The following is a 64,397-nucleotide window of genomic DNA, read 5'->3' as shown; positions in this document are numbered from 1 at the left end:
GGGTGTGTATCACTAGGTCAGACATGCATCACTATACTTTCCATTGCATTGCACGTATTTATCATTAGTGAATTTGATATTGTGTTTTGCTGATCTTATGAGTGCCTTTATGTGGAACTTTGATTGATGAATATTGAGCTTGTTGTTGAGAATTTGTAATTGTTAGAGTGTTGTTGTCGAGTTGTGTGCTATGTGAATTATGAACTGTTAGGTTGGGCTGGTTTTACTATGTGAATTATGAACTGTTAGATTGGGTTGGTTTTAAGCAGGTTGTAGTTGTGGAGGTTATAATTGATGAATATTGAACTTGTTGTTGAGAATATGTGATTGTTAGAATGTTGTTGTTGAGATATGTGCTTGTAAATTGTGAACTATTAGGTTGGGCTGGTTTTATACAGGTTGCAGTTGTGGAGGTTCGGTTGGTGTGTAAGGAGTACCCGTATTCTATCCCTTTAGCTTGTGTTTAGAGGTTTACTTGCTGAGTACCGTGTGGTTTGGTACTCACCCCTTGCTTCTACAATTTTTGTAGGTTACGAGCCTGGATTTTGTGGTACTTGTCATTCTCTTCTTTTCCGAGGCTTCTTGGAGATTTGTGAGGTAGTTGTTTATCATCTCAGCAGACCTTCCTACTCCTATTTATGATCTTGTTCTATTCTAGAAACAAGGTCATTTGAGACTGGTGTTTTTCTTTTGAATCAATTGTAATACTTTAGAGGCTTGTACACGTGACAACCAGATTTTGGGGATATTTTTTAGTTGATTAGGAAATTTCCGCATTTTATTGTAATGGTTGAGTTTTAGGCTGACTTGTCTTGGTGGGATAAGACGAGTGTCATCATCCATTTTTGGGTCGTGACAAAAATAGACACAAAAGAAAAATTATCTCTTGATTTGGACAAGTATTGTTGGACAACTATTTTTAGTATAATGAACAACTATTGTTGGACGGAGGGAGTATCACAGTACAACAAAAATAATTACTCCATTTGTCCAACAATGGTTGTTCACAATTGACTTGGGTTGTTCACAATTGACTTGACACACCCTTGAGAAACAATAAATAATAGGGGTAAGATTACTATTTTATCTTTTGACTTTATTAAATTTAATGTTTTGAGAAATGTGTTACTCCTTCTGTTCACTTTTACTTTTCACTTTTTCTTAAAATAGATTTTCATTTTTACTTGTCACTTTTGACATATCAAGAAAAGACAATTATATTTTTTCATGTTACCCTCAGCATTAAATACTCTTTCTTCAAATCATTTTTCAAGATTTAATACTAAACATCATTTTATAGGGATAGTTTGGTAAAATACTTATATCAATAATTAGTTCTTAATGGGTGTGCCAATTCAAAATGTGACAAGTAAAAGTGAACAAAGATAGTAGATGAAAAATAGTATTTAATAGCAAGGGTAAAATAGACAAAACATGTAAATTATCTCTTGATTTTCTAAATTAGACAACTATTTTTAGTATAGTGGACAACTATTATTGAATAGAGGGAGTATTAACTATAATAAATATGTACATTAACAAAGAATGTTAAAGTTTTTACTAACATTAATCAATTATCATTCAATCCAATGTCATTATAGGCTTTAAAAACATTACGTGTGAATGCATAGTCTGAGGTAAAGGGTGTTAGGGTTCATCTACAGTCCTTTCGTATTAATTAGTGAATATTTAATTTTATACTCCCTCCGTCCCTATTTAGTTGTCCATATTTTCTCTTTTAGTTGTCCCTATTTAGTTGTTCATTTTAACAAATCAAGAAAGGACAACAAATTTTTTCCTATTATACCCTTATTTAAATAAAGTTGTCATAAATAAAGTAAATAAACTTATGAACTTTCCAACATTGATTAGTTATCTTGAGTTAATTTATTTTGGAATTGTAAATTGTACTATAAGGGTAAAATTGTAACTTCACTATGCTAATCATTGTTGCCTTAATCTGTGTGCCATTTCTAAAGTGGACAACTAAAAAGGGACGTAAATAAAGTTGTCATAAATAAAGTAAATAAACTTATGAACTTTCCAACATTGATTAGTTATCTTGAGTTAATTTATTTTGGAATTGTAAATTGTACTATAAGGGTAAAATTGTAACTTCACTATGCTAATCATTGTTGCCTTAATCTGTGTGTCATTTCTAAAGTGGACAACTAAATAGGGACGGAGGGAGTATCTATCAAATATTAATTGTTTCACAATTATTTAAAGATATCTTACACGTTAAAACTCCAATATTATGTGTGAATGCATCGGCGGAGCTAAAGGTGTTAGGATTTATTCAAATTTCTTTCGTATATATTAATCAAATCAATTAATTAGTGAATATTTAATTTTATAGCTCTGGCTATGAATATCAAATATTAATTGTTTTACATATTTTTTAAAGATATCTTACATGTTAAACTCCAATATTATAGTTTTTGGAGATATGTGTTGACTGCAAGTTGTATTAATTTATTACTTATTTATCACACGTGCAATAAAGATTAATTTTAACCTTGTTAATTCAAGCTACCAGATTGATTAAATCTACTAGCAATAGTACTAGTTCATTAATTTAATAACATAAACCGAGCAACATTAATATAAAAGGAAAAACTATATGATTAGACATAATTCACTACCATATATATTATTATTACTTATACTTTTAAAATAGAGAAAATTTTAGAAGCAAAGATAAAAATAATCATATTAGCATTCTATAGCTACAGTTTTGATATTTGCACCCCATAACCATAACGTGTTTGCTATGGAGCCTCTGTTTTGTATAAATCGCGAAATACAGATCATTTGTATATAAATTTGATTGTATATAGCGATAGTTTCTTCTTTAATGACAGTTCGAATTATATATTTTGATGAAATAGATCCAAATACATATGATTGAAAAACTCGTTTTGTATTCAATTTAGTTCATCATTGTGAATTCAATTTAGCTGTAAATTGTATATGTATATGGTAGTCATGATAGGCTTGTCAACTGTATATATATACATATATAACTGTAGGAATGAAACTTTGAGTTGAAAGTTCATGAAATAACTTGAAACTTTTCAAAAAAAAGGGAAAAAATAAAAACAAAATGATTTATACACGTTTAGGCGGTCACTAATTAAGAGTTTCCTATCATATAGTGTGGAATATACCCTTAGATATATGTATTCTTGCTACCAGATACACCGAAATAGCTAGGAGAGAGGCGAACGAGATTTGTTATGTATCTATATATATCTGGTGTGATTCGCATGTATCGGGAACATCAGATACAAAGAAGAGTGGTGAGCGTCCGAGATGGGAGAGAGACGAAGAAGATTTGTTATGTATCTCAGATTCATGTGAATCCACTTGGATACAATGTATCTAGAACAAATTACACCTAATTTTGACCCTATGTATCCCGAGATACATTTGTATGGACGTATCTGGACGCATCCAAATCTGGTAAGATACATAATATTACAAACTAGAGTGTATTTAAGTAATAGCTCTTAAACCAGTGAGATTTATGTAAGTTCCTTCCACCCTTAATTAATAACTTGATCGTATCTTTTCATGATTTTTATCTTTGATTTTATAGCTCGATCTGACTACAATTACCAAATATTAATTGATCTTTCACGATCTTCTATAGATATCTTACATGTTAAACTCCATCATTATGTGCGAATGCATAGGCAGAGGTAAAGGGCGTGCGTTAGGGTTCATCTGAACAACTTTTGTAATTAACTATAGTGAATATTTAATTGACACTAAGATCCTTCAAGAAGGGAAATTGAGTATATATACAAAAAAGAATAAATATATTATATTTATCCCATCACATTTTTGGATGATGCATGGTTATTAATATTTTATTATCTATAATAAGTACAATGTAAGATCCTTGAAGAAGGGAAGTTGAGTATATAAAATGAATGAAGATATCATATTTATTCCACCAATAGTTATTAATTAGATCATTGTGTGGCAAGATGATAATGTAATTGAATATTTATTAATTAAGGATATCGACCGAATTTATGACTCAGGCCGACTTTAGACTCTAGACATACCCCTTCAACCCATCTCCCTATTCTTGATTCCAACTCTGACTTCGACTCCAACTTAGGATTCGACTTCTCATAATAGTATATTTAGATTTGGTATCTTAATATGTTTTCAGATTAAACCTAAAAAAATTTGAAACAATATTTTCTTCTTACTAATCGATACATACATATCATATATATCATGGGACGTACATTTATATTTTACATATAGTTTTGGGTGATTTTTACGTACATCTAATTAACCCAAAATTTATGCATGCATGCAGTTGATATGCCTGGAAGTTCAAAATTAAAAGTTATGGGAGCTAGTTGTTCTGATCCTTGTGAGTCTAACAATGATTGCACTGGCTATACTCTTTTTCGTTTGTGTTTTCAGAAAACAAACTCGTTTGATGGCTATAATTAATTTAGTGGCGGAGTCAGAAATTTCATGGAAGATGTCATTTTTAAAAAATGATTGCTAGTGAGATTCAAAAAAATTTAAAAAAATTTATTGGTCCTTAGTTAATAAATATTCAATTACACTATCGTCTTGACACACAATGATCTAATTAATAACCATCACAAAAGGAAAGAACTAAACATCTTCTTTGAACAAACCAAACAAAACCCAAAAAATAAAATAGATAAATTGAAATAAAGAAAATAACTTTATATATCCATACATTTAATTTAGAGTACACATGATGCATTGACAATAACACTTTTATTCATACAATTTTTTCTTCATAACTTAATCTGTATCGAAGAAGAAAGATTAACAACACGACTTTATTAGAAACACACATAAAATATATAAAGAGATCTTGCTATTGCAAACAAATATATGAACCTTATTGTTAAAAGGAAAGAGAAATTATTCTAGATATTCTTTATCAGAATAAACTGCTACATATCTTGGATTGCGTGCCATCATCATTGGTTTTCTCTTTACATATAGAGCAGAGAAAAGGTCCAATGATTACGCAATCAACGTTTGACCTACAGGGTGAACCACAGGGAGCTCCCATAACTTGTAATTTTGAAGTTCCAGGAATATCAACTGCATGCATGAATATATTTTAGGGTTAATAAAAATCACTCATAACTATAATGTAAAACTATTTGAATATAAACGTACGTTTGAATTATGAAATGTGATGTATTGATCGTAATGTATGATTACTTACACAATATTATACTAATAGTAGTAATTAGATATGTCAAATTAATATATGCTGAGTTAATGAATGAACATGTTATTCATTCGTCTAAAATTACTTGAATACTGAAATAAGAAAAAGAAAGTTTAAAGTTACGAACCAATAGTCATAGTCAAGAGAAGAAAGAAGAAAATAGTAAACTTGTTGACTGAGGCCATATTTGCAAACTAAAGCTAATTTGGATTGTACTTAATTAGCAGAAGATTAATGTGTATGTGTGTGGTGATTTCTTTCACGGAGAAAGGATCATATTTATAAGCCCCAAAGTACACTAATATTAATTAATTAAATGTCAATATATGTTGAATAACTCGAAGCTCACATGGGCATAATATTATAAAATATATATAGCTATAATATATATCATCAAAATTCATGGTAATCTTTTCGTATTTTTCATCCGCTTTGACATAAAAGAGTCGAATTCAGCATTTGTAGGTTATACGAGTGCCACAAATTTTTAATGTAGACATATTTCAATTACCATGATCTAAATTAGGTTATATATTTAGTCAGTTTGATCATGAAGTAGGCAACAAATAAATGACAAATTATATAATTAGATATACGTACTTTACTATCATATATATTATTATTATTATTATCTATATCTTTAAAATATTATGTATCTTAGTATACTAATTAAGAGTTTCCTACGTATCTTACACTTAGATACATGTATTTTTGCTATCAGATACACAAAAATATGGAGAGAGGCGAGATTGGGGATCAGAGGGAGGCGATCGGGATTCATATGTATCACAGATTAGGGGTGACAATTGGGCGGGTTGGGTCAAATATTTGGACGGGTCATCATAATGAGTTATTAAGACAACAATCGGGTCAAGACTCAATCCAACTCAAATTTGCTTGGGTCAAAATGGGTTAGGGAATGGGTTATATTACGGGTCAAGGCCTAACAACTCATTTTTTACTAAACTTAGAGTTTGTTTGGATTGACTTAAAAGCTGGTCAAACCTACTTTTAAGTTATTTTTAGCTTTTGTAAGTGTTTGACAAAGTTAAAAATAACTTCCTAAAAATAAGTTTAAAACCAAAAGTAGGTCTCCCCCTACTTTTTTATTTTTTGACTTAAAAGTTACTTTTTAAGTCAATCCATACGGACTCTTAATTGTTTTATTTTTTCTTTTAAACTATTTTAGTACCTAATAAAATTATTTTCTTCTTTATTATAGCTATATACAACATATCAAAAAAAAATTAAAAAGTTTTTTAAAATTATTTCGATAATATTTTTCATGAGCCAATTCGGGTTATATATCAACCCAATTTTTAATGGTTGAAATGGGTTGAGCATGAATGAGCGGGTTGGACGGATTGAGTTTGATTTTGTCACCCCTATCCCAAATACATGTGAATCACACGAGAATCAATATGTTGTTGATGATAATGATGTATTTCTGATTAAAATGTTTGTATTTAGTTTCCGTTCAATAATGAATTAGTAAGTTTGGTGTGAAAAAGAGTATATTGTCTTCACTCCTTATGGTATTCTTGTTATGCAATTTCTCTTAAAACGAACAACACTAATGTTTCACCATAATTATTTAATTTCCTTCTGCCCTTAATTAATTACTTGATCTCCATCTTTTTAGGATTTAATTATATGTTTAATTTTATAGTTCTGACTTCCAATACCAAATATTAATTAGTTTATTTTATGAGCTTTTAAAGTTACGTTGCATGTTAAACTCCATCGTTATGTGCAAAAGCATAGGCGGAGCTAAAGGGCGTTAGTCCGAACCCCTTTATATATTTAAAATTAAATATATATATATATATATATATATATTTATTCATATAAAAAAAAATTAAGAAAAAACGAAATTGCTACACTAGGTTTAAACTATGTTGACAATTTAAAAATTTTAAAAAAAAAAAACTAAAAATAAACATTGTCAATATATATGACTCAAATCAAAATGTCAGTATTGGAGTTTAGATTAAATTCGGATCATGCATGTACCATTTGAGGGTGGCGTTCTTAACATGATTTTCTCCATACTCAGAGCTCAACTCGAGACATGTGATATAGAATGGAGCAGTTCCACCACTACACTACAATAATCCATGTTGATGATTAATTAAAAAATCCTCGATTTTCATTAAGATGGCAATGTAATTCAATATTTGACCATACTCTATTTTTCTCTTGCAAACATGGCTGCACTCAACAAGTTTTTTATCGTTCTCTTCGCGATAACTATTGGTTCGTAATTCAATTTTTTTTTGTTACACTTCCTTGTATTACGTTATAATTGGATTCTTATAATAATATTTTTCTTAATATATACAGTTGATATGTTTGGAACATCAAATTTGCAAGTGATGGCTTTACGAGACTTGCAAATCAACGCAGAATTAGGAACAATACTGAAAATGAAGCTATTTCCCGATGTTAATATTTTGGGAGGTTGTTCTAATTCTTGCAAGACTAATAGTGATTGCAGTAGTGATGGATTTACTCTATGCAAATGGTGTTGGGAGAAGACGGACCTCTATGGTGATAAATACAAGTCATGTGGCGTATTGCCTTGAACTAATTATATATGAAATATCACGGATCAAAAATTAATATCGGTATCTGACGCTGTTATAATAAGTTTAATTTCATGTAATTTTTATTAAGAGTACATGTGTACGTACACTCTGCCCTCTTTAGAGTGGGATGTTATTATTATTGTTGATGATAAAATCGTTTGGTTCAATAATGGAATAATATGTTTGGTGTGATAAAAGAGTATATCGATCGTCGGATTAATTTTATGGTGCCACTAATAAACTTAAAACAATTGTTGGAAGTTGTAAAAAATACTCTCTATCAAAGTGTGCAATCAAATTATATCATAAGTAATAAATGTAGTTTTTAATTAATAATTAGGATTATTGTTACTACAAGTTATATTAGGATTATGTTATATTAAATTAATATTTTATTTATTTTGTCTTGTATTTACTGTATTTAGAGAGAGAAAAAAGGGGTGTGATCTTAATATATACGCATCTACATTTACATCTATATATGGGGTATAGTTTTTGAACACATTTAAACACGAGAGGTGCAGTAAACTTTCTATTTTTTATTCTATTTTAGAAAAAAATTCAAATAGGGATGGACCATTAATTAGTGAGTTTTTTTCCTGTATCGTTCCAATTTTATCGAATGTCCCCGTAGGGATCATTGATTAGTGTGTTTTTGATTGTGAAGGATAAATTTGTTTGTCCTTGTGTGATAAGGTAAGACTAAATCTCCTTCTGGTACTATATTCAAGCAATATGACATTCTAACAAAAGTTCAAGATCAATCCTTATAATATTCTTTTTATGTAATTTTCTTCTACTATTTTCTCATCGCATAAGGCCTATTTAAAAACAAGCACTTCGTATATGATTTATTTCATTCACAGAAATAGAATCTAAAATCTTTAACTAAAAATAAAGATATTGTATGCATTTATATTTCATCTTTTTGTGATGGTTAGATCACAATGTCAAGATAATGGTGTTACTGATTATTATATGTTGGATATAAAATAGAAAACTTACATAAATTTCACTAGTTTAGGAGTTAATTATTTAGATATATTCTAATTTGTAATATTACGTATTTTATCAAATTTTGGTTTGTTCTGATACGTCTAGATACATATATTTCGGAATATATGGGAGCAAAATTAGATGTAATTTATTCTAAATACATTGTATCTAAGTGGATTCTCATGTATCTTGGTTACATAACAAATCTCGCTCGCCTCCCTCACCTATCTCTCATCTTGCTAGCCACTCTCCTATGTATGTAGTATCCCCGATACATGTGAATCACACCAAATACATACAAACACATGTATCTAGTGTGCTTCGCATGAATCGAGGATACATAACAAAAACTCGCTCTCCTCCCTCTCTATCTCGCACTACAAAAGAAAGTGCGAATTACATGGGATTTTCTTGGGGATTAGCATGAATTCGATTCTGTAAAGCCGCATGGGTTTCTTAACGTCTTAGCTATCTACCCATGTGATCAAATTCATAATTAGATTCCCCATTCATTACCAGATTTCCCTAGACCTCACCCGACTCAGATTTCGTCCAAATCTGGACTAGGCTAGGAATTCCCAAGTCACTACTCAAAAGTTTTCTGGCCCCAATTCTTTCCCCATTGACTTTTCCCTAACGACGGGAACAAGTCGTTACAATAGAAGTGTATCTTCTTCAATATATGGTAGAAAACTCTTAATTAGTGGTAAAATACGTAATAATTTGAAAAAAAAAATTAATAATAGTATATATGATAGTGAAGTATGTCTAATTACGTAGTTTCTCGGATATAAAATACATGAGTTCCTTCTGACCTTAACTAATTACTTTATCACATTAATTTTTCTGATTTTTTTAATATTTAATTTTATAGCTCTGACTTCAAATAATCAAATATTAATTCTTTGATGAATTGTACATCTTACATGTTAGGCTTCCTCATTTAGTGCGAAGAATTATTTTTAAAATCCCCATATTTTTCTAGGGTGAAATTTTTTATTAATTTTCAACGCTTCAATTATAACTAGCTGCAATTTTATTTTTTTAATATGCAACGTGAAATGAACTCTCTTTATTTAATTTAGAAAAGGGCCATTATAGTAAGCATTTTAATTTAATTTAGTGCACCGGGGGGCTTATAAATATGATCCTTAATTCTCAATGAAAAAAATATAATCACCATACTCTATTTTTTTCTTGCAAATATGGCTGCAGTGAACAAGTTTGTTATCGTCGTTGTCCTTCTCTTCGCGATGACTATTGGTTCGTAATTTAATTTTTTTTGTTATATTCCCTTTATTATTTATTTAGTCTTACATTATAATTGGATTTTCTTATAATAATATTGTTCTTAATATATACAGTTGATATGTTTGGAACGTCAAATATGCAAGTGATGGCTCTTCGAGATTTGCAAATCAACGCAGAAAGAACAATAATGAAAATGAAGCTATTTTCCGATGTTAATATTTTGGGAGATTGTTCTAATTCTTGCAAGACTGATAGTGATTGCAGTGGCGGATTTACTCTATGCCAATGGTGTTGGGAGAAGACGGACTTTAATGGTCGTAAATACAAGACATGTAGCATGTTGCCTTGAACTAATTAATATATATCACGGATCGAAAATTAATATCGATCTCTAGTGTTTCTTTCAATAATAAGTTTCATGTATTTCAAATTAAAATGTTTGTATTTCGTATCCCTTCAATATTAATGGAGTAATATTTTGGTGTGAAAAAGAGTATATCGATATCCTCTTTGAATGGACTTAGCCAAAATTCTGGAAAATATATGCACACAAAAAACGTCCATAATCATTAAATTTTTTTTGATGATCTTAAAACGCCACAATATTTGTTGTGGTGTAAATTTGTTTCTACAAATAAAATACTTTAAATTAAAGAATAAATTTATCTTTTAAAAGTAGAAGTAAATTTGTTTTAGGTTTTCTTTATTCGTTGGTGCCCTCATTCCATGAACTGACGCATTATATTGTAGTGCATTTACTAAAAAATTACTATTATTTCATTGAAAAATGTTCGAATGAAATATATATTCAGACATATATTTTAATTGAATTTTTGGAAAAAGCAAAAAATAGTAATGTTTTTATACAAAAAAAAAATAGGAAGTTTCTCACTATTTCAATGAAAATTTGTTTCCCATCATGAATATTTTCTGTGAATTGGTTTGGTGAGAAATAACTGAGAAAATCATGATTTTATATAACACAAATTTTTCAGTAATTTAAAATTAAGAAAAAATAAAAAACCTTTTTTTCCTTGTAGTGAGCAACAAAGAAAGTTGTTCCCACCATTATTGATTCTTCATATTTCAGAACCAAAAACTGCGAAGAGGTTTTAACCAACCTGGCTTAACCAAGTTGTAACTTGACGTAAAGTATCTCAACTCACACATATTTTGATAAGATTTTTTTATTTTCAAGTTGGAGATTGATACGTGCTGACTACTGGTTATATAAATTAATTTATTTATTTATCACACATGCAATATAGCTTAATTTTATGTATTCAAGCTACTAGACTGATTAAATTTACTAGCAATAGTACTATTTCATTAACGTCCAATTGCCAACAATAATACAACGAGAAAGAAAATACTAAAGGCGGACTAAGACCTCATTTGTTTGTATTTAATAACTAAAATTTAATTAACTAAGATTATGAAATGTATTAAGTGCAAAAACTAAAGACTAAAATTGGAATAATTAAAATTCAGATATTCATTAAGTGTAAATAAATAATATTTTGGTTCGATCGATTAGTTGCTTTATAATCATTTGGCCATCTGGACCTACTGTCCAAATTCATCAATTTGAGTGATTTACAGATTATTTTTTTTTATCTCCTTAAATAGTGGACTTGAACTTTTAGTCCTGCTTAACATTGAAAAATAACATTTGTTTCGAAATATTGAGCACATAATAACTAGAACTTAGGTCGATAATGGGCGACATATATATATTGCCCAAACAATATTTTTAAGTTGGATCATTTTTAAAAGATTTTGTTATGTATATATCAAAAATAAAAGTTCAAGATCACTCCTTATCGTATTCTTGTTATATTCTCATCGCGTAAGATATATTAAAAAAAAAAACTTTCTTTACATGATTTTCTTTTAATCCACGCAGCTCGAATACAATATGTCTAATTTAAAGATGAAGATAACAATATCCATCCCATTATATTTTATTTTATTTTTGGAGATGCATGGTTAGATCAAGGTGTCAATACATTAATTAAATCCTTGAAGAATGGAGAGTTGAGTATATATTATTATATTATTTATATAAATATACATGAGTTCCTTCTTTGCAAGTTCTTAATATTAATAGCATAAATCAAACAACACTAATGTTTGACCATAATTATTTAATTAATTTCCTGCTGCCCTTAATTAATTACTTGATCTCCATCTTTTTTGGATTTGATTATATGTTTAATTTTATAGTTCTAACTCCCAAATACCTTTTTTTTTATGAGCTTCTAAAGTTATGTTGCATGTTACATGTGTGAAAGCATAGGCGGAGGTAATTAATCGGCGTTAGAGTTCATCCGAACCCTTTTATATATTTAAAATTAAAAAAATATAAAAAAAATTAAAGATTTCATTAAACCTTAAGAGAACTGTGTTATGCATTTGTATATTTCTCTCTATTCCATATTTTCATGCTACAACTTTGACTTTTTGTTAGGGAATTCATTCTGATGAAAACAAACGATTAATGTAATTAAAGTTAAATATTTATGATAACATTAGTTGGGTAACCCAATAGAAGTACGTAATACTAACTTGCTACACTAGATTTAAATTATGTTAATATTTTGGGAGGTTGTTCTAATTCTTGCAACACTAATATTTTGGGAGGTTGTTACTACAAGTTATATTAGGATTATGTTATATTAAATTGATATTTTATTTATTTTGTCTTGTATTTACTGTATTTAGAGAGAGAAAAAAGGGGTGTGATCTTAATATATACGCATCTACATTTCCATTTATATATGGGGTATAGTTTTTTAACACATTTAAACACGAGGTGCAGTAAACTTTCTATTTTTTATTTTATTTTTAACAAAAATCAAATAGGAATGGGCCATTAATTAGTGAGTTTTTTGGTGTATCGTTCCAATTTTATCGAAGGTCTCTCAAGGGACCATTAATTAGTGAGTTTTTGATTGACTGTTTTGTGAACGATAAATTTGTTTGTCCTTGTGTGGTAAGGTAAAGACTAAATCTCCTTATAATATTCTTTTTGTGTAATTTTCTTCGACTAGTTTCTCATCGCATAAGACTTATTTAAAAACAAGCACTTCGTACATGATTTTTTTCATTCACAAAAATCAAATCTAAAATCTTTAACTAAAAATGAAGATATCATATTCATTTCATCTTTTATCTCTTTGTGATGGTTAGATCACAATGTCAAGATAATGGTGTTATTGAATATTATATGTTGGATATAACATAGGAAACTCACATAAATCTCACTCTTTTTGGAGTTAATTATTTAGATACATTCTAGTTTGTAATATTACGTATTTTATCAAATTTTGGTCTGTCTAAATATATTTTGATACGTCCATATACATATATATCTCGAGGTATATGGGGTTAAAATTAGGTGTAATTTATTCTAGATACATTGTACCAAGTGGATTCGCATGTATCTGGGATAAATAACAAATCTCGCTCGCCTCCCTTGCCTATCTCCCATTTTGCTACCACTCTCCTATGTATGTAGCCTCAATACATGCAAATCACACTAAATACATACAGATACATGTATAGTGTGATTCTCATGTATCGGAGATATATACATAACAAAATCTCACTCACCTCCCTCTTTATCTCGCTCGCTTCTCTCCCTATTTTAGTGTTTATGGTAGCAAAACTACATGTATAGAAGTGTATCTTCCTCAATATATGGTAGGAAACTTTCAATTAGAGGTAAGATACGTAATAATTAAAAAATATTTAATAATAATATATATCGTAGTGAAATATGTGTAATTACTAGTTTCTCCAATATTAAATACATGAGTTCCTTCTGCCCTTAACTAATTACTCGATCACATTTTTTCTGATTTTTTAATATTTAATTTTATAGCTCTGACTTCAAATAATCAAATATTAATTCTTTGATGAATTGTTAAAGTTATCTTACATGTTAGGCTTCCTCATTAAGTGCGAAAAAATATCTTATAACTGGATTCTTATAATAATATTGTTTTTAATATATATATATACAGTTGATATGTTTGAACCGTCAAATTTGCAATAATTTGAATTTTACCAGATTTTGATGTGTAGATATGTCGAGATAGATGTTTTTTGAGATACATGGAGTCGAAATTAGGAGCACTTTATTCTACATACAATGTATCCTAGTAGATTCGCACATACCTAAGATCCATAGGCAAAATCTTGTGCGTCTCTCTCATATGCATCTGCTATTCTAGATACATGTGGATGACTCAATATACATAAAGATACATGTATATATCTAGTATGATTTGTATTTATCTTGAATACATGACTATTCCCTCCCCATCTCTAGATAGATGTATTTTTGCTATAAGATATAATAAAATAGGGAGAGAGACGAATGAGATGGGAGTCCAGAGCCAAAAGGGCAAAAAAAAAATTATCAAAAATTCCAAAAGGGCACATCATATTTTTTTTAAACCAAAAATTCCTCTGACACATATTAACGTCGTGTACTCCGTTAAAACTAAAGTTCGCTGTCAGGGCAGCGATTTTTGTCCAATTTTTTTTTCTTTTTTTTTCACTAAAATTGCTGGCACAGTAGCGATTTTGTAACTCTAATATTTTTTTCCTCCAACTAATATCGCTGCTATGGCAGCGTTTTCATAGAAAAAAATATTGGCAGCTTTTTTGGAAAATCGCTGTCATGGCAGCTTTTTTGGAAAATCGCTGTCTTGGCAGCGTTTTCCATAAAAAAAAAAAAATTGAAAATCTTTCTTAATTATTTTTTTAAAATTTATGAAAGAACAATTATTTTTTGAAAAAATTGCTGACAGAGAGCCTGATTCCACCCAAAATGTTGGACTCGACGTAAAATCATCAAAATGAGGCACGAACTTTAATCGGTGTCGAATTAGGCTGTCTTTTCAATGATTTTTGTTAAAAAAAATTATTTTTTAATAAAACGCTGCCTTGTTTTCAAAACGAAAAAATAATAATTAAGAAAAAAGATTTTTAAAAAAAAATTGAAGAGAAACGAATTTAAAAAAAAGAAAAAAATTAACTAAAAACCTGCCAAGGCAGCAATTTTCAGCCATTTGGCAGCTTTTTATAAAAAAAAAATATATATATATATATCTTGAAATCGCTGCCTTGGCAGAGATTTTGGAGAAACAAATTTTTTTAAAAAAAAAAATTGCTGCCTTGGCAGCGATTTTGGCAGAAATATTTTTTTGATTTTTATTTTTTTTTGAAATTTCTGTCAACTAGTCAACATCTGATTGTAAATTTATTTATTTTAAATTCGTTTGCTAACAATATTAACTGGTTGACAGAAATTTAAAAAAAATAAAATCCAAGGCAGCGATTTTAAATTTTATTTTTTTTTACAATTAGATGTTGACTAGCTGACAGAAATTTCAAAACAAAAATAGTTCCATCAAAATCACTGCAAAGGAAGCGATTTCTAAAATTAAAAAAAAAATTCCACAAAATTTATAATAACGCTGCAACAACAGCAATTTTAAAATAAATTAACGCCAAAAAAATAAAATAAATTTGCTTTTATAATAACACTTCAATAGCAGCGATTTTCATTTTTAAAAAAAAATTCGCAAAAATGCTGCACGGGCAGCGATTTTAATTTTTTTATTTTATTTTTACAATCAGATGTTGACTAGTTGACAGAAAATTCAAAAAATAAAATAAAATAAAAAAATATTTCTACCAAAATCGCAGCTAAGACAACTATTTTTTTAAAAAAAAAAAAAACTTGTTTCTCTAAAATCACTGCCAAGGTAGCGATTTCAAGATATATATATATATATTTTTATTTTTTTTTCTAAAAAGCTGCCAAATGGCTGAAAATTGCTGCCTTGGCAGTTTTTTAGTTAATTTTTTTTAAAAATAAAATTGTTTCTTTTCAATTTTTTATTTTTTTTAAAATCGTTTTTCTTTAAAAAAAAATCGTTTTGAAAACAAGGCAGCGTTTTTATTAAAAAATAATTTTTTTTAACAAAAATCGCTGAAAAGGCAGCCTAATTTGACACCGATTATAGTTCATGCCTCAATTTGATGATTTCTACGTCGAGTCCAAATTTTTGGGTGGAATCAGGCTCCATGTCATTAATTATTTCTAAAAATAGTTGTTCTTTCATAAAACTTTAAAAGAAAAAATTAAAAAAAGATTTTCAAAATTTTATTTTTTTTATGGAAAACGCTGCCAAGGCAGCGATTTTCTAAAAAGCCTGCCAATTTTTTTTTTCTATGAAAGCGCTGTCATAGCAGCGATATTAGTTGGAAGAAAAAATATTAGAGTTAAAAAATCGCTGCTGTGCCAGCAATTTTAGTGGAAAAAAAAAGAAAAAAAAAATTGGACAAAAATCGCTGCCCTGGCAGGGATTTTATTTTTAACAGAGTACACGGCGTTAATAGGTGTCAGAGGAAAATTGCTCCTGTTAATATGTGACAGGAGCGATTTTGCCCTTTTGGTTTTAAAAAAATATGATGTGCCCTTTTGGAATTTTTGGTAATTTTTTTTGCCTTTTGACTCTGGACTCCCATCTCATTCGTCTCTCTCCCCTATTTTATTATATCTTATAGCAAAAATACATCTATCTAGATATATCTTCGTACCATAATTAATCTAAAAAGGTTTATTTATGTAAGAATTCCAACCAGAAAGGTATATACCAAATGTAGCTCATTTCTAATAAAGCCCATAGTACATAATACATAACACCTTGCAACGTTTTCGTCACTCATTTACATAACACTTTTCAAGCTTTAATAAAACATTGAGTCAAAATGAGTCGAGTTAATAGATAAGTAAGTTATTGAATTTTAGTATACTGAATCTTTAAATTCTCATGTCATATAAAAGATAATGTATGTAACGTAAGTACTCATTCAAAAATAATAATTAAAAAAGAATGTAACTCGAGAATACAATTATTACCTGCTACAACCGGTAAACGTTCAACTTCCATATGTTTCTTGTAATCGTGAGCTTCAAACATTGGTGTTGATTTCAGTGCAAAACCTTGACAAATTAGCAATCTCTTTGCTTCTTTTTTACCTTAGATTCATTGTATGTTCGACCTTAATTAAACAAAACATATATCCACTACAAGTATTTTCTCTTTAATTTTTTTAAAATTACTTTTAATTTTAATATACTGACAGCGCAAACAAATTTTTATACGTAAATAATAACTATAGGTAACCATAAAATGTTAATATTAGTAACTTGTAAAATAAGACAGGTCAAGAGCAAGAATAAGGGGTGGAACCAGTGTTAAAGTTTTGAATTCGATAGAACGCAATAACTTTACTTAAATTAAATCTTATATTTGTATTAAAATTTTAATTTAATAAGTAATTTTTTTTACCCAAAACTCACAAACTTAGACCACATGAATGAAATCTGATGAATTTTTTTTCCTTACACCTAACTCATGAGTCATCATCAGAACTGACTTCTAAGAGCTTTGTCCCACAATTACCTCTCTTCAATACGTTTTTATACAATAGCTTGTAAACTTACATAAAAATATAATTATTTCTTCAATACGTTTATAAATAATAGCACATAAACTTACACAGAAAAAGTAAATTACGTTAGACAAATCTAATGCGATGAACTTGATTGAAAAGATGTTGACAAAGAAAATCGATCTCTAACCTCTCAACTAGAGGCGTATCCAGGATTTCGGCTAGATGGGTGCACGATTACGAAAAAATATATTTTAAATATAAATTTGATCAATTTGACTTTTAGTTCGTATATGAACCATTAAATTTTAAAAATTATAGATTCAAAATGTATAATACTACTAGTTTTAAATTTTAATATACACATTTGATTTAATTATATAAAAAATTTACAATGTTAAATTTTTTAGGAATTTTCAATGTAACACACTTGAAAATTTTGAAAGATTAAAGGAAAAAAACAAAAGCAAAATTAGTTGAAACGTCAAAAGTGTAACCGATAACCACTTGGAAAGGTGTTACTCACAGAGACAAGATAGATATAAGATTTAAATTTATATCCTCACTTAGAGAGGTGCACCCAATCATCATCGCATTATTATATGATATACTTTGAACATGGGTTCACACATCTATATTTAAATATTTTTTTAAAATATAACACTACTATACATGATCTAGAGAGGGGAGCATGGGTTCACGTGAACCCACGGCACCCCCTCTAGATACGCCTCTGCTCTCAACCACCTCTTTATTACTTGTGATATTTTTCGGCTACTTGTCTCGTAAACGTTGGGGACTATTTTTATAGAAAACGCTTCTGAACTTGGCACAACTTATTAGTTCGTCTTCGAACTGTTGATAGTCTTAAAAACATTTTTTTATTTGACTAACTAAACTTAGATACAACCCACAATCTGTAACATGACATAACAAGTGACCTTAAACTCTTGTAAGAGCATGAGACTCTTAATAAAAAAATCAAGAGAAGTGTTTAAAACACCCCTAAACTTGGCGAGAATTTAGGGGTGTATCATGTTATAAGATCAATGGTGTATTTAAGTCCAGTTAGTTAAGTAAATCTACAATCAAGAAAGTTAATCGTTTTACTGGTTGAGAGGTAATTTTTTTTTCTTTCTTAATTATCTAGTAGCTAGGATTTGTGGACAAGATAGTGCTAGGACGAATTCTATCGTCAAAAAATTACGTTATATATATATAAAATCATATATTTTTATATATGCTTATATAGTAATATATACTTCTTTACGTGTTTATTTCTTTATTCAAGGTCGAACAGACAATGAGACAAAGGTTAACAGCAAAAAGGACTGCTCACTTGACAAGCATGGCATGGAAATCACTCACCATATAAGTTCCATCTTCAATAAATCTTCAAAACAAAAACAATTAAAGAAAATTTATCAGTAAAAAAGAAACTCAATTTATAGTATTAATTAATAATTAAGAAATCAATCACTATCTCTTTCTTTCCTTTAGCTCTAGTTCGATCACGTGAATTTTAAAGTTAGAAACTTTAAACTTGAAATTTGAAAATTTAAGTTTTTAGAGTTGTTTTAGACATGTATTTTTCTCGAAGAATTTGTTAGTGGAAGTCCAAAAACGCAAAAATTGATCGGAGCTAGTTTTTGAGAACTTGAAATTAAAATATTTTAAAATTCAAATTTCCATAGTTAAACAGATAATAAATTTTTAAAAATTAATCCAAAATCTATAATCAAACGATAATCAATTAAATATAAATGAGGGAGAAGTAGTACCTTGTTTGAACTTTTTGAAGATAAATTGGAGAACAATTTATGTATCTATTGGAGTTGTTGTTCTTTAAGTTCTTCTCGAGGGGCTTTATTTATAGAAAAAACTAAATGTAGGGTCCATCATAGTTTGCATCTAAACACGTGGAACGATGCTATAACTTTGACTCACGGGTAAATTCATCATAATTTATATAGATCAAATCTTTTAATAATAACATCGTTTATATTTTTAAAAAACCTTTCATTATTTTTAATATTTTGTAACTTAATTATACTAAAACACTTAATCAATGAAGATTTTTTTCATTCTCGAAGTTCAAACCAAACATTTACATTGGAACTTCTCCACCTACACATAAATTAGTGTACTTAGAGAAATGGTTAAAAATTCCAACTAACCATTTTTCTTACTTCTTTGAATGGTCAAGAATTATTTGGAAAAGTATCCCTACCTACCCCCTTTTTAGGTAGAAAGTCATGTAAGATTTAAAAAAAAAAAAAATTAAAATCCCCTAATGTCTGATTTACGTGGCACGAGTGAAATTTTAAGTTAATTAATTTATTCTGTTAGTATTATTTTAATATGCCTCTTAAATAGCTAATTTTATCGTAATTTTTAAAATATTAGTTTTTTATATTAAAAAAATTTAAAAATTTAATATTTGAATTCACAGTTAAATTTTAAAAATTTAAATTACGACACATAATTTAGTAGTCCTTTTATTTGAATTGAATAGCAATAAACAAGAGGAGAGAAATGACAATTGACAAGTAGAGTTAGCTGCCCCCCGCGATGCTAAGAACCACCAATGCATATTGGTCACCAACCTAGTTGTGATCTCTTATTTTAATCAAACATTTCGATTTTAGTCTTTTAAAAATGAAAAAAAATATCAAAAAAAAAAATTTTATAATACGCGAATTTAAATTTATATCAGTATAAATATCAGACATCGAGACATTTACTATTATACAAGTTAGAGCCAAATTATTTCACCTACACATGATTTGGTGTACTTGAGATATGGTGAAGATTCCAATTAACTATTTTTCTCACTTCTTTGAGAAAAATCTCTACCTACCCCTTTTTAGGTAGTGAGTGGAAACTTTGTATTATCACAAAAAATAAAATAAATAAATAAAGTGGCAATTTTATTTGAATAGCAATAAATTAAACAAGAAGAGAGAGATGACAAGTATAGTTGGCTGGCCCTCGTGATGCTAAGAACTAGTATAAGTGGGTAAATATATTATAACTTTTTAAACATATTGGTCAAAATAATAAATTTTACAAAATAAAAATAAAAATATGTTCTTTAATTGGCAATATTTGGCATAACATTTAATTATCCTAATGTCACTACTTAATCATATATATGTGAGTATTTAGCAAGATTGCTTCATGGATTTATTATTTGAACTACGTTATCATTGAGTTAAGAAATGTCTTCTGTTTGTATTTGTGATATGCAATTATAAATCTCTCTTCACTCTCATTTTATGTTTCGATATAAGACATATCCGTCTAATATATTAGTCTTTCTCTATGGTTGTCTTCATTTGGCCCTCATATCGAATGAGTGACACACCTAAACTTGACGTACTTTATGTGATACGCATTTGAATATTTTTTTTCTAATTACCTTTATCTCAAGTTGTAATTAGGACAAAAAATAATTTCAGTAGGCACCTAATAAACAAGCCCAAGTTACATACTATGACTTCTAGATTCTTGGTGGAATAAGCTTTTCTCCCCCACCAATTTCCTTTATCTTCCTCCTACACAAACCTCACCAACCTTTCTTTTTTCATGGCTATATGTTGAGATCATGTGGTCCACTTATTTATTCTTTTCTTATAAATAAATAAAATCTTATTTATTAAAAAAAAAAAAAGATTCTCTAGTAGTATTTTTTTTTAAAAAAAAAGCATCTTGAAACTATATTTACTTTTACAAGAAGACAAAATATGATGATATACTAAAAATATTTCATGGGAAAGATAGCATAAAAAGACAAGCTTTATAAAATGTTTTGTTGGTTATTTGCGACTCTCTCATGAAAGTTGGGAAACTTTGAGCCACTAATGGGAACTACCACATATTATATGGTACTTAACATAATGCATTTTTTTTTAAAAAAAATGTTGGCTTAATACATATTACATAGTTAGCTTCTTGAATTTATCAGGATATTTCATTTTTGACATTAAAACTAAATTTTGTACCAATTGAACACATCAATTCCTAATAAACTATTTAAATTAGACATTTTTAATTCAATATTTTTAAAGAGTGTTTGTGTGTACGTATTTTCATTCATCTATTAGATAATTAAGTTAATCATACAAAATATCCCATCTCCTTTCATTGTACACATCAACCTCAAGTAGTAAATGTTTGGGGGTTTACGGCTTATTGAGGTGTGAATGTGTATAATTAAAAAAAAAAAACATATTTTGTATAGTTAAGTTAACTACCTAATAGACGAATAAGAACACACATAAAAAATCAAAATTTAAACGAAAAGTATCCAACTAGAACACTTTTTTAGTAGCTAAGGGGTTTAACTAAAACATAACTTAAGGAGTTGATTATGTACTAATTTCTCTTTTATAACTCATAATATGATGCTACACGATATTCTAATTAAAGATCAATCCCGAAATACTGTTATCCTATTAAGAAGAAAAATCAGATATACAATCAACTGAGTGCCTAATAAATGTTTTCTTAAAAAAAACACAAAATTACTTAATCCTATTTACAGAATCTTTTATTTTAATGGTCCACATCTAAAAAAAATTTTAAAAACTTTTCTGTTTCTTAAAGTGATTGAAGGAAAATTCACAGCCAAATATACCACCTACCAACATGAATTTGTATGCAAGTGTAAATGTGCGTGTAACAAAATTAGAGCTACACAAAGTTTTATTTGTTGACAAGTAACCTGTACCTACTATTTTTCGAATGCGCACAAAATAAATCTCATTTAATATAATATCTAACAAATCACATCAGAAAGATGAATTACATTATACAATTTTTATGTGACGATCTTGATCAAGAAAACATGCAAGAGCTTTCGAACATGAGGTCCCTCATTTGATATTTATAAATTTTGTCCAATATGTTAATGTTTATATTAATTTAGACATTTGAGTTTAGAAAATGTCACTTAATTAGCTTCATAAGAATTGATCATGTTTCGGCTTTGTCTTTAAAAAAATGATCATTTATCACAAAGTTTCATATTAATTTTACAAGTGAAAATTCGTGACAAATTTTGAAGTTTCACGTATGAAATTAGAAGTTTTATGAGTCTATGACACTTAACAATGATTATTTTTTGAATTATAAGGAAATGATTATTGTGAATTTCATCTGAAAAATAATAGCACGACTAATTTGATTTTGTGTTGAACCATTTAAAGAGATAAAAGACTTCCTAAATTACTAAGAAGTTTTTAGCTCTCTTAAATGTGGAGAAACTTGCACTATATTTATCAAGGATTGTGACCTTGTGTTAATGCATATGTGCTAAAAATAGATCCCAAAAGTTCACTTACAAAAAAATTAATACGAAAAGGACCTTTATCATTTTATTTTATTTTAATTTTTGAATTTCTATTTTATTTTGTTTCCTGTAAAAATATTGGCAAAATTGTATGAAATAGCAAATTATTAATTCAAATTAAATGATGTTATAGTCATAGTTTATTTTATTTGTAATTCGCAGCAAATATCCCCTTTTTTTGTCATTTGGTTCGATATACAATTATCCATTCGGTAAAAACAAATGTATAAAATGTGTTTGTATTTGTATAAGCGAGAGAAAAGTGTATATACAAATACATATATTTATATTTCGTCCTATACATTTATAATTATACAAATACATATCTTATTATACAAATTACAATGTATAAATGAATTTATACAAAACTGAACAATTTGTATAAAATTGGACGTATCTAGCAAATTATACAAATCAAAAGCTCCATAGCAAACATAAAATTTTCAATGGAGTGCAATTATGCAAACTATAGTTATAACATACAAATATGATTTTTATGTTTGTTATATGTGAAAGTTGCTCAAAAATATTTATAGCGAAAAGAAAGACTATATTTCAGAAAAAGTATGGGCCTAAGTTATCTCTTAGAGAAGGCCCAACATGGTAGGGAGGAGCTGTAGTCAGAAATCTATTAGCCCAAATGAAGCCCAAAAGCATAAAGGAGTCGCGATATTCGCGCTTATGCACTTATTTTGTGTTGGTCTTTAACTTATGCCCCTCATGACAAACGAGAAAACTTTGGGTCATAAGTATATATTTTCGTATAATAACATTTCTCAAGTTATATCCCGCATGAAATTCAGTTGTTGAATATTTTGCTTGCTTCAGACTCCCTTTCTTCGTTTGGATAAGGTAGAGATGATATAATAGGACTTGCATAGTGGAGTTATTTGAACTCTAAACATTGAAGTTATTTGAAGATGTTTGATCATGATGTTGTTTTTAAAACAAAATATTAGCGTTGGCATATAAAAATTTGCATAAATCAACCTAATATCAAGAGGAAACTAATTAAACAGCTATTGGTTTATAAGTAATTATTTGCAACAAATTTTTAGTAATAGAAAATAAATTATAATTACAAATAAAATATAAAGAACATAAATTTTATTGATAAACATTGTGGGTACTATTTGGGTACAAATTTGTTTATCGGTTGATTCTTCTCTCCTAAAATTTCGCGGTAATTCGAGAGTCGTTAATGACATATTTCTTGAACTAGGATAGATTGGACCTCCTTGTGATTTATTTGACCTCCTTAAAAGAATTTTATGGATATTCTTGAAATATTTGGTTATCAAGAAGAATACGACAAATCTTGATCTCTTTATGAATATCCCAAGAGTTTATGAGATATTCGAGATTCCTCTTCAGAAAGAAAAATATATTACCTTTTATATAAGCATAAGCTAGGGTTTAGGGTAGAGTAGCCTCCAAAAACCCTAATTGAAATTGAAATCATCATGTAGAGTTCCAACTAGAATTGAACATGTCTCTTAGAGTCTCATACAATTTCGATATCTACACCATTGAACACGTCTTGTAGAGTCTCAACTGAAATTAAACGCCCATAAACTTTTGATGTCTTACAGTATCCAAACACAAGCTCATAGAAGAAACAAAGCATATTCAATTAAAAAAGATGTGCTTCTCTATTAAATTCTACTATAGCCAACTCAACATGAAAATACAAAGAAACAAAAATGTACTATATAAATATATTCACTAATTAAGGACATAATATATAATCTTGAGGAAAATTAAACTTTCTAAAATTAGGATCAAGCTTGTTATGACATAGAGATGGACCAGAAGGTGGCACTGGTCCTCTTGGAAGTTGATTTAGTAACAATTTTGCATAATCCAATTTCTCCTTCATAGCTCTTATGCTTTCAACAACTCTAATTGGATGATCCATTGTTGTAATAGTACTAAGTAGAAGAATAATTACCAAACCCCTCATCATAAGAATAATATCAATCATACAAAAAAAATCGACGATGGACGAGACTCTGAAAGAATGGCTTTCTGTTGAGGTTATTTTTGATAGGCTCGTGAACAATCAAACAATTTGATTGAAAAAAACCTAGTGAAAAAGAACAAAGAATTTGCTTACAAAGGGGAATGGAATGGATCAAATGAGTTGTTGGAAATGTGGGAATACAAATATATACTTACAATTTTTGCAAGACTAAAAAATTATAATTATTACATTAAAATAAATTAGGGGGCTACTTTTTTTATTATTATTTGGAAGACTTTGAATTTGGTTTTTAGAAGTCACAAGTTGAATGATGAAAGTGTTAGCAGACAATTTAGAAGTGGGGAGGAAAATGGACATGTCATTTTCTTTCGAGTATAATATAATAATGTATAGTATAAAATGTATTCACACAGACCAAAAAATTATGTTTGTATTTGATATAGTTATGTTTTTCTCATTTTTATTAATTTTATTTAGGAAAATGTGTGTAAAGTGTTTGAATGTTTAAAAAATAAAATAAAATAAAATGTGGTATTTGTAGCCTCATAATCTTGAATACCATGATTGACTGGACCATTTAAATTGACTCAATCGGATTTATGCAATATACAATGTTTATATTTCATGTTAAAATAATTCATAGATTCCTGCAAAATTATAATAATAATAATGCAGGTTTTATTTAATATCACCAACCAAACACTACATTAGTTGTGACTATCAAAAATGCTACTTTATATAATGCAAAAAATTATTAAAATTTAAGCCATCACCTTTTTACTAACATGGCGAATGATCAAACTTTGGAATAAAGTCTCCTTTTATAGTGGATGTGCTTACCTCCAAGCGAGATTTCACAAATTTAAATTAATCAAATTCTAAAATAGATATATCCCGATTACAAAATAAAAGAAATACTTTTACTAGTACACTTCCTCATCCACCACTAATTAATCCCTTTCTCTAGAAGTAAACCAGTTGATCAAAAGGCAAAAAAAATATTTTTAGTTAATTGACTAAAAACACCTATATATGTTTAGAGTCAATAGTTATATAATTGATATTGTGTCTAATAATTGACATAAAATGTGAACATTCCAAGTTTAAAAAGTATCTAGCTAACATATTCAACACTAGATTTGACAAACAAGTACAAATTCTTACTTTTGATATGATTATTACTTGATTTGTGTCAACCATGTCGGTCCTAAAATAAGAAAATGGTTATTTGTTGATATGATTATAAATTATGTGGAATTTGTTAGCTGGCAAAATCCACTTTTAACGAGTGAAGCTATAACGATGATTACAAATTTGACAGAATTTAAAATATTAATAAATTAAAATTTTTGACTCTGCTTCCAATTAATATTATGTAGCAATCAAAATCATTTACCTTTATGAGGCATTCTCATTTTGTGCTCATTGGCTTGTTCCTAATAAAATATGTATGAGATTTAAAAGTTATTTAAATTACTTGACGATATAATCGATATAAGAAGGAGATTCAATTGAACCCCTAACTAAGTTAGGTCCTTATAGCTTGGGTACCAACTAATGTTGTAAGCTCGTGAGTTTCAAGAACTTAAGGGCTTAAAGTAACAAGATATGAAACTTGAGGGAAGAATATATACTTCCTCAATTTATAATTCTTAGACTAATTGGTCTATAGTTTACTATCATTTGATTGTATTTAACTAGTACTTATGTAGTATGCAATTGGTTCAATTCCCACCCCATACACATACTTCCATCCATGGCGGATCTATGTGGGGCTTAGGAGCTCACCTGAACCCCCTTCATCAAAAAATTACACTATATATATAAGGTAAACTTCTGATTTTAAGCGTATATTTATAAAAATGATGAACCCCCTCAACAACTGAAGAGGAGCGTAGCTCACTGGTTAGGGGGATCATTGTTAACCTAAAGGTTCCGAGTTTAATTTTTGCTAATTGCAACTTTTTTCAACCTTTTTTCACTTTGAAAAGGCTGAATGGGCTTAGGTCTTAGGCTTAGAATACCCAATAAAAGGCCTCATTCTTTTTGGACTGAATCTAAAACTGTATTATTTTTGTTTTTTCTTAATTATTTTTGTTTTTATGTTATTTTTTCTCAATTTGTCTTGATTTAAATTTACTAACCACATTTTCTATATATTTTGTCTTTTATTCTTCTTATTTATATTGCTCATTTGATTTCTACATATCTATGTTCTCATGGGCACTAATTCAAAATTCAGAAAAAGTTCAAAAAAGGTAGAATATGCAAAATAAAAGAGAAAATAACACTAGATTTTTTAAAAGCTCAATGGAGTAGGATAATAGTAGGAAGAACCTAAACACAATATGATAATATAAGTTAAATTTAACGATTAAAATTAATATCTTCCTCCCAATTCGCTCGATTTTTCATCTTGTTATTCTTACATATTTACTTCTTTATACTTCGAACCCTAACTCTGCTACTGCTTCCATCCAATGAGAATTAGTTTCGATCATTTCACTTATAATAATTTTAAATTTTTCATTTTTATTTTTACAAATTGACAATATTACTAGCGCAAACTCTCACTCGTATATATACTACTCCACTATAAGAGATTAAGGATTTAAAATAGGAAATCCTAAGCTTATTTATTTAACAAATTGCTAATATTCATCAAATCAAGAAAAGAGAAATGAAAAAAAACGTGATCTTTTGTGGTTACCAAATAAATAAATAAAAAAATTCTATAGTTGTAGAACCATTTTGCTCAAAAAAAATTGTTGGAAAACACAACACAAAATTGTTTAGGCAAATACCTATTTGCCAAAAAAAGAAAAAAATCCGTTCAAAACCCCAAAACTCCAATGTTCAGGGTTCTTCCCTTCACTACAACTGTGTACCCTTGTGCAATTACAGCTCCAAGGTTTCTTTAAATCCACTCAATTTTACCTAAAAGATGAAAAAAAAAGATTCTTGAAAAAAATCATGTTTTTTTTTTTGTTAAATACTGATAAAGATTGGGTTTTTTATGAGTTTTGATCAGATTCAGTGTGGAAAAAACACTCAATTCCACCCAGAAGAAGGATGAGAAAAAAGATTCTTGAAAATTGTGTTTTTTTTTGTTAAATACTGATAAAGATTGGGTTTTTTATGAGTTTTGATCAGATTCAGTGTGGAAAAAACACTCAATTCCACCCAGAAGAAGGATGAGAAAAAAGATTCTTGAAAATTGTGTTTTTTTTTGTTTTTGTGAAATATTGATAAAGATTGTTTTTTTATGAGTTTTGATCAAATTTTGTGTGGAAAATAACACTCAATTGCACCCAGAAGAAGGATGAGAAAAAGATTCTTGAAAACTGTGTTATTTTGGTTTTTGTTTATTGATAAAGATTGATTTTTATGAGTTTTGATCAAATTGTGTGTGGAAAAACCACTCAATTCCACCCAGAAGAAGGATGAGAAAAAAGATTCTTGAAAATTGTGTTTTTTTTTTGTTAAATACTGATAAAGATTGTTCTTTTATGAGTTTAGATTGAAATTTTTGTTGGAAAATTGTAGGTTGGTTGTGAAAATGTCTGCAATGGCCACCAAGAATGCAGGAAGAACAATGGATTCATTAGTAGTGAAGCCTCCAGCACACCCCACTTATGATTTAAAGGGTGTTATTCAACTTGCCCTCTCTGAAGATGCTGGGGATTTAGGTTTGGTTTTAACCTCATTTCTTCTTCTTTTTTTTTGGTGTTATGTTGTCAAATGAGTTGTGCTTGGTTTTTATGTTTGTGGAAATAATAAGCTAATTGTGAACTTTTTGTATAATTGAGAGTTGCTTATGAAGTTTGATTATAGTTTTTTTTTTTTTTTGCGAAGTTCAAGTTTAAACCTTTTTGTGTATACAATTAATTTATAGGTTTTGTGTTCTTAGAAAGCATTAGGGTGGGGTGGGGGACTAATTCGGATTCTTTGTGTTCTTAGTAAGCATACAACATGAAGATCCACATTTCTAAATAATATGTAATCACAGGCACTATCATCAGTGTAATTTGAGTACTGAATTTTAAAATTCTATTTATTAAATCTATTCTTGTGCGAAATGCAGGAGATGTGTCTTGTAAGGCGACAATTCCTGTTGACTTGGAATCCGAAGCTTACTTTATAGCAAAGGAAGATGGGATTGTAGCAGGAATTGCACTTACTGAGATGATATTCGCGGAAGTTGATCCTTCACTAAAGGTATTGATTTTTTCAATTCGGTTGTTGTGGTAACTGGTATTTCTACCTAAATTTATAAAGGGTAATGTTTAATTTTTCCATGTTCTCATTATCAGGTGGAGTGGTTTATAAAGGATGGTGATAAAGTTCATAAAGGCTTGAAATTTGGCAAAGTACAAGGTAAACTAAATGTGAGAAATGCTTAATTACTAATGAGTTTTTGACATGTTAATATACTTTGCCCGACTTTTGTAGGAAAGGCTCACAACATTGTTATAGCTGAGAGGGTGGTTCTCAATTTTATGCAAAGAATGAGTGGAATAGCTACGCTAACTAAGGTGTGTTTGTCCTCGTGTAAGTAGCTCATCATTAATAAAGATCTGGAAATATATTGTCATGAATGGAAATGGTTATTGTCATTGATGAGTTGGTATCAGTATTCCAAGTGTAAGTCTGAGACTGATCAATTGTTCTATGTCTGAAATTACTGAGTTTCGGTGTAGAACATGTGTTGATCCATATTTAGACATTCCTCTGTGATATATAAGCTACCATCGTAGTGAAGCAACTTGCTAAATTCATTGTTTTCGTTTTTCTATGAGAATTAGTCTTGGCCTGTGGTAATTTTTCTCCATCTACCAGAAAGTCAAGATTTCAAGTGTTGCAAACAGATTCCATGTGTTTGTTATAAGACTTGTGAGAATTCACTCTTCTATGACCTTAGATGGTGCCTGAGCTACATAATGGAAACGATTTTACAATCAGTCTATGAGAAAGAGTCCTCTGATTAATACGTAACAAACAATAGTTGCAAATACACACGCAAACACAAAACTATACACATGCCATTTTCTAAACTTCCATAGACGAAAATAAACTAACTAATGTGAGGTTCAACTAAAGCATGTTAGCCAAAGATGTTATGGGGTTAAATTTCTTTCCTCTGTAGAAGTGATTAGAAGAGACTTAACTTTTTTTATATTTGCAGGCAATGGCAGATGCTGCAAACCCTGCTTACATCTTGGAGACTAGGAAGACGGCACCAGGATTACGTTTGGTGGATAAATGGGCGGTAAAGATCTACTCACCAATGTCATCCACTTTGGTAGAGGCTAACATGTATGCTTTATCTTGGCTAATTTTTTACCTGGCTTTAACTAAAGGTATTGATCGGTGGGGGTAAGAACCACAGAATGGGCTTATTTGATATGGTAATGATAAAAGACAATCACATATCTGCTGCTGGAGGTGTCAGCAAAGCTCTAGAATCTGTGGATCAGTATTTGGAGCAAAATAAACTGCAAATGGGGGTTGAGGTTGATCCCATATACCTTTGGATTAAATTCTTCTATATGTTTTTTTTATCTAAGTCGTTACCTTGTAAAGTTATGGTTTGAACATTTGATATGTTTATTTTGACCTGACAGTTCAATTCTATTTTGTTTGGACTCCCCACAAATTGCCAACACACCTGTGTTAGATCCTTAAAAACTACACTACTTTTTGAGGAAACATACACCCGGCAACTAGTTTGGGATTGAAGCGTGATTGATTGATTGATATTGTGCAGTCTTAAACAAAACTAAGTTATCTAATAGGCCACTGATCCCCCTCCCCCTCCCTCTTTTCCACTCCCCCAAAGACCAAATTAGCAAGTAGGTTGCATCGTGCAAATTGTCTGATTTATGACACTCAAATTCACGTTATGGTATTTGGAGATAGAGTCACGAGCCTTTAAAATATGTTCAATTTGTGGTAATTCTTGGCAGAGCTCTAAACCTTTTTTCCTATCCAACAGGTTGAAACCAGGACGCTTGCAGAAGTACATGAGGTTCTAGAATATGCATCTCAAACGAAAACTTCATTGACTAGGATAATGCTGGACAATATGGTTATTCCATTATCTAACGGGGATGTTGAGGTATCCATGCTTAAGGAGGCTGTAGATTTGATTAAGGGGAAGTTTGAGACCGAGGTAACACTTGATTTCATTTTCATTTTTTGACTGCTTCACACAAATGTCAGCATATAGAAGATTAATGTGATGCAATGCCTTGACTTTTCTCAGTTGTAAGATATTCATTATTGGTCACATGTGAATTTTCTAAAGGCAAGATACAAAGTATTGTTTTCTTATTTTCTCTTAGCCATATCGTATTGTCGTAGACACAATGCAAGAAATGAAGCAATTGGACACCTGGTATATTCCTCCAAATAGTTTAAGTATCATCTGGTTTATCTAGATCAACACTTCGCCTCAGCACTGTGATCTAACGAGTGCACTCATTCTGACTAAATTCTTAAAGTCAAAAGGAACGTAAAAGAAACCTTCAGACTAAAAGGCGGGGACTTTTTTACCTAATGGAGAGTTGAAAGGAAGCAAGAACATATCATGTCACTTTTATCTGCTTTAAATGAAGACATTTAAGCCCGATATATAGCCTGGTTCTGATACTGGCAAAAAGACGAGTATAGATTGTTACTTGCCCCTATTGTTCCTTCATGCACCAAAGTCTTCATGTCATTTTGCTAGATCCTTTTTATCAATTTAAACATGTAAAGAGCATAGCAGTCGCATGGAAGCTCGATCTTATGATAAAACCTCCATTCACAACTCACAATATAGCACTGTTTGGCTTTCCTGTTTATCATTTTTGTGAAGTATATCTTGTGATGGCATGATGTTTTGGCTATAATTGTGGCAGGCTTCAGGAAATGTTACCCTTGAAACAGTGCACGCAATTGGGCAAACTGGTGTTACCTACATTTCGAGGTATGCATTTCACTCTTTCTGTTTCAGAAGATACATGGATCACTAGAATACTTGAGGGATTAAGTTGTGGACCTCTCGATTATTTCTAATGATTAACAAAATCTTCACTTATAAAGCATAATTTCCTTGGATTGAATTCTAAAATTTATTGGAATATTAGGCTGCTGTATCTCTCTTTTAAGGAGTGGATTTCATATTAGTATTCAAATGGAAACATGATATGTGAGGATTCATATAGCCGACCTCAACTCGAGACGTAGTTTGTTGTTTGGATATCATACCGGAGAAAGTCTTAATTTTTGTTCCATCCGTAATCTATCTTTCTTTTTAGTCGCATTTGTAGTAGGCACACGAAGGTTTGTTATGATACTTATATCTTACATTTTTGAATGTTTGCAGCGGTGCCTTAACGCATTCTGTGAAAGCACTTGACATTTCTCTGAAAATCGACACAGAGCTCGCCCTTGAAGTTGGACGACGTACAAAACGAGCATGACCAACATTTACAGTTTGTTGTAGACTCAAAAGAGTAGAAGCAGCAGTATAGCACAAAGTACAAATAAGATTCATTATACTAATTCAAAGTACCACTGTTCAACCAAACAAAAAGATAATAGTTTCTGGAATATCATGATGGCTTTCTTCCAATGTTACTGTTTTTGAGTTGGTATCTTTACCTATTACTTGCTGTCATATTTCATAAACTTGATACAATGAAGAAACTTGATTTATAAGCTTGGTGTAAGGTTGCTCTTCTATCGGAAACAGACTTTCTACCTCTTTAAGGTAGGGATATGTAAAGTTGTGTTGTTCATTTATAGCTCTTTTCCATCCACTGAAATATTCAATGCACTGTATGTTTAGAATCAAGATGAAGGAGAAACAGATGGCGCAAAAATCAAACGAAGAATAGGAAGCAAGAAAGTAAACCATGGCTAGGAAAAATTGATTCATACATTGTCTACTTTGTAGATTTTACATTGGCCTGTACTTCAAGCTGGAAACCTTAATGTTAAAACAAGAATGCCTAAACTTTTAACCTTAACAGTAAAACAATGTAAACGACGAGAAAATGGGAAAACTTGATCTGAAGAATTACAACACTTGCTTCTTCAATTTCTATAAGCAATTCCCTCAAGGGAAGTGATAAGAGCCAAAAAAAGAATCAAATGCAAATGCAAGGAAAGGGTAAGAAAGAACAGTCCAGTGAACAAAACTGATCATGCTGCTGCCTTCTTTCTAACGAAACGTTCTAAAGATTTTGGAAGCTGAGTTTCCTCGGTGGGTTTCCTCTTATTCGTGTGTTGCTCCAAGAAAGGTTTCTTAGCTTTTTCAACAGCTTCTTGCTTCTTCTTTGCAATCCTACTTGGCTTGCTTCTACCTTTTGTTTTCTTCTTCATATGAATATTTTTAGCTTCCTCGATAGCAGCTTCCATTTCTGCTTCTCTATCCTCCTTTGATGGCTTTTCCTTCTTCCTTTCTGGTCGCACTGAACCAATCTTTGTTGGATCCAACATGATAGTCTCTGGAGGGAGTTTATCAAGAAGAGTGCGGATTTCCTTCTCTCGTCTTTGTTTAGATGTTTCAAATGGATTTGCCACCCAAGAATCAAAGTTGGGTTCTCCAGATCCTGGAATTAAGATAGAAGACCAACCCATCGAGTGTCCTATGCCTAGAACATCTTCGTATGGTCTGAATGTCACCTTCTTTACTTGGTATCCTTTTGCAACAGAGTGGGTCATATAACGGCTATAATTCTGGGATCCAGAAAGATCTCCATAAACTTGTACAAAAGATCCGGTTGCAGTAGCAAGTAAACCTTTTTGACTAAAATCCAAGGACTTGCAGTGACCTGGTAATGTTTGTAGAACCTCAAACTTCCTCAAATCCCAAATCTTTATCTTCTTCTCCATACCAGCAGTTGCCATTAGATGTCCATTAGGATGGAATGCCAGAGCTGTGACTGGTCCAGGATGACAAAGCATCTTCACAAGGGGTGCAGCACTTGTAGGCTTCCACATACTGACCGTGCCACCGGAATGGCCCACAGCAACCACACCGTTGAAGGGATTTACTTGCATGACATCAGTACGACCCAAGCCAGTTCGAACATTAGCTACCATCTGTCCAGTGGTAACATCCTGATAATGCAGCTGACCAAATTTGTTTATAGAAGCCAAAAGGAAGTGATTCCTTAAAAACTGAAGCTTTAGCACAGCACCATGTTCCTGGAATTTAAGAAAGATAATACGGTAACTCCATTTGTACTTGCTAAATGGTTAAAAACCTAAGCAATAGGGAAATGCAAAAGATAAGCATGCATTTGTTTCGACAATAGCATCCTGAAATAACAACCACATGGAATCCATACAAATTTTCTTTTCTAAGGCAGCAAACTATAAAAGGTAATTGTTTTGTTATAAAGGTTGTTTTCCTATAAGAACAATTCCCTTTTCTTTGATGCAAAAAGACAGCAATGAAAGTGAAGTTTCTTGCAACTGCTCAAAGGAACAGAAGACATGCACTGTGAAGAGTTTTATCTTTAAGACGAAGAAGAGTTTAGAAGAACAAGAAACAAGTACTAAGTAAACACAGAATAGCTGACACCTTCCCCTTTCAACCATTACCATAGTATAAAAAAAGTGCAAAATAATGCACCAGCTGAATACTCGTGGAAAATTGGAGGTATTAGAAAGGCACACATACTATAGAACACAAGTTGTAACAACTACACATGTAATGATCTAACTGTCTAGACAACATAAGGCACACGGCATTTACAGATCAAACTAACCTTCATGCAGTGGAGCTCCGTGCCTTCTCTATTGTATATATACGGGTACCTGTGACATGGCAGACATTTAGGTTCACCAAACAAAATCTGCCAAATTTGTGATGGACACTAATTAAAGGATGAATTCTATGAATTGAAAGAATGTTGGAACGTGGGACATGCACAAAATTGCTGACGAAATTATTGAGCTTCGCAGAGGATCCAGCAGTAAAATTCAAGTGGACACAAAGAGAGAAGGAAATGCTAAAACAAGTTCATCTGAAAGTCATCTTTTCATATCCAGATTCAAACCAATTCTGAGATCCATGTGAATATTTAAGAAGAGCATAGGAACTTATTTAATCTCTATACCCGGTGAAACATAACCAAAGGAATAGAGGGCCTTTGAAACCCTTCTTATAACACATTACAATCAAGAAATTTGGACATAAAATGAGTCTTACTTCTTCTGAGCAGCAGCGAAAAACAGTTCATTATGCAAGAATACTACATCACGCACTGTTTCCCTGACCTGCAATAGAAACATAAGCAATAAGCATACCTGAGCCTCAGAAACTGGTGAGGAACCACATAATGCAAATGTAATACAAGATGGGTTTTTCTTTTCTATTTGAAAAAAAAAATGCCAATGGAATACAAGACTTCATTTCAATGATGTTGTGTTATAGGATAAAATGATGCTAACACTTCTTCTCGATAAACTAAGTTTGATATGTGATTATGAAATTAATGAAACTAAACTGTCTAGCTGCAAGCTAAGAATACCCCATGTTAAACGGACTATTAAGTGTGACAGACATCCTTGAAACCTCTCAAAGTAAGATCCTTGACCCCTTTATGAAGTATAACAATAACATCAATATGCTAGCTTTATATAATCTTTTTCGAGAATAAATCAAAGAACAATAAATACCTGTAGTTCTTTAATGGCGCTCATGTTTTTCATATCTACAATAGCAATGTGACCCTTGCGTCCAGCTGCAGCCATGTAGCGACCGCTAGGGGTGAATTCAAGAGTGTAAGGACCAAAATCTGCAAAATGCAAGTCAACTGATGTGAAACAGTGAAACTACATTAAACCATAATCTATGGAAGCATAAAAAAGTAAATGACAGACAGGAGACACAGAAAGGACTTGACTTGAAAGCTATTGAAAGATGGAAATTTTAAAAACCTCCCATAGCATGTTATGAATCTCACCCCAACACAGTTCCCATTGCCAAAGACTGTTAAGGACTGTTCATCAACAACCTATGCATAAGTCCGTGCATATAGCCCCCACAAGCAAAATAAGGTTTGATGACAAAACCTAGGCATCATATTCGACCATCTAAGTGAAGTTTGTATTGAGAGGACATATGAATCACTTTATCATCAAAAGTTAATAAGATGGATGATGCAGACTAATCATCGAATATCCGTACTGGTTAAATATCAAGCACAAAAAAAAATGAGGAGATGATTCAAAGGTAGGGGAAGAACTGAAAATAAACAAACAGAAGAATACCACCACCACTTATTTGAGACAACTGAGTATGAAATGAAGTATATAGCATGAATACTTCAGACCAAACATTTCATAACTATTTCAAAATTCTTTGATAAAGTAAAATAAGTAAGGTTTTCATCTTCATCGGCTTCCATTAGTGAGGCTTTTACTAAGATTCAAAGAATTGTCTGAGGAAAATCTCAGATGTAACGATGAGAATTGACTTAAAGCAGTTACAGTTGCTAGGGATGAAGCATATAACGTTTCACTACTCTGCTTGCAAGTTTAAATGGATAAACATGCAGGACATGACAAAATTCCATGATCATCAAAATGAAAATGAAACAAAGACCAGCAACTTTGCATTTTTTTCAGTAGTTATATATATGCAAAATCTTCCAAAGTCTTAACCTGGTAAGACAATATCAAATTGTTTCCTAGAGCTCAAAATGTCAACTTCACTGGCAATTGCATCCTGCTTTATTCTCCATGTCTTCTCAATACCATCACCCTCTAGATAACCACCCTCACTTGGCATAAGCCACTGACAAAAGCAGAAGAGTTAGAGATTCAAACAAATCTCGGTGACAGGCATAAAATTGTACGCAGTTGATAAAATAAATTTCAAGTGGTTAACAGAGGCAACATAATATATGCTATTTGACCTAGGTTTTCTGCAATTAAGTTTAATGAAAAATACAACCAATAGAAAGAGAACAATCTGGTGCAGGTGGGTGGGTCCATTGGGGTGGAAGGAGGAAGCAGTAAGGGCAGTAGAATACATCTACTAGTTACAACGTGAGAAACAAAATAGTGATATGCTTCACCAATATTATGTAGATGCCTAGAAAATTAAGCTAAACTATCAGAACATAGTCTAGACACCTTCTCAGCCTTCGCAGCAGCTGCTGCAGATTTTCCAAATAACTCTTCTTGCACAACAAGCTGACCCTGTAATTTTTTATCTTTCAAATCCTGCAATTATTAGAAGTAGCTCTTTAGCATATGATCATCAAGGAAAAGAAAAAATAACCGGAATCAAAGTTAAAGTTAAAAGAAAGTTTAGAAATCTTAACAAACTTCAGTACCTTCAAACTCGCTCCTTCGCCTCTAAGGTATTTCTTTTTCTTCATATCCATCTCTTCAGAAATGACCTGCCAATCAAGATATCGAAAAGAATCACTAGGCAGTTGAGTAAGATTAAGAAAGCAAATGATCAAGTCCTAAAGCTTTATATTCATATTGATGTGCTTGATACTTCTAATCAAGAAATCTTGGATCTAATAACCAATTGTAATCCTTTTGATCCTATAACTATTTCGTTTCACAAACACCATGTTAAGCAAAAAAAAAAGAAAACCTTTTCCCAGGACAGAACACCTAACCCCACCTTATATTATCACTAGGAAATAACAGATGTAACTGGATAAAACCATAAGAGCAAATTTTCCCACCTTGAATTACTCTGAACAAAGATAAAATTTACCACATGAAATCCACGTGTTAGCGTGGTGGACAGAGCAAACTTGTAGGAACAGATCATTAAGTTTCAACATGCCATAGCTCAAGTTTCTAACACTAAGGTCCAATACTATTGTAACGAAAGCAAAGTCCAGAAACATACTAAAACACGGAACAAATTTCCTCTTCTCAAAATAAGCATAAAGCGAACAAAACAGAACAATTCTATGTTGATAATGATCATAATTCATAACCACCATAAATAACCCATAGTTTAGCCCATTCTAACTACTATTTCCTAAAATTCAAAATTGTATCAGTTTCCTTCTAATTACCTCTCGACATTAGCTAAAAGCTGGCTATTTTACACACAACCCACTCACAGATTCTGATGAAGGAACTCATTCCACTACTTCTAACATTCAAATTAGCTCGGTTAGTTAGAATGCAAGCAAGAATACAAATTACACACCAAACCCCTTAAAAGAAGAACTGTATTAGCTAACTATCCGCCGCGTTTAATCAATAACAACATCTCATTCATCCAATGCAGATATCAAAAGAACAAAAGATACAGAAATTATAATTGTATTAAGTTGCCAAGAACAAATTTTTCTAACACTTAATTCAAAAAAATCAACTTTCTCAGCTACCCTTTACGCCATTTTGTCTGTAAATTTGAAAAGTAGTATAAAAAAAAGAACCATCTCATCTGTAGCAGGAATACTCTCCGTATTGTCCACCTTCACCACCATCTTCGCTCTTGAAAATTTCCTCCGACGCTATGTGAAGGGAAAATAAATTAGTTGAGATTACGGTGGAGCTCCGCCGTCGAAGAACCGCCGGAAATTGACGACCACAAGGGTTTAGGGTTTTAGGTTTTAGGGAGTAAAGGGTATAAACTACTGGTACTAGTAATAATAAAACAGGAAATAAAATAATATAAACCAAACAAGCCCTTAACGTTCTTCACATAACACTTTTGTCCTTATACTTCTAATTATACCTCTTAACTATCTTTTTTTTTTTTTTAATCTGAAGTGATCTATCGAACTATACTGTATAGTTTTTCTTAGCGATTAATGCTTTCATGATACTGTTGTGATGTGGTAAATTTTCGATGAGAAAATTGTATATAATAGCAAATTATTAATTCAAATTAAATGCTATAAATATAGTTTGATTTAGTTGTACCCCATAGCAAATTGTTGCTATTTCGCCTCTCTCCTGGTGAATCTCACTCGCCACTCTCGCTTTTTATATAAACGCAAATGTATAAAATGTGTTTGTGTTTGTATAAAGCGAGAGAAAATTGTATATATACATATATTTTCGTTCCCAGATCTCGTTCGCCACTCTCCCAAATCTCGCTCGCTCACTCGTCTCTCACTTTATACAAATGTATAAAATGCGTTTGTGTTTGTATAAAGCGAGAGAAAATTGTATATATACATATATTTCCGTTCCCCTCTCTCCCCTATCCCAAATCTCGCTCGCCACTCCCTCAGATCTCGCTCGCTCACTCGCCTCTCTCACTTTATACAACACAAATGTAATACATTTGTGTTTGTATAAAGCGAGAGAAAATTGTATATACAAATACAAATGCGTATATTTTCGTCCTATACACTTGTGATTATACAAATACGATCTTCCCCTGCCCCAGTTTTCTTTTGTCTTTCTCTCTTTCTCGCTTTATACAAACACAGATTATACAATTGATCTTTTGTATATGTATATTGTATACCAAAGCAGATTATACAACTGCTTTCTTTTTTATATGTATAGCGAAATTATACAACAGTTTTCTTTTGTATATGTATAGCGAAATATACATATTTATGTTTGCTATGGAGCGCAATTATGCAAACTATAACTATAGCATACAAATATGATTTTTGTGTTTGCTATATGTGAAAGTTGCTCATTTTCAAAACTATGCTCCTATCTCAGGAACTCGAGCAAATAGTATACACTGTATCATATAACTTCGTCATGTATACTGATTGATATAATAATTACGATAAACAAATTAAGCATATGATTATGAAAAATAACTATTCAATATATATCCTACTAATGTGTGTTTACACCTTTATTTATAAAAATAACATTTTGGACTTGACTTTTGTCAATTTTTGGGTATTTTAACTATTAAAATACTAGCATAATTGCTATCATGTTAACTTCTACAAAAGTGTATCTCATCGATTTAATTATGATGGCCCAATAGATGAATAGGTTGGTCCATTTTTAGTCCATTACATATTTGATGTTTCAATAAAAAGCTAATCAACTTTTAGTGCATCACATGGGCTGATCTTGCAAATTTTGCTTTCAATAATTGAGTTGCTTTTAATTCAATGTTCAATTTGTAAAATTCAGTAAAATATTAGTAGAAGATACTAAGCTAGATTAAGTAGATAAATTTGATGAAACAAAAGTATTTGGGTTCTGTATTGTTTTTTTTTAATTCTTGCATAAAGTATTTTGTCGATTACAACATCCTTCATTTATGAGTGTCTTGATATCCATCGGGGTTAAGTTTTCCTTCTTTATAGTAGTATTGTGACATTTGAAATTGCTTGTCTTGATCGAGTCATTAAGGAAGGAGCTAACATAAAAAAAATTACACAATCAGTGGAGTTTAATTATTATAATATGTTGGTTACTATTTTTAGTAGGTTATCAATTGACGCTTGTCATAAAAATCTAGTTGCACGAGTAACAATAAAAATATCGACATGTAACTAGAAAATCACAAATTAAGTCGTGAAAATTAAACAACTTCTTGTAAAAATGTCATATACAGTTTCATATAATCGACACAATATGATATGACCTTTCTTGAAATAACGCATAAAGCAAAAAACTTAATAGATCAAATTGTCATTCTTACGTTATAAAACAGATTGATCGTATAAAAATTATTTACACAATATATAAAACTTAAACTCTTACAAAATTGAGTGCATATTTATTAGAAAAAATAAAAGGAACTCTAAGCTAAGATTATTCTTGTGACTTATTCACCAAAATTAGGCTGCTACAAATCTATTTTTTCTTTAGTAAAACTTTTTCTAATAGTCAAAAAAACTCAAATTTGCCACCTACCCATTAAAATCAAAGATCTATGCTATTAAAATTCCTTTTTTGGCTGTTTTTTTCCCTATTAATGTTCTTCTCTTCTTTCTTTTTTTTCATGGGACCAACATTTACATCTAAGTCGATTGAGAAATATACCAACTAATGAAAAAGAAATATATTTCCAAAATTGGCAAATAAGTATAGGAAAATGAAATGACTTATAGCTTTATTTGAGTCCCTTTTCTGAAAAGTCAAAATCATGAAACAAAATTGTAGACCACCACTTTACTTTATGTAAATGTATAATAATAATAATTTAAAGAAGTGATATTAATTTTTTTTATAATATATAAATATGTCATGTCTCAACTGATATTTATGTTCTTCAATTTTGAATATGCACACATAGGCACGTAAATTTGTATAAAATTAAATAGGTAGACACATGTGTCATACGTGACATAATACACATAGAACACGATGTAGGACACAATAATTGACCACGTACGATGCCACACGAGACACATATATTTATTCATTCAATTTTATACAAATTTAAATATCTATTTGTGTATATTCAAAACTGAAAGAAATAAATTAAAACAGAAGCCAAATTAAAAAGACACATCTATCTATTGTACCTTAATTTTTTTAATTACATTCATTTTACTTATTATCTATATATAGACTTAGATTTAGATTCCAAGCAAACTAAGGATAAGTTTTTTACCCAATTAATTTCTTGGATGGAATCATTAGATTTAGAGGATAAAATTCAATCTTCTATGAGCACTAGAAAGAAATCCACTACAACTTTATATTTGTTAATTAAAGCATTTAGTCAACAAGTCAAATGATTGCTACAAATTGGGCAACTTACTTTTGTCTTAAAATGGTTAAACTCTATTTAAATTTTACTACACATTATTAAAAAAAAATTAGCAATGAATAATTTTTGTCGCTAAACAATAAAAATCTATCACTAATCCTTTAATGATATATAAAAAATTATATTAGTTACAGACTATTTAGAATCAAATTAATCAGTTCTATAGACTTTTCTTTCCTTTAAATAAATTTACTTTAAATATTGGCTCTAATAAATGTAGGTGGGTGCTTGCTGGTGGATCTAAAAAAGTCATTTGATTTGCAAATTCTTAGATACACCTAAAAAAAAAAGTTATTGAAATGAGAAATTATAATAAATACCCTAATACACCCACATGGGAATATTTGACCAAACAAGATAACTTGCCCATGCTTAATGAAATAAAATAATTCTATGTATGGGCAGAGAAAGAGGAAAAAAGTTGAAAAGTAAAGAAAAAGAAATGAAAATGTTGAAAATAATAATTCAAAAGGCTTGTATTAGGATGACTTAGATATATTTCTTAATCAAATAAACCAGTTCACATAATGTATTTTTATATGATTACTCTAATCATTCTATTTCATGTGACACGATTCTAAATATGAAAATCAAAATATTTAACTTTTAATAAGAATTTGTATATACATTTTTTTAAAGTTTTTGAAACTAAGTTATTTTAAAAAATATTATAAGTCGTAATAATTATAATTCATAATATTTTTAAATATGGTAAGAAAAATCTCGTTGAACCCCCAAATAGTGATGTTTTACTACATAAATCGTAAAAACAAGAATACTGCTTAATAATAGTTTCTAAATAATACTTCATCCATCTCAATTCAATGTAATATTTTAAAATAGTTATTTTAAATTATACATCATTTAAAAGTTGAAGACAAACATCTCAATCATAGAATAATATTATAGAGATGATATATAAACAAAGTACTTATTTAACAAAGAAAAATTATATTATAAGACACAATAAGAATAAAATAATCAAAACTTCATTCAAATTGATACTTTAATAAGAAATATATAAAAATGAAACACGATAAATAATTTGAAATAACAGGTCAAATGCATAGTTATTTAGGGTTGTGGAGGGCGTGGGGTTTCAATTCACGAGGAAGCAGGAATTTAGTAAGGCTATTTGAAGACATTAAAAAGAATAAATGTACTTTAATAGGACCCATTTGTAACACTAAATTGACAAAACATATAATATAAAATAACTTGTAGAAAAAAAAAAAAGTTACACAAAATACCAATGTCCTCCACATGGTAATGAGTCATGAATGATCATGAAGATAGAGAATTTTATTTGTGCCCTAATTTTAGTGTTCAAAGAATGTGGAGTTTCATGGGGTAGGGAGAAATCTTCTCTTATCCTTTTTATGTTTCTCATCGTATCGAGATAAATTTATGCGTATTTTAATTGATCAAAATTTATTATTCTTTTTTATAATAATTATGTCAAGACTAACTTGCGTTTACTTCGATTATTTAGCTATATGTATAATCTCTTAGTAGAAATATTAATAACTCGATAATATTTTCAATCAACTTGCACGTCCATCAAATATCTTTCTCGCAAAAATACTTGTTACTATATCTATTAGCAAAGATATATATAAGTAATTTAACAATATTCCAAATAAGTTTATATGCATTTTGATTATTCTATCAGTTATCTAGATATATCGAATATGATGTGCCAAGAAAATTATCTAATATTTTGTATATAATACAATTGGAACCCTAATGTTTAAGATTTACACTAATCACTTTATTGACCAAAGACCATTTTGCCAAAAATATATCCATTCAATTCCTTAGTTGTAATGACATGAAATGTTGAAGAAATGATGTGTAACCTTTTTTTGTTTGTATAAATAAAACTTTTTGTGGGGTGCTCACCTTAGCTTACACCTAACCTCCTAGAATCCTAAGCAATATATTTGATTTTATACTTCTCAACTCAAATCCTAACAAAAAGTAAGAAACAAATTGACAACTTCCAAGTTATTTTGTGAAAGAGAAAAAAATGCACAAAGGGGTTGGAATCCCACAAGTTATGTCACCCAAACAAATATAGTGAAAATGAAGTGGATCGAGATTAATGAAATCTCAGTTTTAAGTTTTAGCAGAGATAAAAAAAATACTTTATTCAAATTAATAAATAGAGTTATTCGATATTGATCATGCTACTGGTGAATGATGATAAATACATATTAGTCTAGATATATTCAAAATGATTCGAACACTACGATTATATAAAAATAAATTTGTGAAATTAAGGAAATTTTTTTATGAATTATTAATCAAGAAAACCCCAAGAGGAAAAAGAGTACAAGAAAAGGGGCAAGAAATAGAAGGGAAAAAAAATAGGAAAAGGACACATAAAAGGAAATTTGGAAGAGAGCACACATAACTTGACAGTTGACACACAAATGTCTTCTCACCAAACCGAAAGCCTAAGTTAAAAGCTAATCCTAAAAACAATCATGATATATCAATATGACTTTATGTTATATTCAATGTACGAAATATAAAATGTTTCGTTGAAATGTTATACATAAATGATATTGAGTTATCATGGTTTTGAAGTTACATATGAACAAAGAAAAAATAAATATATATCAGAATAATGAAATATAAGTCATGATAAGTCGATTTTCACAACTATATTCAATGAAGCTAACTATAATGTGTATATCTCAATTCTCATATATTGACCTTTAATTAATTGAAAGGTAGACAAAACGATAAAACTTCATTCTATATTCAACAACGTTAACTATGATATTCGTATATCTCATATGCACATTGACCTTTAATTAGTTGAAAGGTAGACAAATCGATAAAACTTCATTCTATATTCAACAAAACTAACTATGATATTCGTATCTCACATACATATTGATCTTTAATTAGTTGAAAGGTAGACATATCGGTAAAACTTCATTTAGGCTCTCTTTCTTAGAGAACCACGAAGGAAGATAGATATACTTATATACACCAACCCTATCCATTTTTTTTAAAAACATTTTAATAATTAATTTTCTTTGTCTTTTATATACTTGTCAACCAATTATACCAATATACCATACTATATTCCACGTTCATATAGTATAGAATATAATAAGAAATTAAAAGTGTCCCAAATAAATCTCAAAAGGTGGATAAGTAAATTACGAATATATTTTTTAACTAACCTTGCATGGATAATATACAAATATGTTATCAAACATTATGTTAGATGGACAAAAAATAGTTCTTCAAACAATAGTTGCATGGATTATTTATAAAAATATAAATGAGGTACAATTTTTTTTTTTAAAAAAAGTCTTTTTCTGAAACATGTTATAATATATATATATATATACGTAATGTTTTTGTTGCACTCACTGAAACGACAAAATTTGGATTTATTAGGTACAAGTTAATTTGTTACTGTATTATTGGACAATACGTATACAAGATATTTTTTTTCCAAAAAAAAATTAACTCAAAAGATAAGATATATATATAACTCATCTTAATTAATTAATATAAAAAAGTACGCCCAACCTATATAATTTAAATAGGTTCGTATTGAAAAATGTCAACTTGACATGAACTAGTACTGCTGTCATCCACATAAAGAGATTAATGAAAAAGTATAGATACAGTAGTATATAGTAGTAATATATAATTCTGAATATTTATGAAGATAGTTAAAGTATATATCTTTTAGTAGTAAATTAAATATTTAGACAATTCCTTAACATAATGGAGATATTTCCAAACCTGTCCCAACTTATTTTATTTACTCTTATCAATTTGTACGTAAACCATTGTCCATTTATATGTGGAGATCGATATCAGATAAGTGTTATATACGTAGAGTATATATAAACGATAATATTGAAAACAAATTTCTATCTATGGGCTATCTTAGCTTAGAATCTGCACTCCATTTTCATTCTTGTTATCGTTTTCATTTTCGTATTTTTTTTTTCAAATTGTTTTGAAATTTATTATTGGAGTCAAGATTCTATCAGAAATAGTTTCTCTATCTTTATAACTTACGAGATAAAAATAAAATTTATGTGTATTCTATCTTCTTCAGACTCCACTTGAAATCCACAAATGATATACTAAACTTAGAAAACAAAGAGATAAAATTAAACTCCCATACTTATCACGTTAAATTTATATATATACCCTTTCACATTTCTCATGTGAAAGAAATGTAAGTAATTATACCCTATATTTTAATTTCGTGAAAGCTTAATTCGACTCAATTGGCTTGACTGTAGTCATGTAATTAATTATACTTTAAAATAATACAATTTTATGAAAAATATATATTAGTAAAAACAAAGAAATAATTATTTAACATATAGACAAGGTCAGAACAAGAGCAAAGTGATAAAAAAACAATACTCCCTCCGTTTCATAAAGAATGACCTAGTTTGACTTGACACGGAGTTTAAGTAAATAAATAAGACTTTTGAATCTTGTGGTCCTAAATTAAAGTTATGTCAAATGTACAAAATTGCCCTTAATCTTGTGGTCTTAAACATGCCACGTGCAAAGCAAAAAGTAAAATGTTACCAAAAAAAGAAATATGTCATTATTTTTTAAACTGACTAAAAAGAAAAGGAGGTAATTCTTTGTGAAACAGAGGGAGTACATAATAGGTATGAGTTCGACTCTTGTTTTTTTTTCTCCAACTTCTTCTCCCCTATAAAAATATAAGAGAAATATTGAAAACATTAATAAAGTTGACGTGAATTATTAGTTTCATTTATGAATTTTTGGACAGCCTTAAAAACACTTACTTATTTGACTAACTGAACTTAAATACATCATCGATTTTGCAACATGAATGAAATACACCCCTAAATTCTCGCCAAGTCTAAGTGTTTTCAACACTTCTCTCGATTTTTTATTAAAAGTCCTGTACACCTACAGGAATTTGTGATCACTTACTATGTCGTGTGACAGATCGAGAGTGTATCTAACTAGTTTAATTAGTCAAGTAAAAGAATATTTCTAATACAATCAATTATTCACAAACGAAATAAATAATTTACATCAAATTCATAAGTGTTTACCATATTTTCTCTCGAAATATAAATATAAATTTTCTTCATAATAAGAGTAGTTGCACATTAAAAATTGCAACTTACTTTGCTAAAAAAATTAGAACAAGAGATAACAAGACAAAACATATAATTAATTAAAAAAAATATAAATCTTTCACTATCTTTATACTTGTCTCTGACTGTGCTGCCAAAATACTTCATTCCATACGCTGTTGCTGACCAATAGTAGCTCAAGAACTTGAATACTCTTTAAACAAAAGATTCAAAAATAAAAAAATAAATAATAATTCAAACACAAATAAAATAATTTAAATAATAAACTAACCCCCAACATTATTATTATTTTATTATCACCAATAAATCTCGTGGCTAATCAATGACTATAGAGACATCTTTAACTTTAACTTCGTATCATTTCATCACAATCTTTACTGTATAGATTCATAATAATCTATACTAAAAATTATATATATATATATATATATTTTTTTTGTTTCCCATCCGGTGTCCGCAGTATTCACATTGAAATCCGATTAAATTTAACTTTACGCCGGAATATGACGACTCCGTACCCAAGGAGCTCAAATCCGAGACCTCTTAATTAATGATGAAAGAGCTTACCACTCCACCACAACAAGACTTGTTGATATATATATAAAATGTGAAAATTAAAAGGTTTCATGTTCATAAGATAAAGTGCATAGTGATATAGAAAAGTAAAGTAAGAGAGAGAAAAAGGAAAAGAAAAAATGGTTAAATACATGAACTAATTGTTGTATATTTTACAAAAAAAAAAAATTGTTTTAAGAAGAAGAAAAAGAGGTTCGGTGTAAAATGAATCTTCAAATTCTATGAATGTAAAGATGAATTTTTTAATGTTATTAAGTTTAGAGAAATGAAAATAGCAAAAGCCATGCCTGAAAATATGGAAAGGACAGAGAAATTAATGTTTTTGCAGAAGAAACAGATGAATGTTATGTTCATGGAGATAAGAGCTATTACCTTTTTTTCTTCTACTTCTTCATCTACTTCATCAGTACTCTTCCTTTTTCTCATTTTCATTCTTATTCTCTTTGTTCTTTAATTCATAAGCTCACATAAATCTCTGTCTCTGTTGAAAAAAGATTGAATTTTTCATGACCTAAAGTCTTTATACTTGTGTTTCTTGATCTGGGGTTGTCTTATTCTACACTTAAGTTCAAAAAGATTCAATTTTCATCACCCAAAGGCTTTATACTTGTGGTTCTTGATCTGGGGTTGTCTTATATTGCACTGAAGTTGAAAAAGATTCAATTTTTCATTACCTAAAGGCTTTATACTTGTGTTTCTTGATCTGGGGTTGTCTTATTTGACTCTGAAGTTAAAAAAGATTCAATTTTTCATCACTTAAAGGGCTTTATACTTGTGTTGCTTGATCTGGGGTTCTCTTATTTTGAACTGAAGTTGAAAAAGTTTCTTGCTTTTTAGGTGGGGTTGTTTATTTATCTCTAGAAATTGCTAATCTGGGGGTTTGACAGGTTTAGCTGTTTTTAAGAGGAATTAGTTTCAGAATCTGTCAAGTGACAAGAGTGTTGTTCAGTTGTTGTTTGGTTCTGAGCTCTGGATCTGATCTTGATTGTTATGAAAAATTTGATTTTGGGATCAAATGTTGATGATTCTGGGATTGGTTGAGTTGGGTTTTTAGGTTTTGAGTCAATTGATTGGTCAAAAAGTTCCAGTCTTTCTGTTGTCACAAGTTTCAAGCTTTTTTTGGTTGTATATAAATCAAATTCAGTGTGAAGTAAATTGTTGTAATTTGTTTTTCCCTTCTGGATATTTAGTGATTTCTGAGGGGAAATCTTACTGTTTGTTTGTTTCTCTTGTTCTTTATGAGGAACCTTTTTCATTTTTAAAGAAAAAAAACACATCAAATATAACTTTGAATCCACCATTTTTATTGTGGGTTATAGTTTTGATAGAGTTTCTTCTTTTAACACCAAAAAATCAGATTACACAAACTTTAGATTAGAGAAGAATTAAGAGTTGATTGACTTATGTTATTGAGGCAAAACTTGGTGGTTTGACTGCTGGTCTATGGGAGTACCAGATAGTTCTCTTCTGGATTTGATAGAGAAAGTTAGGGCTTGGATAACGTGGGGTAAAAGTGGTCGAACTTCATTGGTTGGTGGGCGCGATATGGATGTTGAAAGTTGCAAAACCTGTTATGAATGCAAGATGAAGTTTCCTGATTCTTGCCTCAAGGTCCACTGCTTAAGTTGTAGTCGAGTGTTCTGCAGGGATTGTGTTGTGCACATTTTTGGATCTTCGGATGTTGTTTCATCCGGATCAGGAGAATCCGAAAACATGGCGAGGTCTGTGGTTGATATCAAGACATGCAAATTTTGTTCTGACCTAAACAATTGTCATAAAAGCACAAGGAAGTTTTGTGACAAAGTTTACCCTTCTGAATCTCCAAGGGAAAGCCCAGAACCGCCGTCACCAAATTTCAGTAGTGACATGTTTGATGGTTATTCTACCCATGATGCAAGTAAGAGTAGTTTTACAGCCTTTTCAAGTCTTCCATCTCCGGTGTCTCTGCGTCACTCGCCTAGCAGGTAACAAACTATATAATTTTGTAGAATTTCTTTCTTTGTAATTGTTCCAGTTTGAAATCTTGTGTTTTCCATATATGTTAATATATTAAACAGAAACATCTAATATGGCAAGATTGTTATGCTATCTAATTATTGATTTAGTTGTTTTAGTTTCCGGAATTGGTGGATATTAGAGCTAAGTTTTACTTTATTTTCTCAAAAAGAGATTTTGACCTATGCCAGGATTTGTCTAGTCTACTGTCTTAAAAGTAGTTGATTAAAAAATCTTTTGTACAAAAAGCTAGTGTCTCCTACCAGGGCATATAACATGTAATGTTAACTATCTGTTTTTTCCTGTTCTATTTTCTTATTTTTAAGTCAAAAGATCATCTCGTTATACCAAGGTGCTGCGGAAAACTTCACATTTGTGTTGTATCATTAAAGTTCTAACAAAACTATACTGCTTTCTAAACACAATTGCTCTTTTTATCCTTACACCAAAGATACAAGTGCAACACTAAAGAGCTCCTAATTCTCCACATGGGATTCTTAGACTCCTCGGGAAAATCTTCTGTACTGTTTCCACATCATCCCTAATGTAGAAATGGTGTGACTGTGATATTCCAAATATCCCTTCTCCCATTCCATTTTTCTGTTGGTTAATTTAAGTATTTAACTACCTAACGTCAAACAGAAACCACACTGGTTTTATCAGATTGCAAAGTTATATGAACTTGTGTTTTTGGAGTAGCTGCTTTCATAACTAAGAAATCTTACCTTTCTTTTTACAATTTTAGGAGTGATGAAGATGAAGGAGGGGACTTCACGAATCAATCTGTTAGCCCATCAAGTGATTATTGTCATGATACTTCTGATTTAGAATCATGTAGTGTTAGTGCTAGACATAAATTTTACCATCTCAGATCATTTGGATCTAGTCCATCAAACAGCCCCTCTAGGATTCGTTTTACTTCCAATAGAGTTGGGCATTCTGTTCAGGACCAACAGGAGACTCCAAGGTCTCAGAATGATGGTCCCTTTGATCAAGAAACCTTGGTTGTTTTAGGAGGGTTTGAGAAAGGGAATGAGGAATCAGAGACTGCTGATGACTCTAACAATTTGTCCGTTTACCGAGATCAGTTGGAGAAGCAGCAAAAGCCATTGGATTTTGAAAACAATGGTCCTATATGGTTTCCTCCTCCACCTGATGATGAAGAAGATGAGGCACAAAATAATTTTTTCACATATGATGATGAAGATGATGAAATTGGAGAGACAGGTGCAACGTTCTCTTCAATTGGGAGCCTTTCCAGCATTTTCCCTGCAAAGGATAAACAACAATTGGATCATAAGGAACCATTAAGAGCTGTTGTACATGGTCATTTCAGGGCTCTTGTCTTGCAGCTATTGCAAGGTGAAGATATACATTCTGGGAAAGAAAGCTCTGCTGATGACTGGATTGACATAGTTACATCACTAGCATGGCAAGCTGCAAATTATGTGAAGCCTGATACTAGTAAAGGAGGCAGTATGGATCCAGTTGATTATGTAAAGGTTAAGTGTATAGCTTCAGGAACCCGAAGTGAAAGGTATACAATTTCTCTTATTACCACACAAACATTGAAATTTTACTTTTTTTTTTATCACATGAAAACATGGGGGTTTAGACTTGTTTAGTTAGAATCATGATTCGGTGTTGGTTCAATGCAGCACCCTCATTAAAGGAGTAGTTTGCACCAAGAATATCAAACACAAGCGCATGACTTCACAGTACAAAAATGCCCGATTACTTATCTTAGGAGGAGCACTTGAGTACCAAAGAGCTGCCACTCAGTTGGCATCTTTTGACACCTTATTGCAACAGGTTTTTAGTTGTTCTTCTAATATGTTCGTGATGATATAAGAGCAAATAGAAACACATTTATAATGTTCTGTTATCCTAACAGGAAAAGGAGCACCTCAAGATGATGGTTGCAAGAATAGAGGCCCATCATCCTAATGTGCTACTTGTGGAGAAAAGTGTGTCTTCATATGCTCAGGAGCTTCTATTGGCAAAAGAGATCTCTTTGGTGTTGAATGTTAAGGTGCCACTGCTAGAGCGAGTAGCCAGGTGCACTGGTGCTCTTATAACCCCATCCATTGATAACATAGCCACAACAAGATTGGGACATTGTGAACTCTTCCACATAGAAAAGGTCTCTGAAGAGCATGAACATGCCAACCAGTTGAACAAAAAGACATCAAAAACTCTGATGTTTTTTGATGGTTGTCCCAGGCGTTTAGGTTGCACGGTAATTTCCCTACTCTTAGAATCCATCACCTGTTTATTGCAACTCTAATTTTTTGATGTTCTAAGTATGATTTAAATCATGCATAATGGTTGGTATATGTGTCTTCTACTTCCTTCAGTGTGAAACGTACCTTTAATCTACTACTTTTATGATGCATTCCATTTAACTTTGACCGTGTTGCTCTACATACAATGTATAATCAGTGGATTTTTCCCTTATAGATATGTTTATATTATGACATTTATGATCATTTCTTTTGTATCATTTGTACTTTTGCGTTCTAGTCGCTAATTTTTGTAGTTGAAATTTAAATTTATCATTTTTACATCTGATTAAGAAATTTAAATTGGTTTATGAACTTCAATAAGAGGGTTTTCCCTTTATATATTTGACTTAATTGCCCTTCTTTTTTCAATTTCTATGTCCATGCAAAATTTATGTGTTTATAGTTATAATTTCTTGCATTACATACGCAAAAGCCACGTACTTTGCTTTGAGCTCCAAGCCCAGGAAATAATTGATGATTTTATAAGCATTTGACTTTTGATAACATTGCAAACATTGGTTAAAATGTAATGTGAAACTTCAATGAGGTTCAATCATCATCACTCAGTATGTTCTTTTCATGGTTTTTTGTTATTGCCTACAAGGGTTGTGAGTTTTCGCTTGGGTTATAACGCAAAATTGACAAGGAAATGCTCTTTTACCTTGATCAAGAGGCTGAAGTTAGAATTAGAGGGTTACTTATCCTCTCATTGACAATTTGCAGGTTTTGCTGAGGGGCTCATGTCGTGATGAGCTCAAGAAGCTGAAGAAGGTCGTTCAGTACGCTGTATTTGCTGCATATCATCTATCTCTTGAGACATCGTTCCTTGCTGATGAGGGTGCTAGTCTACCTAAAGAGTCTGCAGCAGCCTCAATTGCTATACCAGAGAGGACATCTGCTGATAATGCTATCTCAGTGATTTCTCATTCTGCTGTGCCTGTAAGAGTGCAGAGAGTTGCTAATGACCCAAATGTTCAGATAGGGTCCAACTTTAATGTGGAGGCAGTTTTACCAGAGTCATTGTCAGAGCATCACTACCCTCAATGTGGTGACCAATCTAACCTAGATGACTGTGCAGCAAAAGATGTTCTCACTATTGCAGATCATGAAAATCTCACACTGTTTTTGGCACATGATACAAGACCTGTTGGCTCTGTTGAAATTGAAGATCAAACAATTGAACGATCGCTAGAAATTTCAGGTCAAGAAGAGAGTCAACCCAGAGAACTAGGAGAGCTATCAAAGCTAGAAAGATCAGATGAAACCAAAGTCTCCGATGATTTCTATTCAGCTGCTGACAGTCGTCAAAGCATATTAGTGTCCTTCTCTAGTCGATGTGTTCTAAATGGAACAGTATGTGTACGTTCACAGCTACTTCGCATCAAGTTTTATGGCTCCTTTGATAAGCCACTTGGGCGATATCTTCAGGATGATCTTTTTGGTCAGGTAGCAATCATCCTTTGTCCCTTTAACAATACATGACATTCCATTATCAAAAATAATTTCATGCTACTTTTGTATACGTCATGATGTCAGATGTCTTCCTGTCAATCGTGCAAGGAGCCAGCTGAGGCTCATGTCATCTGCTATACACACCAGCAGGCGAATCTTACCATAAACGTTAGACGTCTTCCCTTGGTGAATTCTCTTCCTGGTGAACGGGACAAAAAGATTTGGATGTGGCATCGATGCCTTAAGTGTGCACAAATAGAGGGAGTTCCACCAGCGACTCGCAGAATAATAATGTCAGATGCTGCTTGGGGACTCTCGTTTGGGAAGTTCTTGGAACTTAGTTTTTCAAATCATGCAACTGCTAACCGTGTTGCTAGCTGTGGTCATTCTCTGCAAAGAGACTGCCTCCGATACTATGGGTGCGTACTGCATGGTATTCCTTAAGAATTGGGTTGGCATCTGCCAGAGTTTGAAATCTCTGTGATAATTTAATCATTGCTTCCCCATCGCTATTTAGTGAATAACAGACTTACCTTTTTCAGGTGTGGAAGTATGGTTGCATTCTTCCGCTATTCTCCTATTGATATTCTGTCAGTTCGTCTGCCTCCATTAACTCTTGAATTTAGTGGCTACACAGAACAGGAGTGGTTAAGGAAAGAAGCAGCTGAGGTGACAGAAATATTAATACTTTACCTACTATCTTGATATGATTCTAAGTATTTGCGATGTCTTTGATATGTTTTTATGCTTACAATAGCTCTATGTGATATATCTTGCAGTTACTGTGTAAAACCAAAGCTTTGTACGCAGAAATATCAAGTGCCTTCCGCAGGATTGAAGAGAAAAGTTACCCTGTAGAATGTGAACCATCTGATACAACTCAATTGCATGACTGCATTGTGGAGTTAAAGGAGCTGCTTATGAAGGAAAAGAACGATTACCATGTAAGAAACTACTTGACATCAATCTTTAATACTTGTACAGTTTCCTCTCATGACTTAAATAATGTAGGTGGGTTGCAGATTTTATAGTTTAGCATGTATGACAAGTTCTGCGTTTCTCCTTACTTCTTTGGTTTCTGTTTGCTTGTACAATAGGACTTTCTTCAGCTGGATGAGGATGAAACTTTCGACCCAAGACGGGGAGCAATAGACATTCTTGAGCTAAATCGCTTGAGGCATTCCCTCGTGATTGCTTCACATGTTTGGGATCGTCGGCTTTTGTCCATGAAGTCCTTCCTCCAAAAGAGTTCTGGTTCAGTGGGTTCAGAGGATTGTGGATCTTGTGATGAGCTGATAGATTGGAGAAAGGACATGTTTCTAAAGAATGACACTCTTGAACATGTTTATGAAGAGTCTGTGCCCGAGTTATCAGACTCAGAGGAATATCCCGAGAAAGCTCTGCAGTCTGAACAGGAGGGAACTGGCGTATCACCTTATGGTTCTGGTGAGCTAGAGAGTTCCATGTTAACCTCATCTGAGAGTGAGAGAATGCAGGAAATGCAGACAGAAGGAGAGAATGCATTTAATCAAACATCCTTGGAACGAACTCCTTCAGCTGCATCAGTCCTTTCTGATCAGATAGACTTTGCTTGGTCTGGCACTGATCGTTCTCCCAAAAAAGCTCAGTTTCTACAAGGAGATGGATCTGAAGCTGCTCCTCTCAGACAACCAAGTCAACTTGATTTGCCTCCTTTTAGAAGGCTAAAGTTACCTGTAAGAGTTCACTCGTTCGACTCTGCTATGAGACTTCAAGACAGAATCAGGAAGGGGCTGCCACCTTCTTCATTGCATTTATCATCAATTAGGTCTTTTCATGCTTCTGGAGACTATAAGCATATGATCAGAGATCCTGTTTCCAGTGTTCAGAGAACTTATTCTCAGATGTCACCCAGTGAGGCTCATAAGTTTAATCTCCTAATGGGTTCTTCGCCTTCGTTTATTTCTTATGCATCTCTTATACCTGATGGAGCTAGGTTGATGGTTCCACTCAATGGTTCGAGAGATGTTGTCCTAGCTGTTTATGACAATGAACCTACTAGCATTATATCTTATGCACTTTGTTCGAAAGTGTATAGTGACTGGGTCACTGATAAATCAAGCATGTCTGAACGGGGTTGGAACACGAGTGACACCAACAAGGAGGCTGGACTGGCTTCTAGCCTTTCAGCATGGCAGTCCTTTGGTTCTCGAGACATGGATTATATCCATTATGGGAGCCATGGTTCTGAAGATGCTTCCAGTACAATTACTTCCCTCTTTTCAGATTCAAAAACTTCTCCTCACCTAAGGATCTCTTTCGATGATGAATCTACGAGTAGTGGGGGAAAGGTGAAATTTTCAGTCACTTGTTACTTTGCAAAGCAGTTTGATGCTCTTAGGAGGAAGTGCTGTCCTGATGAACTGGATTTTGTACGTTCCTTAAGCCGTTGTAAAAGATGGAGTGCTCAAGGGGGAAAGAGCAATGTTTACTTTGCCAAGTCATTCGATGAAAGATTCATAATAAAACAAGTTCAGAAAACTGAGTTGGACTCTTTTGAAGAATTTGCACCAGAGTACTTCAAGTATTTAACAAATTCTATCGACTCTCGGAGTCCAACTTGCCTTGCAAAAGTTCTTGGAATATTCCAGGTGAAAAATGGTGTGCCTTTAAGTTTCGAACAAGTTTTTAGTTGTTGCAGAAGTCTTATTCCTATTCGTGTCCAATGTTTTAGGTTTCTGTCAAACATTTGAAAGGAGGCAGGGAAACAAAAATGGATTTAATTGTGATGGAGAATCTCTTTTTCGAAAGAAACATCTCTAGGGTGTATGATCTCAAGGGTTCTCTACGATCCCGCTACAATGCAGATACAACTGGAGCAAACAAAGTGTTGCTGGATATGAATCTTGTAGAAACATTGCATACCAAACCCATATTTCTTGGAAGCAAAGCAAAAAGAAGTCTCGAGCGAGCTGTTTGGAATGATACATCCTTTTTGGCAGTAAGCTACTTTCACTTCCTATCTTTCTCTATGATTGTGATATAGATCCTTAAGTTGAAAATGGAATTTTGCTACTCCCTCCATTTCAATTTGTTTGTCTTACTTTTCTTTTTTCACAACTCCTTAATTCTAATTTTCCACATGACATGTTGAAGCCCCACAAGGTTAAAGAGCATTTTTGTACATTATACATATCTTTAGTTTAACATCACGAGTCAAAACCGGACAAACATTGAAATGGAGGGAGTATTTGATAGGGAGAAGTATCCAGGATATATCCAGTTTTAATTTGTTGCATTCTTATTGTCTGTTATAAGATGTCCACTATGAGTCAAACTGCTGTTAGAGAGAAGGTAGCTAAGGAGTAATTATCTCTGATATCAAGTAGAAATTAGTCGCTCTTCTGAATTCACCTATAAACTATCGAGTGGTAGGAGAAATCTGCGCTTAATTCTTAAAATGCTTGGAACAATGTTAAAGTTGATTACATAATTGTTTATATCTGTTTATTAGGGAGTGTCTATTTCCTATTTTCCTCCTTCTTTAGTGTCTACATTTCAACGTTGACCAACAAACATTCTGTTTTTGACAGTCTGTTGATGTGATGGACTACTCTTTGCTGGTCGGGGTGGATGAAGAACGAAAAGAACTAGTCTTGGGGATCATCGACTTCATGAGGCAATATACTTGGGACAAGCACTTAGAGACATGGGTGAAAGCATCGGGCATACTTGGAGGACCAAGGAACGCATCCCCAACTATTGTTTCTCCGAAACAATACAAGAAAAGATTCAGAAAAGCGATGACAACCTATTTTCTCACGGTACCAGATCAGTGGTCATCTTGAATTTAATTATATTCATTCTTAGAGCCTTCTGCCAATAAGCAAACCTTCCTAATTGCACAAATTTGCAGATGAAGGAAAGGTTAGATATTTTCCAGTTGGTTCATATTTGTTTTGCCATCTGGGGTTTAAAAGATATGGGTAAAGTAGGGGCTGTCTGTCATCTTTATTAAGAAATCTGGCTAAGTGTACATTTGACCATCTGTACATTTATAACAAAAGCTTCATTTGAGTAGAAATGAAATCAAATGTGTATCTTCATAGTTCCTCAAAACTTATGTATTTTATATCCATCTTTTCTATTGTGAGAAGTGGGAGCCTTGGAGCAACGACAAAGTTGCCTCCGTGTGACTTTAGGTCACGGGTTCAAGCTGTGGAACCAGCCATTGATGCTTGCATCAGGCTAGACTGCCTACATCACACGCTTAGGGGTACAACTCTTCTCTGAACCTTGTGTGAACACGAGATGCTTAGTGTATCAGACTGCCATTTTTGTTCCCTACCATTTAGTGTTCTAGAGCTCTACTACTATTAAAATTGGAATACCCTTTCTTCGGCTTCCAAAGGATGGAGGGGGTATACAATGAAAAAAAGTATCGAAGGCATATATATATATATATGTTGTCAATAAGGTGATTTGAGAATCATGAGGTATTAGGCTCGTATAATTAAACACTAAGTGATTTCTTCCTACCTATCCAAGCATTGGAAGATAGAGTGGTACCCTGTGTTGGTGGGAGATAACAGATACCCCATGAAATTAGTCGAGGTGCGTGGAAGCTAGTCATACACCATTTTCTTCCCATTTCCTTTTGGATCTAATGGAAAGTAAAGTAGGTTTCTTGTCATGTTCCACTTTTGTTAACATCAGGCAAATCTTGGAGCAACTTTCTTATCTTTGAAGAAAGAGTTGGACACACTACTTTATTCCTATCACTTCTCTTCATGTATGGAGAAAAGTTAAATTCTTTAAGGAAAAAAGGAAGATAAATGGACCCTTATGGAAACATAATATATTGACTTTATGGCTTTTAAGATACCATATTTTTTTATTGAGCTTTTGTCTGCCATGTGAAAAAGATTAAGAACAACCCTCCAACAACTGTTATACATAATATTATATGATATGTTTCACATTCTCTTGTCTGGTATACATGTGATTCATGATATGTTTCACATTCTCTTGAAATTTGCAAATATTTTAGTTGTCTGAGCATTGTTTCAAAGGAGTATAGTGGAGTTCAAAAATACTTTGTACTATATCTTAATGAAATTCGAGCTTCTACTTACCAGAGTCTTCCATAGTCGATCTATTCGTGAAAAGATAACCAACGAAATCTACTATATATGATTCATCTGAATTTGTTGAAAGTTGGAAATTATTAATGACTTTCTTAACGTTATCTTCCTTATCAGAGAACCAAAACATGATGCAAGGTATTCTTAGCATCAATTTTGACCCACAGTGTAGCAAACACAAATTACTAAATGAGTCATAACTTGTTTAATTTATTATTGACGTATTCATTGAACTCTGCCAAAAATTGACTAAATCACCTATATTTGGCTCTCTAAAATTGCTATTTTGACTAGTATAGAAGAATAAATTACGTAAATTTTACGCAGTATGATCAAATTCTAACAAGTTAATTACTCAATCCTTAAACTTTGGACGTATTCAATCATATTTATTTATTGACTCAATTCATTTTAATTTGTTAACTTGATCAATCAATTTGACACACTTACATGTATCTCAAATAATTCATACTTCATTCAAATGCCATGATCATGATTTATGGGAGGAACCATCTCAGGCGAAGAGTGGTTTGGTGCACATCTTTCATCAGAAAATTATGTGGTGCACAAAAATCAAATATTCGCACACCCTTGATTCACACAATGTATATATAAAAAAAATGTGCACACCATTAATCAAATTTTTTGATTCCGCCACTATGATATGATTGACTAAATCATTGTGCGTCTCGAAATTGAGCAATTTATGCCTTTTGATTAGACTTTTGGTGTAATATTACCTTTTCCATTAAGAAAAAGTCTCATTTTTATCCTTGATCCTTATACCGCTCTACTTTGAGCGTAATTTTAAATCACATACTCAAAAGTTTGAGGAGTAAATAAATTAAACGTTTTTTCTAGAAGAATTTGGGTAATGAGTTCATTTCACGTTGAATTTCTATTAATAATAACAAGGGCAAATATGAGATAGTATATGCTAACGTCAATAATATGAATGAATGAATGAATGAATCAAAAAATTAACAAAGGGGTTATTCGATTTCGAATAATACAATAATACATAACGACATATTTGAATATTAATGTACTATGAAATAGCATTAGAGTCTCATTTTTTCACCAACCAAAAAATAAAATAAAAAAAAGTGGAAAATTGGATACAAATGTAATATATCATAACCAGTTTCTCACATAATTCACCTCTAATTTTCAGCTTCTTAATTTTTACTTTACAGAAAATGACTAAAACCTGATTAAAAAAAGAAAAGGATAGTCGATGCACAAAGCATCCTGCATTAATTAGCAGAGTTCGGGAAAGAGCCGCGTGTGATGTAGACAGCCTAGTTATCATAATGCAAACATTAGTAACTGCTTTTACGACTCGAACCCCTAACCTATATAGTACTAATTATAAATAGCTGAAAAATTCTGCGAGTGAATTCGGAGATGACTTGTACATAAAACTATATAATATAATAAAATAGATTTTTTTTTTTTTTTGCTCTCTTTGTTATGAAGCTGTCATTGCTAATTGAATCTCCCCTTCTGTAATTGGCAAGAACCCTACACGTTTCTGCAATCAAATGAACATAAAGATTAAAAATAATTAACAAATATAGAAGATTATAATGCATAATTAAAAATTGTATTCCTAATCTAATTGACATAAGACAATATTATAATTTTTGGATACGTTATATTGGTGTGCAACCAAATTTGATCACATCATAGTTAGTTATAATGAATTAATCAATATAAATATAATAAAGATATTTGGGAATCTATTACGTGTGAAATAGTGCAGGCTCACAAATTAAAATCACACACATGTTTGTTACACTCCCCATATGGCTTAAAGTCCGGGGAAAACGCTTTTTATCAAAAAAAATTTCATATTCAGAATTCGAATTCGAAATATCTGAATAAGAGCAAATGAATCATATTCCTCTTAGCACAATTTTGACAATACTTCTTAGTAATATCTCCTTTGAAATTCGAAGGTTAAATCTAAAAACTTAATTCATGACTAGAAACAAGCAATTTTCCACAAAAATCATCAAAATTGTACTAATGAAAAACAAGTTCTAACGACTTTTCAGTAAGAAATTTCAGATTATCGATGATATTTTGATAAGAACGTCTATCGAAAATTCTTGTTTTTATATGACCTATTCTTGATATCATCTATAAACTCCTTCAAAATCTTATCCACTAATTAAAGAAACTAAATAGATTTAACAAAAACTATTTTTGGTAGCCGTTAGGTAACAAATTAGTTGATAAGGCACTATTTCACACTTCAACTTCAATCTCTTTCATTTATTTTCTTTTAATAATTTGGTTTTAAAAATATAATTATTTTTTAGTATTACATGCACGTATAAATACTTTAATTTATCACGTACTGCGGAAATAAAACTTTCCTTTTCCGTAACCAATTTCTTAATTTTTTTATAGGTAGATATCTAAACTTTATATTTAATCTCTATATGCATACAAAAAAATTAATATAAAGAAGAAAACGTTGAAGTCATCAAAGTTTGACTTTGGAAAGCTTCAATTAAGTAAAATTGTTAAATCAATTTAAATAATATTGTTATAATTAGTTGATGATTGAAGTAAAATTAGAATTTAATTTTTAAAGAATATTGAAGCAGTCAATTTTGAAATTAAATTCCATAAAAGGAAAGCTTTTCACACTCATGTAATTTGACAAAATTAATTTGACCATGCAACTTCTGACTTCTGAAATTTTTTGTACTTTGTCACCTCAATTTATCTGTCGTGATTTCTAAAAATAGTTATCTCAAATCATTTGAGAAGTTCAACACAATCACCTTAATAGAGTAAATATTTAGTAAAGACAGATAATATAAGTAAATGATAGTAAAATAGTCAAAAACTCCTCCTGATTTTAATATTTTCTTAAAGGAAGTGCAAATGAAAAACACGATTCATAACATGATACGAATCAAAAAGTATGTCATGAAACTTGGTGGAATATAAAGAGAATAAAAAAACAAAAGGAAAATGAGAAAATTTTCAAAAATTAGAGAGATCAAGGATCTTCATATACATATTGTTTTCACATATATATTTCTAAAAATTATAAAATATGTTGTTCATGCAAATTTTCAAGACTTATATATATTTCTCACTAAATTCACAAGATTTAAGACTTGATAAATAGTGAGCATATCATTCATTTATTAATTTGACGTATACATCAGATTCAAGTAAATATTTTCAAACATAACTTAATTATCATATCAAAGATCAGAGCTACTCTATAGAATCATGTAATATTCAGTATTGGTTCTACTAATTGAGGTAAAGTTTTAGTCAAATTAAAAACATAAATTATATTAATTACTCTATTCCTTAAAAATGTTTACAGGTACGTATCAATTCCTCTAAAAATAGCGCATTGTTGGAGAATGACTTGAATATAACAACTTTTTGAAGAATCTAAACAAACATATATGTTAAGTTACTAATGCGTTATTTTTATAATAATATATTGAGAATCGTGATAAGAACGTGAACCAAAAAATTAAAAAATTAAAAAAGAAATAACATAACATGAAAAGTGGATCAATGTCCATAATGAAGAGAACATTACCTCTCGAGATCTGATTCCCTTCTTAATTAATATTCCTCCATTATTTTTCTTCCATTGACTTTGATCTTCTTCAATCAACGATCCACTTTTACTCTGAAACAAGTCGGCCTGGACACCATCGTTATTACTATTCATGCAAAGTTTCATAATTTTCTCACCGACATCACTCCCATCTTTACTTTGCATCATCAATTTCTCCACCTCCGCTTTTGGTAACCTTAGCTTCAACCTCACGGGTTGGGCCTGAGGCCCAACACCGTTGAGTGGGCCCGAAGCAAAGCTAGACGAATACTCTTCACTCATCATAACACTAGCGGGCTTCATGATTGTCAAGTCAGACGCGGATCTCCTTGCTAACATTAAAGTCTCAAGCCTATCCTTCGCGCTCATTTGGATCCCTGAACGGACCCTCCTCGGGTTTTTATTTTTCTCTTCGGGGATTTTGGGTAATTCAACGAGAAAATAAAGCCTTTTAGACTTTAACTCTTGTTGAGGCTCTAATGGCTTTGCTCGTACCCCGAAATGCTTTACTTCTTCTGATTCTAATAATACCATCGATGGATAATTTTTCAGAACCTCGTTTGCATAAACTGGGGTTTTGAATTTCATCGTTTGTCCATCGATTTTCATTACCTTTGTTGTTTTTTTTCTTCCTAGACTATTCCCCATATCAGCTTTTTTTGTTTTGTTTGTGTTTCTTGTTTGATACTTGAAGGGTTGCGCTTTGTTTTTCTTCGTTTTATATAATGAAGACTATATAATATAACAAATAAAATAAGAAGTATTTTTTTTTTTGGTTTTTATTTTTTTATTATGGATATGGTTTTTCTTGGAATCCTCTTGAAATATACTGGCCCGAGTTGAGGACAAATGGGTGTAAAATAAGGACATTTAAAGGGATTTTAAGCAGCAGTATATATATAATTATTTGTTTATTTGTGTCTATGGGTCAAAGAAAGAGTACCGCAGGTTTTGACAATTTTGAAAATATTATAAAAACGCTTTATTGGGAAACTTACCGAAATTTCAATAATCTAGGAACTATTTATTTAGATACACTCTAATTTACAATACTACCAATATTATTAGATTTTGGTGCATCCAGAGATACATAGAATTAAAATTAAGTGTAATTTGTTCTAAGATACATTGTATCTGAGTAGATTCGAATGACTAACTAAATATGTAACATTCCGTTATCTAATGGATGACGTTACTTATTTTGGTAGCCAGCGAAACTACCATGTTCCCCACATTTAACGGATTTTGCACCTCTTAACTTTCTACATTTTGTTGCCGTCTTAATAATAAATAAATAAATTTGAGTTTAACTAATTAATACACATTGTCTATATTTTTGTGTAAGTTTTTTTAACACTATCCGATCATTTTAATTATCGCTAGATAATGACTTAATAGACGATAAGGGTAAAAAAAATATATTTAGATGTGTCGTTGGAGGAGGTCCTAGTGGTGAAAGTGGAAGAAAAGAAATTACTTATTGAAGAGATTTATGTTACTGATATATGTGTCTATCATATTAAAATGTCAGTGTCACGTTAAATTGAACATTCCCCTTCGATAGGGCTAATAAAACGTGAAGTATATTTGAGTCATTATTTGACTAATGCCATAATAAGTATTTTTTTCTTCTTCTTCTTCTTCTAGTGCGTGAAAAGTGGGAAAAGATAATTAGTAGTGTGAGTAATTAAGTCTATGATTTTAATATTAATCTAATCTCACTAGTTAAATATAAATTAATTAATTATAATTAAAGGTGTGGATCCGTGAATTTCTGACAAAGATCCCATTTTTTGTCATCATCTCATGTGCTTTTTTGACTCTCTTTTTAATTTTTCATGTTGAAATTATCAAAACTTCACCAAACATAGACTTGTTCTAATTTTAATCAATTTTTGTCCCCATGCAAAAAGTCTGCAAATTTGTTATACTAATCTATAAAATATATTTATACACGTAGATAGAATTATGAATGCACGTTGTTACTAATTGTTATAATTATATAATCATACTAAGTAAAGGTAAATAGTGGACAGATAATTTTTGTTTCCGTTATACGACTTCAATTACTACTTAAGGTCTAACTTGGTGTTCTAATTATGAAATGGTATAAATTTCTAGATCTAGTAGAATTAATATGTTGAATTGTAGAAAATTTTATTCTAATTAGTTGTGTCGAAGGTACTATATAAAATTAAATATACATTCATAATAGTTGGGGGTGTAGAATGTACTGGTTGAATTCAAATTGAAGATATTAAAATGAGTTAAAAAAAAATTGAGTTGGGTCATGATCCACCCAAGTTTACGTTGGGCTCAAATGGGCTGAAAATCGTGTTGAGTCATGATCTGCTCAATTTGATCTACTTAATCTCAATAATTTTAACATATTGTTATTTAGCTTTTATAACCATAATTTGAATTTAACTCAAGAAAAGTTAACAAATGGATATATAAATTCTAAAAGATATAAAATAGATAGTAAACCATACCTTCAAATTAAGAACATACATTACATCAATGTAAATAAAGAGTCTTAAAACGGATTGAAATTGGGCTAAATCGAGAATTCTCTTAAAATAGGTTAAAACTTTAATGAGTTGAGATTGAACTCAATTCAAATTATATTGAGCTCAACCCTTAA

At 31.0% G+C, this 64,397-nt stretch overlaps 5 protein-coding genes across 6 annotated transcripts; 3 read left to right on the top strand and 2 right to left on the bottom strand.

Annotated features, from left to right (window-relative positions):
* Positions 1-10,021: 10,021 nt before the first annotated feature.
* LOC102585571 (fruit-specific protein-like) lies at positions 10,022-10,559 on the top strand. Its single transcript, XM_006344262.2, has 2 exons — positions 10,022-10,095; positions 10,197-10,559. Exons 1-2 carry the CDS (start codon positions 10,038-10,040, stop codon positions 10,430-10,432), a joined length of 294 nt encoding a protein of 97 aa, XP_006344324.1. The 5' UTR covers positions 10,022-10,037; the 3' UTR covers positions 10,433-10,559.
* A 17,077-nt stretch (positions 10,560-27,636) lies between these two features.
* LOC102580830 (nicotinate-nucleotide pyrophosphorylase [carboxylating], chloroplastic) lies at positions 27,637-32,622 on the top strand. Its single transcript, XM_006344169.2, has 10 exons — positions 27,637-27,807; positions 28,443-28,585; positions 28,981-29,114; positions 29,210-29,273; positions 29,349-29,431; positions 30,082-30,165; positions 30,257-30,409; positions 30,892-31,068; positions 31,799-31,866; positions 32,266-32,622. Exons 1-10 carry the CDS (start codon positions 27,749-27,751, stop codon positions 32,360-32,362), a joined length of 1,062 nt encoding a protein of 353 aa, XP_006344231.1. The 5' UTR covers positions 27,637-27,748; the 3' UTR covers positions 32,363-32,622.
* Positions 32,623-32,776: 154 nt separating this feature from the next.
* LOC102580260 (probable U3 small nucleolar RNA-associated protein 7) lies at positions 32,777-38,526 on the bottom strand. Of its 2 annotated transcripts, none has more exons than XM_006344167.2 (8): positions 38,315-38,526; positions 37,238-37,303; positions 37,035-37,124; positions 36,561-36,693; positions 35,574-35,692; positions 35,104-35,171; positions 34,661-34,709; positions 32,777-34,094 (listed from the first exon to the last, which is right to left on the bottom strand). In XM_006344167.2, the coding sequence occupies exons 1-8, from the start codon at positions 38,363-38,365 to the stop codon at positions 33,087-33,089; spliced, it is 1,584 nt and encodes a 527-aa protein (XP_006344229.1). In that variant the 5' UTR covers positions 38,366-38,526; the 3' UTR covers positions 32,777-33,086. The 2 variants fall into 2 exon arrangements, with proteins under 2 accessions (XP_006344229.1, XP_006344230.1); XM_006344168.2 differs by having other exon boundaries at positions 38,318-38,525.
* Positions 38,527-47,378: 8,852 nt separating this feature from the next.
* On the top strand, positions 47,379-57,117 carry LOC102579931 (putative 1-phosphatidylinositol-3-phosphate 5-kinase FAB1C). Its single transcript, XM_015307301.1, has 11 exons — positions 47,379-49,258; positions 50,035-50,826; positions 50,948-51,101; positions 51,184-51,528; positions 52,298-53,020; positions 53,111-53,445; positions 53,569-53,695; positions 53,806-53,970; positions 54,124-55,656; positions 55,740-56,006; positions 56,599-57,117. The coding sequence occupies exons 1-11, from the start codon at positions 48,738-48,740 to the stop codon at positions 56,851-56,853; spliced, it is 5,217 nt and encodes a 1,738-aa protein (XP_015162787.1). The 5' UTR covers positions 47,379-48,737; the 3' UTR covers positions 56,854-57,117.
* A 2,039-nt stretch (positions 57,118-59,156) lies between these two features.
* LOC102579607 (uncharacterized protein At1g66480-like) lies at positions 59,157-62,504 on the bottom strand. Its single transcript, XM_006344166.2, has 2 exons — positions 61,733-62,504; positions 59,157-59,683 (listed from the first exon to the last, which is right to left on the bottom strand). Exons 1-2 carry the CDS (start codon positions 62,399-62,401, stop codon positions 59,621-59,623), a joined length of 732 nt encoding a protein of 243 aa, XP_006344228.1. The 5' UTR covers positions 62,402-62,504; the 3' UTR covers positions 59,157-59,620.
* Positions 62,505-64,397: the final 1,893 nt, after the last annotated feature.

This window comes from Solanum tuberosum, unplaced genomic scaffold (genome assembly GCF_000226075.1).
Source record: "Solanum tuberosum cultivar DM 1-3 516 R44 unplaced genomic scaffold, SolTub_3.0 scf00051, whole genome shotgun sequence".
NCBI classification, from domain to species: Eukaryota; Viridiplantae; Streptophyta; class Magnoliopsida; order Solanales; family Solanaceae; genus Solanum; species Solanum tuberosum.
The sequence above is the reverse complement of the archived record's forward strand: the minus strand, read 5'-3'. Positions and strand labels throughout refer to the sequence as shown.

Bases quoted from the DNA above. Each gene is read 5' to 3' on its own strand.
- LOC102585571 (XM_006344262.2), top strand. From the start codon at position 10,038: ATGGCTGCAGTGAACAAGTTTGTTATCGTCGTTGTCCTTCTCTTCGCG. The intron at 10,096-10,196 runs GTTCGTAATTTA...TAATATATACAG, and splicing joins TCTCTTCGCGATGACTATTG to TTGATATGTTTGGAACGTCA.
- LOC102580830 (XM_006344169.2), top strand. From the start codon at position 27,749: ATGTTCAGGGTTCTTCCCTTCACTACAACTGTGTACCCTTGTGCAATT. The intron at 29,274-29,348 runs GTAAACTAAATG...CGACTTTTGTAG, and splicing joins GAAATTTGGCAAAGTACAAG to GAAAGGCTCACAACATTGTT. The intron at 31,069-31,798 runs GTAACACTTGAT...TAATTGTGGCAG, and splicing joins AGGGGAAGTTTGAGACCGAG to GCTTCAGGAAATGTTACCCT.
- LOC102580260 (XM_006344167.2), bottom strand. From the start codon at position 38,365: ATGGTGGTGAAGGTGGACAATACGGAGAGTATTCCTGCTACAGATGAG. The intron at 37,304-38,314 runs GTTCTTTTTTTT...CTTGATTGGCAG, and splicing joins TTCCTGCTACAGATGAGATG to GTCATTTCTGAAGAGATGGA. The intron at 36,694-37,034 runs GTGTCTAGACTA...TGCTTTTGTCAG, and splicing joins CTGCTGCGAAGGCTGAGAAG to TGGCTTATGCCAAGTGAGGG.
- LOC102579931 (XM_015307301.1), top strand. From the start codon at position 48,738: ATGGGAGTACCAGATAGTTCTCTTCTGGATTTGATAGAGAAAGTTAGG. The intron at 53,446-53,568 runs GTGCGTACTGCA...TACCTTTTTCAG, and splicing joins GACTGCCTCCGATACTATGG to GTGTGGAAGTATGGTTGCAT. The intron at 53,696-53,805 runs GTGACAGAAATA...TATATCTTGCAG, and splicing joins TAAGGAAAGAAGCAGCTGAG to TTACTGTGTAAAACCAAAGC.
- LOC102579607 (XM_006344166.2), bottom strand. From the start codon at position 62,401: ATGGGGAATAGTCTAGGAAGAAAAAAAACAACAAAGGTAATGAAAATC. The intron at 59,684-61,732 runs GTAATGTTCTCT...ATTTGATTGCAG, and splicing joins AGGGAATCAGATCTCGAGAG to AAACGTGTAGGGTTCTTGCC.